The sequence below is a fragment of the Rutidosis leptorrhynchoides genome, chromosome 8, assembly GCF_046630445.1.
Source record: "Rutidosis leptorrhynchoides isolate AG116_Rl617_1_P2 chromosome 8, CSIRO_AGI_Rlap_v1, whole genome shotgun sequence".
NCBI lineage: Eukaryota > Viridiplantae > Streptophyta > Magnoliopsida > Asterales > Asteraceae > Rutidosis > Rutidosis leptorrhynchoides.
The window spans coordinates 10,776,219-10,848,307 of NC_092340.1; the positions used below are offsets into that span (position 1 = coordinate 10,776,219).

The window sequence follows — 72,089 nt, forward strand, 5'->3', positions numbered from 1 at the left end:
TTTCCTGTACTTGTGTTCACTTAGTAAAGAAATGTTTATGTTTTCTCATCCCAAATGTAAGTTCAAAAAGAGTAAAAGTGGGACTATGATCTCACCTTGAGTGCACGAGTAGTAAAGTACTTCAACAAGTAAACGTGTGCAAAGAACAATGCTAGTCTTGACCTAAACAAATAGGTCGTATCAATAACGGTAAACACGATAGGTCAAAGATGTTCAATTAGTCCTATGGCTCGTTAAGACTCGATCATAATAGCATGTGAATCAAATTGTCATGTTTCATGCAAGATACAAGTATAAAAAAAAACATGTTAGAACGATTGCACAATTATTTGGTTAAGTTTGATTAAAAGTCAACTTGGTCGGGTCAAAGTCAACAGAAAAGTCAACGGGGTCGGGTTGGATATCCGACAATTTTTCTAAGTTATATAATCATATATGAGCATGTTGGCCAAGTTTCATGTTAATCGAAGGTCCGTAGCATAGCAAACATTTTCATGTCAAATGACCAAAGCGAACAGCCAGTTTTAGGCAAACGGGACGGCGTCCCAAGTTGCTAGACGGCGTCCCAATATGAAGGTTGGGACGGCGTCCCAGGTTGCTAGACGGCGTCCCAATATGAAGATTGGGACGGCGTCCCGTGATGCTAGACGGCGTCCTGATCTTTTCCCAGGCCCTGTTTGCTGTATTCCTCAAATGGACGAACCAAAACACAAACAATCACATTTTATGATCCGCAAACAATTAGAACATGTATTTTATATCATCGGAAAGCTCTTTCGACAAGGAACGCAACTAAGCACTTTTCATCAAGCAAAAACATCATATACTATAACCGAAATCCCGTCAAGTGATCAATAGAGGTTTATTTTCAAGTTTCAAGTTTATCAATTGAAATTTAAGTTTCGGGAATCCAATTTATACATATGATATGCCGTTTTGAAGGTAATGAAACATGTAACACAACTAAACACTTATCAATAACATTAACAAGCATTCAACGCATCAAAAGTTCGTTTTAAGAGTTGTCAACCCTAACCAAAAGTTCACAAAATCAATAATCGCGTTTATGAAGTTTCTTAAATCAATCTATACATCAAAATGAAGCTAATGATACTAGGAACACAATTAGAACATGAACTTTTAACATCTAACAACATATGATCATCCAAAATTCAAGAACAACACACCAAAATTCAAGTTCATGCTAGTTACACTAAAACAACGAGATCGAGCATACAAATTATATACACGACATCACAATGAGCCATAGACACCAACTAACACCATTTCAAGTCAAAAACACGAATTTAGAGAAATCTAGAGTTTTAGAAATGTTACCCAAACGAGATGAAGTTGGTACCAAAATGAAGAGGATGAAGAGAGGATCACGAATATGTAATTTACTTGGTTGCTAGCTCCTTAATCCGGATTTAGATGATGAATGAATGAATTTGGATAATTGGGTGTGTGTTCTTGCTAGAGAGAAAGAGAGAGAGATGGAGGTGGAAATGAATGGGTGAAAGGGGTTGACCCTTTGACCTAGTCAAGGGTTTGATCCCTTGTCAAGTTTAGTCCCTCAACTTTCGCTCGGGTGCGGGAATTACCTAAACGAGATAATTTAAAACGCGTATCAACGGGAGATGTTATAAACATATAACGGACTTTATATTAGTATAACGGAAAAGTAAACGGAAAAAGGCGGGATGTTACATTACCTACTCCTTAAAAGAAATTTCGTCCCGAAATTTAAGTAGGCGTAGTAGTCGTTGTTTTCTTCCTCGAGATCTTGCGTTTCCGAATTCACGAATATATGAGGATACTTCCTTTGCATTTGGTCTTGTCTTTCCCAAGTAAACTCGGGTCCCCTTTTGGCGTTCCAACGGACTACTACATTTGGCTATTTAGGTTGGTGTGAATGGTGATGTTTAAAGCTCGGACACGGAGAGGCACCGCTCTTTCTTTTCGACTTAAGGCATCGGCTACTACATTTGCCTTCCCGGGATGGTAACGAAGCTCGCAATCGTAATCGTTTAAGGTTTCAATCCACCTTCGTTGTCTCATGTTTAGTTGCTTTTGATCGAAAATGTGTTGGAGACTTTTGTGGTCGGTAAAGATAGTACTCTTGGTTCCATAAAGATAGTGTCTCCGCATTTTAAGTGCAAAGACAACGGCTCCGAGTTCGAGATCATGTGTCGTATAGTTTCGTTCATGAATTTTGAGTTGTCGAGAAGCATAGGCAATGACTTTCGTTCGTTGCATCAATACACACCCAAAACCATGTTTCGAGGCATCACAATATACAACAAAGTCATCATTGCCTTCGGGAAGTGACAAGATAGGAGCGGTGGTTAGCTTCGTTTTCAAGATTTGGAATGCGGATTCATGTTCGGTCGCCCAAATGAATTTCTTTCCCTTGTGAGTCAATGCGGTTAGAGGACGTGCAACCAGAGAGAAATTTTCGATGAATCTACGATAGTACCCGGCGAGACCCAAAAATTGACGAATGTGAGTAGGAGTAGTAGGAGTCTCCCATTTGCTAATGGCTTCGATTTTCGTTGGGTCGACCTTAATACCTTGGTCACTTACAACATGACCAAGAAATTGAACTTCCTTTAACCAAAATTCACACTTGGAGAATTTGGCATAGAGTTGTTCTTGTCTTAAAAGTTCAAGCACAAGTCGGAGATGTTGTTCGTGCTCTTCTTCATTTTTAGAATAGATCAATATGTCATCGATGAACACAATAACGAATTTATCGAGATACGGTTTGCACACGCGGTTCATAAGGTCCATGAACACCGCCGGTGCGTTAGTGAGACCAAATGGCATGACAAGGAATTCATAACTACCATAACGAGTTCGGAAAGCGGTTTTGGAGACATCTTCCCCCTTAACCCTCAATTGATGATAACCCGAGCGGAGATCGATTTTTGAATATACACAAGACCCTTGTAGTTGATCAAAGAGGTCATCGATGCGAGGAAGAGGATATCGGTTCTTAACCGTCAATTTATTTAGTTCACGATAATCAATGCACATTCGTAGGGATCCGTCTTTCTTTTTAACAAACAAAATCGGAGCGCCCCAAGGTGAATGGCTAGGTTGGATAAAACCTCGATCAAGTAGTTCTTGGATTTGACTTTGCAATTCTTGCATTTCGGATGGGGCGAGTCTATATGGTGCACGTGCTACGGGTGCGGCTCCCGGAATAAGATCGATTTGGAATTCAACCGGTCGATGAGGCGGAAGACCCGGCAACTCGTCGGGAAATACATCGGAATAGTCACTAACAATTGGCACATCATCGATGTGCTTCTCATCGGACTCGACTTTCTTAACGTGAGCAAGGATCGCAAAACAACCCTTACGGAGTAGTTTTCTAACTTTAATACACGAAACGAGGTTGAGTCCGGTGCAACTCTTATCGCCATAAACAATCAAAGGTTCACCATTCTCGATAGGAATTCGGATTGCGTTAAGATCACAAAGAATGTGAGATTTCGTTTTGACTAACCAATTCATACCGATTATTACATCAAAGCTTCCTAATTCCATGGGTATCAAGTCAATTTCAAATTCCCTACCCAAAATGTTTAACGTACACCCCCGGTAATATGTGTCGGCACTTAATAGTTTTCCGTTAGCCACTTCAATGGTATAAGTGGTATCTAATGGAAGAGGTGGAGTGCTAAAAGAATGAGTCAAAGTCTTGGATACAAAACATTTATCGGCACCCGAATCGAATAAGCAAGTAACATAAGAGTTGTTGAGAAGAAACGTACCCGTGACTAGTTCAGTGTCATCCCGGGCTTCCTCGGTGTTGATGTTGAAAGCTCGGCCGCGCGTATTGGGGTTATCTTTCTTCTTTGGGCATGCATTTCTATAATGACCCGTTTGGCCACATTCGTAACAAGTGCCCGTCTTTGGTGCATTGGGCCACTTTCGAGCGACGGGAGTGGCACTTTTACAATCGTTGGCCTTATGACCAACTCCTTGGCACCGGTGGCAAATTATCTTACTACATTCGCCAAAGTGATGTTTGTTGCATTTGTTGCAAAGAGGTAGGTTCCCGGCATAACCTTTCTTGCCGTCGGAGGTGTAAGGCTTCTTAGCAAAGTTGTTGTTGCTTGATTGGGAGGGTTCCCACTTTCTTTTGTTGCCGCCCGATTTATCCTCGGCCTTAGGTGCCGAAACTACGATTTCGTCAACCGTTTCAATTAGTTGGCGAGCCATGTTCATAGCGGCTTGATGAGTAGTGGGTTTGGATGACATCACCCCTTGTTTGATGCTTTTTGGAAGACCGAGCATGTAGAGCTCAATCCTTTGAGATTCGGGGTTAACAAGATTAGGACACATCAAGGATAGTTCGGCGAAGCGTTGATTATAAGCTTTAAGATCGTTTCCGACCGCTTTCAAAGCTCTTAGTTCTTCCTCAAGTTTTCGGGTTTCTTCGCGCGGAAAATATTCAACAATCATCTTTTCCTTTAGATCGGCCCAAGAGAGGGCATGAGCTTCATCGGTACCCACCGATTGAACATAGGTGTTCCACCATGTTAGAGCAATTCCGGAGAAAGTGTGAGTGGAGTATTTGACCTTGTCTTGGTCCCGACAACCGCTTATGCTAAAGACGGCTTCCGTTTGCTCAAACCATCGGGTGAGCACGACCGGTCCCCCGGTTCCATCAAAAGTGTGAGGTTTGCACCCCATGAAAGCTTTATAGGAGCATCCCTCGTTTGAGTTTCCGGCTCCATTGTTGTTGTTGTTGTTGTTGTGGTTGTTATTATTATTGTTGTTGGATGAGTGACCGGCCATGGCCGCATCTACGGCGGTAGCTATCATCCGTTCAAGAGCTTGTTCGGGAGTTTCATTGCGGCGTACACGACGAGGAGCCATTGTTCCTTCAAGACACAAGAATATCATTGATTAGTATTCTCAATAATACTAACCGTGATATAGAATAAAGATAAAGAGAAGTTTTTCCTCGACTCGCCTTAAATTCTTTATGTCATAATGTCGGAACGTTCATATGAGTCACCGTAATATAATCCCGGAAATTATATTACCCTGATTCATATGTGCATTCGACATCATTTCATATAGTCAAGGTGGCGTGTCAATCAAATTAAACAACGTGAGATTAAGATGAACTAAGAGTAGATATGAGTAGAAGCGTTCGAGTATAAATGCACAAGTAGTCAAGTAATTCCTACTTCAAGTCTATATGCCGGTTGTAGTCTAGACTCACCAATGTACCCTATGACTCGGGGTCGACACCAATGAACTCTAAATCCCTACAACCAACGCTCTGATACCATCTGTAGCGACCCGACCAAATCATGTTTGACGGCGCCGTCTATTTAGGTCCCGTTACGTGGTCATAAGTCTTTAAGACAAAGTTTGACCAAAATATGTCGCCTTCATTTCAAAATAAAGATTGTTCCCAAAGTTTACAAGAATTGTTCAACCAATAGTTAAGTTACAACGTTATAATACGAATGAAATCTAGGCGACACGGTTTAAAGTAAAGTCAAAAGACGCTCTATGAAATGCACATATACTCGACATCCAATGCAAGTATCAAATAATGAGCGGAAGCATGTATCGTGTATCGTTCAAGGACCTGAGAAAAACATAGAAATCTGTCAACGAAAACGTTGGTGAAATCATAGGTTTAAGTAAGTAAGTACAAGTGAACCACAAGATTTGCATCAATGAAATAATAGTAATACATTCCAAAAGTTTGTTTCACGAGCACCCAATTATCAATGCTTAACATTTCCTTCCATTGAACCCCATCACTTAGTGCTAGAACATACACTGTTTCTCGAAAATATATTTCATTCGTAAACGGTAGCGAACCGTTTGAATGAGGGTTTGTCAAACCCATATGGATCCATACAACATAAGTTCTCGCTTACACCCGGCAAGTGTAACTAATGATAATCGAATTGAGGATTTTGTTCTAAACTCGTATGTAGAATGTTTGTTTTCCTGTACTTGTGTTCACTTAGTAAAGAAATGTTTATGTTTTCTCATCCCAAATGTAAGTTCAAAAAGAGTAAAAGTGGGACTATGATCTCACCTTGAGTGCACGAGTAGTAAAGTACTTCAACAAGTAAACGTGTGCAAAGAACAATGCTAGTCTTGACCTAAACAAATAGGTCGTATCAATAACGGTAAACACGATAGGTCAAAGATGTTCAATTAGTCCTATGGCTCGTTAAGACTCGATCATAATAGCATGTGAATCAAATTGTCATGTTTCATGCAAGATACAAGTATAAAAAAAAACATGTTAGAACGATTGCACAATTATTTGGTTAAGTTTGATTAAAAGTCAACTTGGTCGGGTCAAAGTCAACAGAAAAGTCAACGGGGTCGGGTTGGATATCCGACAATTTTTCTAAGTTATATAATCATATATGAGCATGTTGGCCAAGTTTCATGTTAATCGGAGGTCCGTAGCATAGCAAACATTTTCATGTCAAATGACCAAAGCGAACAGCCAGTTTTAGGCAAACGGGACGGGGTCCCAAGTTGCTAGACGGCGTCCCAATATGAAGGTTGGGACGGCGTCCCAGGTTGCTAGACGGCGTCCCAATATGAAGATTGGGACGGCGTCCCGTGATGCTAGACGGCGTCCTGATCTTTTCCCAGGCCCTGTTTGCTGTATTCCTCAAATGGACGAACCAAAACACAAACAATCACATTTTATGATCCGCAAACAATTAGAACATGTATTTTATATCATCGGAAAGCTCTTTCGACAAGGAACGCAACTAAGCACTTTTCATCAAGCAAAAACATCATATACTATAACCGAAATCCCGTCAAGTGATCAATAGAGGTTTATTTTCAAGTTTCAAGTTTATCAATTGAAATTTAAGTTTCGGGAATCCAATTTATACATATGATATGCCGTTTTGAAGGTAATGAAACATGTAACACAACTAAACACTTATCAATAACATTAACAAGCATTCAACGCATCAAAAGTTCGTTTTAAGAGTTGTCAACCCTAACCAAAAGTTCACAAAATCAATAATCGCGTTTATGAAGTTTCTTAAATCAATCTATACATCAAAATGAAGCTAATGATACTAGAAACACAATTAGAACATGAACTTTTAACATCTAACAACATATGATCATCCAAAATTCAAGAACAACACACCAAAATTCAAGTTCATGCTAGTTACACTAAAACAACGAGATCGAGCATACAAATTATATACACGACATCACAATGAGCCATAGACACCAACTAACACCATTTCAAGTCAAAAACACGAATTTAGAGAAATCTAGAGTTTTAGAAATGTTACCCAAACGAGATGAAGTTGGTACCAAAATGAAGAGGATGAAGAGAGGATCACGAATATGTAATTTACTTGGTTGCTAGCTCCTTAATCCGGATTTAGATGATGAATGAATGAATTTGGATAATTGGGTGTGTGTTCTTGCTAGAGAGAAAGAGAGAGAGATGGAGGTGGAAATGAATGGGTGAAAGGGGTTGACCCTTTGACCTAGTCAAGGGTTTGATCCCTTGTCAAGTTTAGTCCCTCAACTTTCGCTCGGGTGCGGGAATTACCTAAACGAGATAATTTAAAACGCGTATCAACGGGAGATGTTATAAACATATAACGGACTTTATATTAGTATAACGGAAAAGTAAACGGAAAAAGGCGGGATGTTACAGAATTGAATAAGATTATGAACAAGGTTACTACCTCAAGTTACTTGGACAAAGTTACTGCAAAAGATAAGAAATAATCTTGGAATCAAAGAGTTGTGGAGTTAGATCAAAAGGTTGGAAGTAAACTTCTTCAAATGGGTGGTTATTTTGATATGTTCTTGAAAGAGTTTTCTTATGGTGTTTAAGGCTTGTAATTGAAGCTAAATGATGGGGAAAATTCTTGGAGATGATTAAGTATGAAGTTAGGAGTATTTTGAGAGAGAAATGAGGGTGTAGGTATGAGAAAATGGAGTGAAGAAATGGTGTTCATTAATAAAAACGTTTTTAGTTTATAAAGAAAGAAAAGGATTCCTAATTTTGTTTTCTTACTAATAATTCATACTACTTGACAAATTCTAGTTACCTCATATCTAGGGCAGTAATAATGTTGATTAGGATGTTGATTTGATGTGTATATACCAATAGTAAATACGTATAGAAGCTGGGTATGATACGGGTACATATACCCTAGATATACGTAAAGAAATCTTGAGGAAACGGAACGAGAATTCAAATATAGCTATCTTTTGTGAATATACTTATATTGTTTTATGTATTTAAGTCCTTAAAAGTGATTAAATACATTATATATACGATACATGTATAAGCATTATAGATTATAAGTATATATATCAAAGAATGTTACGTATAGTTATCGTTTTAAAAACTTAAGTTAGTAGTTTCAAAATATACTTATAACTCATTGTCATTAGTACACAATGAGATGTTAAACCATCCTTAGATCATGTTAAATATATATAAATACATATATATACACAAACGTATAATTATTGTATGTTATATAGTTCGTGATATCATCGGTCATATTGGACGGTCAAACGTTGTGTAAAACTCTTTTCAAAAACACAAGTCTCAACAATTTGGATTGCTTATCATGTTGGTATGGTTTAATTTATGTAAATATTAATCTCATAAGTATAATTTGGTCGGAAAATTCTGGGTCATTACAGTACCTACCCGTTAAAGAAATTTCGTCCCCGAAATTTGATAGAGGTTGTTATGGATAACAATAAGAAGGTTTTCATGAAAAATATAAGGTGATAATGGAGTTTTATCATCATTGAGTAATGTAGATAAAATGATCCGATTATGCGAAGAATATAAATGAGACTATCGTAAAAGAGTGAGATGAGTAAAATATATTCGTCTTAACCGATGACGTAGTTATGAATGATTTCCGGGATTTAAGGGATTTAAAGAGAATCTTACGTAATAAGATTTGGTTCTTTGGTGATTAATGAAATTAGAATCTTCTTTGATTATATGCAATAATCTGTTTCGATTGCTCTGTCGGATATTTCACTATAAATTCACCCCTTCGTTTTCTTATTTTCCACGACTCACGCCTTCTATTCTTTCTCCCTTGATTCTTACTTTAAAGCATTCATCAATATGCTCCATCCAGTCCTGATTCTTGATATACTCCTAACTTTTATATCTGTCATTCTTCTTTTTCATCTACCACCAGAAGAATCTATTTACTTCTACTATACTCTTGTATTTATAGTGTTTCTAATTCTCCCGTGTCTCTATATTGCTATCTGCATCAATATACACGGTTTGTAATTTCGGGGTTATTATCGAAGTTTATATTCTTCATTATTTTTCGGAGCTTCATGCTTTCGTTTTCTCTTCCCGACTTCGAGTCAAGCGAGTAATGGTCCGGAATTCGTAGATATGAAATTCAGAATGAACATAGCTAATGCTCTAAGAAGAAAATGGTAATAGAACGATTTTGATTTGTTAAATTACCAGAATACCCTGGAGAAGACCGAGTCATCCAGAAAAATATTCTCTTGATATGTTTAGAGATTAGATAGAATGTAAGAGTCGTGTAAATGGCACATGATGACGGTACTGTGAATCATCATGCTTCATTAGAAACTCAGCATGACTTACTGTAATATAATGACGTTGATCAAGTGTCATTATATTATACTAATCCATGCTTCAGTTCCCAACACTACTTCAAAACATTCATATTTTAAACTCGAAGGTTTCAGAATTTAGAAACTAACACAGTTTCTTTTATGTTGCAGATATTACGGAGAGATAAATGATCTCAGATAAGAATAGTTGTGAAAATATCGCCAGAAATATGGAGGATATTTATAATAGAACATACGAGAATATCTTAGAATTTCTAATATCAATGGATGATGAAGAAGATTTGTATGTGAAGGTTTAGAATGAGAAATAAGATGTTTGCTAATGATTTCAGCAGGCACAGAATCATTTGGATTCTTTGAAGGCAAACTTATTCTTTGTGATTTGTCCACGGCTTTCTTCATAGTTTCACATAATCCACTTTTCGGTACTAAATTTTCTATCGAGCGTTCCTAACACTCCTTTCTTTATCATCAAACTTTTGGCCATTAAGATCATCTACAACATGCTGCTTCGTCAGCATTTTCAAAGTTAACTAATCTGAGTCATCGGTTATCAAACCGAGGTAGTTTCAGGAGAATTGTGTTTTTAGAATGATTAATCGCTGATGGTAATATTGTGGAATATAAAAGGTTCCCCAGTAACAATAAAGAGTACGCATATATATCGCGGTTATAATAAAGTTGTTTCGGATGAAAAGTCGGAGTTGACTTGCTGGAGCTGTGACAAAATTAGCTACTTTGGAAAGGGATTGCAAAACGAACTTCGGTAATAACAATGTCAAAGGAACTAGAACAGATACGTGTCAAACGTTTACTCAGTTTCTGAGAGTTTTTCAGGTGCATAACTATATGCATCAATCTTTTCTTCCGTAGATGAAGTGCGGTTGGTTTATCCTCTCGATTGAGGTGTTTTTAAGAATCATGATAGATTCGAACGCTGATTGTAATCGTCGAGATACAATGAGGTTTAAGATGAAATCAAGTGGCAATCTTAAAGAAATGTTTAGTTTCATATGTTATAATCAATATTTTAATTCATTTTAATTGTCCAATGTCATTAGTCCACAGTCGATAGTCCACAGTAACAGTCCAATAATTCATATATAGTTTAATATATAATATACGAATTAATTAATACGTGTCGTGACCCGTATACCTCTCAGACTCGATCACAACTCAAACTATATATATTATTGTAGAATCAACCTCAACCCTGTATAGAGAACTCGATCATTACTGCATATAGAGTGTCTATGGTGATTTCAAATAATATATATAGATGCGTCGATATGATATGTCAAAACATTGTATACGTGTCCCGATATTTAAAGTGCGTAAAATAATTACAGAAATTAAATGACGATAAATAAAAGTACGATAATTAAATTGCGATAAATAAACTGCGATAAATAAAATGTAATCAGTTAGCTAGGAACAGTTAGCTGGAACAGTTAGCGTGGATTCTTAACAAAATTTTCATATTTAATTTGTTTGTTTCTAACAGATTTTATTTTGTCATATGTTTTCTTCATATGCCACTTGTTGAATTTTGGGAAGTCAAAATCCAAATATGAAATTGAATGAAAATAGTTATTCTGCGGTGAACGGATACGTATATCGGTGGTTGTAAGTAGGATAGTAAATGACTGTTGAATCAGCTTCGACGAATGTACAATGTAACTTATTAAGATGAAATCTAATTATTCCTCGGGTATTACCTACCCGTTAAAAAAAATTTTCACCATTAATATTTTGCACAAAAGAACTTTTAATTACAATCTTTATGAAAACATATATACATATATATTTTCTTCAGATGAAATCATGAATTTAATGAGTTAATATGATATTAATCTCATTTGCTTTTCGGTTTGAGCTAGAATAAGAAATCTCTAAAACTTTTTGAAACCACATATTCTTCGTAGAATATCAATGAAGTTATGGATCAATACTTTATCGTTCATTATTGTTGGTACTCCTTGGTATCTATGGTGCGTATGATGTTGATGTTTGTGGGACAGATTATGATGTCGAGACGTGTGATGCGGATGTTGTTTGTTAGTGGTGATGATGGTATTATTGATGTTATTGATGGTGGTGCTGATTATGCTGCTGGTGCTGCTGCTGGTGTTTGCAACCTTCGCACCATGTTCTCCAAAGCCGTCACGCGAGCGCGAAGTTCGTTAACTTCTGCTAGTACACCGGGATGATTGGCGGTTGGAGCGAACGAATGAATAAGATTTGTAATATGGGATAGTATATAATCGTGACGAGATACTCTAGAAATGAGAGAGAAAATGGTGTTTCGAATAGGTTCGCCGGTAAGTGCTTCAGGTTCATCGCCAAGAGGGCAATTTGGTGGATGGAATGGATCACCTTCTTCTTGTCTCCAGTGATTTAGTATATTACGAACCCATCCCCAATTCATCCAGAATAGATGATGGGAAATTGGTTGATCCATTCCGGTGACGCTGCTTTCGGAGCCCGAATGGAAATCCATATCGGCATAACTGTCGGAATCTGAAGAATTTGAACTAGATGCGGAATCCATCTTGTATAATGGGGAAAATGAATTTTTGGTATGGAATAGATTATAGGAGTTAGATTTGGTACTCTTCAATACATAATTTACATATGTATATATAATACCAAAATCCCGTAAATTACGGAGAATCTTTGAAAAGATATCAGTCAAAGTTCGTAATAACAGATATGCTAAGATAAGAATTCGTCTATACACTATCAATGCAGTAAATGCAGTAAAACGTGTCTAGACTTATGAATGAGCAGGTAATTTCCTAAGGATGATAAGCAGATGTTTTCCGACTAGAAATGATAAGCAAAACTTTTGACATGTAGACACGGTCGAAGTCCAGACTCATTAATGCATCCTAACAACTACTAGTTAGACACACTAATGCAAGACCTGGTTCGCTACGACCACCGCTCTGATACCAACTGAAAGGACCCGTCCTAATCCACCTGGACGAAGTCATCAACATTTGGTCCCATTGCGATGATCGGCTCCAAGTAATGTCCTTATATTGAGCAAATGCACAGCGGAAGACTTAATTCGACCCTGAGAATAAACATGCTTTAAAGTGTCAACCAAAAGGTTGGTGAGTTCATAGGTTTATCATAACAATCATTTCAATATGTTAATAGACCACAAGATTTCATAATCATAAACATAATACACTCGCAAATGTATGTAAAGCATTCTAAGTGGTTGAGCACTTGGTAACCATACTTAACATTTAATCAACGTCGCATATTCCCTTTATTATGAAATCTCACTACACCGTACCAAGTGTAGTCACCAAAATGAAGTACTGTGCAACCGTTGAATACTGGTCGTCCAGTCCGGTTGGGGTTGTCAGGCCCGATAGATCTATCAACAGGATTCGCGTTTACAATACCCATGTAAATAATAGTTACCAAGCTACAGGGAAATATGCCAGTGGTACAACTCAACGTAGAATATATTTTTAAGTACTTGTGTCTATTTTGTAAACATTTATAAAAGCAGCGCATGTATTCTCAGCCCAAAAATATATATTGCAAAAGCAATTAAAAAGGGAGCAAATGAAACTCACTTTTGCCATGAAGGTATTTAATTCGACTTGGTCTCCGATAGATATCACGAACCTAACCATATATATAATATATCAACATATTTTCTTTTTAAGTAATCGTTACATATATATATATATATATATATATATATATATATATATATATATATATACTTTTAATACTTTTAATATTTTCTTAGTCCGTAGTTAGCAGTCCGATGTTAGTGGTCCACAATTAGTTGCTTAAATAAAATAAATAAAGACTCCATCGTATTCGTATTGATCAGAATTAATCTCGACCCATGGTACCATGTTGTCAAATGACGTGTTGCGTACATAAAGTACTGTGTTGTCAAATGACGTGTTGCGTACAATCATGAGGTCTTATGATTAATCTTCTCGTGTCGTTTACGGGTGGTCCTGAAATATATAAAATCAAATCATAAGTAATTATATATAAAATATCATATTAATTAGAAAAGATATGATTAATTTACTTTTTCTCCAAATATTTTCGTAGCTAAACTAGCTTCGGATACCCAATCTTGTTTTAGTCGTAGTTTCTTCATTACAACTCCGTTTTTGTTGGTTCAACTTGACACTTCCTTGGATTGAGTCAAATTTTAAGAATATGAACTGAAAATACCTTAGTTTGTATTCAAAATCATAGGTTATAGGTCAAACTTTGGTGAAACTTATGAAAGTGATCATTTTCCATCATAAAAACAACATTTAATGATCATTTTTCTAAAAATACTTACACTTTGAGTTAAACCATGAAATTTTTATGTGTTAACATATTCATAAGAAATATCATTTTTCCAGAACATGAACTTCCAATTCAAAGTACAAGATGGTTTTTAATTATCCAACCCAAAACAGCCCCCGGTTGCACTCCGACGACGTAGATTCAGTTTTTAAGATGTTCTTTGTAAAACCAAGTTATATCTTGTTAGGTTAGCATATCATTATGATATATTACAGGTCTTGAAGTATTTTAAAAGTCAAGTTAGAAGGATCTATTTAGTTTGCGAACAAGTTTGAAATCATTCAAACTATGTTCTTGTTGTTAAAATTTTATACCACAAAATAAGATAGCTATATGAATATGAATTGAATAAGATTATGAACAAGGTTACTACCTCAAGTTACTTGGACAAAGTTACTGCAAAATATAAGAAATAATCTTGGAATCAAAGAATTGTGGAGTTAGATCAAAAGGTTGGAAGTAAACTTCTTCAAATGGGTGGTTATTTTGATATGTTCTTGAAAGAGTTTTCTTATGGTGTTTAAGGCTTGTAATTGAAGCTAAATTATGGGGAAAATGCTTGGAGATGATTAAGTATGAAGTTAGGAGTATTTTGAGAGAGAAATGAGGGTGTAGGTATGAGAAAATGGAGTGAAGAAATGGTGTTCATTTATAAAAATGTTTTTAGTTTATAAAGAAAGAAAAGGATTCCTAATTTTGTTTTCTTACTAATAATTCATACTACTTGACAAATTCTAGTTACCTCATATCTAGGGCAGTAACAATGTTGATTAGGATGTTGATTTTATGTGTATATACCAATAGTAAATACGTATAGAAGCTGGGTATGATACGGGTACATATACCCTAGATATACGTAAAGAAATCTTGAGGAAACGGAACGAGAATTCAAATATAGCTATCTTTTGTGAATATACTTATATTGTTTTATGTATTTAAGTCCTTAAAAAGTGATTAAATACATTATATATACGATACATGTATAAGCATTATAGATTATAAGTATATATATCAAAGAATGTTACGTATAGTTATCGTTTTGAAAACTTAAGTTAGTAGTTTCAAAATATACTTATAACTCATTGTCATTAGTATACAATGAGATGTTAAACCATCCTTAGATCATGTTAAATATATATAAATACATATATATACACAAACGTATAATTATCGTATGTTATATAGTTCGTGATATCATCGGTCATATTGGACGATCAAACGTTGTGTAAAACTCTTTTCAAAAACACAAGTCTCAACAATTTGGATTGCTTATCATGTTGGTATGGTTTAATTTATGTAAATATTAATCTCATAAGTATAATTTGGTCGGAAAATTCTAGGTCATTACATCTTTTCCTTGATCTTTCTTCATTTTGAGGTTTGGTTCCATTGGAGTAGTCATAGGCTTTGACTCCCCCATGTTGAAACGTTCCAAGAGACTTCTTGCATAACCCCTTTGAGAGATAAAGTACCCGTTTTCTAATTTATCAACTTCCAAGCCAAGAAAACATCCAATCTCCCCCAGATTCTTCATTTCAAAACGAACCAAAAGATCATCACTTAAACGAGAGATTTCTGACTCATTTCCTCCGGTGATAATCATGTCATCAACATATAATAACACCAAAACATGGAAACCTGATTCTTTCTTTACAAACAAACTAGAATCCGCATCAGAAATCTTAAAACCACAAAAGACAAGGTATTGTGCAACCTTACCATACCAAGCTCTCGGAGCTTGTTTCAAGCCATAAAGATCTTTCTTCAACCGTCACACATATTCTGGAAATTGATTTGAAATGAACCCAATAGGTTGTTCCATGAACACCTCACGATCAAGCTCTCCATAGAGAAAAGCATTCTTCACATCAAGTTGCCACAATTTCCACCCTTTGTAAGCCGCTAGTGAGATTATTGTTCTCACCGTTACCATTTTAGCCACGGGGCTAAAAGTTTCCTCATAATCAAGCCCATAAATTTGACAAAAGCCACGAGCCACCAACCGAGCCTTGAACCTGTTAATGGTTCCATCCGAGTTCTTCTTCAAACGGTAGACCCATTTGCAAGTAACCGGTTTACTTCTTGACAAGCTCCCAAGTTTCATTCTTTTCCAATGCATCAATCTCCTCTTGCATTGCTTTTCTCCAATCCGGAGAATCTTTAGTTTCTTCATAACATGTTGGTTCTTCTGTTAAGCCACCTGAAAAGAAACAAGTTGTGACCGTGTTCATCTCATAGTCACTTAGATGTTTTGGTTGTCTCTTTTCTCTTGTTGACCTTCTAACTTGAGTTGGTACTTCTTCACTAGGTGCCTCTTCTTAAGTTTGAGAACCACCATCATTCTCACTTTCTTCTTGAGTATCAATACTAGGAAACATAAATTTGTAATCTCTATTTTCTTCACCATTTTTGCTTGATTCAGAAAATTGAGAAGACACTTCATCAAATACCACATCTCTTGAAGTGGTAAACTTCTTTGTTTCTTGATCCATACACCTCCAACCTTTCCTGTGAGAATCATAACCAACAAAAATACACTTTCGAGCTTTTGGGTCAAGTTTGGTTCGGTTAGCTTTAGGAACATGAACATAACAAATAGAACCAAACACCCTAAAATAGCTTACATTTGGCTTTTGACCATAAGCTAGCTCAAAAGATGATTTTTGTGTACCTGGCCAAGATGGTAACCGATTAGACACATGACAAGCACATTGAAGTGCTTCTGCCCATAGCTCCCTAGGCAACCCTTTGTCATGTAACCAAGATAAGCATATTGAAACAAGGTAAGCAATCTTTCTTTCCGCAACACCATTTTGTTTAGGGGTGTCCGGACAAGTCATTTGGCGAGAAATACGATTAGCTTTACAATAAGTAAAGAAATCATTTGACATGAATTCTCCACCGTTATCACTCCTAAGAGCTTTTACCTTTCTTCCAAATTCGGATTCGACCGCTTCTTTGAACTCTATGAACTTTGATAAGGCTTCACTCTTCTCCTTTAAAAACTTCACCCAAGTGAACCGAGAATAGTCATCGATTAACACCATGACATTGCAATGACCGCTATAACTTGGTGTTCTTGTTGGCCCCATCAAATCCGTATGAATCAAGTTAAGTAAACCTTGTTTTCAGTTTGTTGACTTCTTATATGGAAGCCGGTGCGACTTTCCATATTGACATCCTTGGCATATCACCTCTTCACGAACATTCTTGAGTTTAGGAATTCCATCAACTAGCTTATGTGAGAATATCTTGCAACATTTGATATCCCACATGGCCTAGTCTTGCATGCCAAATAGCTCCGTTGTCGGTTTGGCTTGTTTTCTACACAAAAGCTTCACCTGCGGACAACACAAACAAAGAACCTTTCTTTTCTCCCGTGAAAAGAACATCACCCACAATCTCCTTGACATTCTCAAGGACTTTCACATCCGTTGGACCAAAAAGAACATACTTCCCGGATTCGGTAATTTGAGGTACCGAAACTAAGTTCTTGGTTAATTTAGGAACAAGATAAACATCTTCCAAAGTAAATGTAACATCATTAACATCAATAATAGCATTACCTTCCTTTTTCACCGGATGAAGAAGAGTTCCATCACCTGTCACATGATGAGAGAAACCCGAATCAACAATCCATTGATTCTTCTTGACAACCGTATCAACGGTAAAACATTGCTCCCATTTGACATCATCATCATCATTATTTGAACAAGCCACGTTTGCTTTTGTGACTTTGGAACGACAATATCTCTTGATTCGACCAACCTTCCCACACTTGTAACATGTAGGAGGTTTCTTCTCATAGTTATCTTTGTAACTAGTTTGCTCTTCTTCCTTTTCTTTGCTTGAAGAACCTTTCTTGTGATTCTTTCCCTTTGAAAACAAAACTGCGTCATTTTCAAATCCTTTAGCCATTTGCTTGACCAAAGCTTCTTGATTAGAGAGTAAATTCTCCAATTCTTCAACCGAAGGTTGAGTAGCCCACCCCTGAATAGAGGTTATGAACGGGACATACTCTTTCTTCAAACCGCGAATTAGATATCTTCGCAAAAGAGCTTCACTAATTTTCTCTTTGTCATCAATCTCTGAAATTTCAGAACATAGATTTTTGACAAGTAAGAAATATTCGGAAACACTCATACCTTCTTGTCTTGAGATTGCTAACTCGTTTTCCAAGAATTGCAACCTTGCGGTATTTTTCTTAGAAAAGAGTTTCTCAAGAGTATCCCATACTTCTTTTGGAGAAGTAATATCACGAATGTGTTCAATGAACTCTTTGCTAATTGAAGTTCTCAATGCAAAGAGAGCCTTTCCACATCGTACCTTCCATTTTATTCTTGACTCAACATTCTCTAGAGTTTCTATGGGAATTATGGCTTCACCTCCGGACACAAGTTCCCATAGATCATGACCTTGAAGAAAAGCCTCCATACACATCTTCCAATACTTGTAGTTGTTGCCTACAAGTTTCTCCATTCCATTGACCATACCACCATTGTTTCCATTTGAGCCTTCCATTTTTGATAGCAAGATAACTAGTTAGGAACTTTGAGTAAACTTTGAGTATTTGCACACAATAGTTTATCTTAGAACCAAGCTCTAGATACCATAAAACAACTAGCTTATTTGCTGTAAATAGAAAGATAAGAAACAATATAGACAATAGATTGAAAACTTGAAGTTTTTGGAATGAATTTCTTATGGTTACAACACTCCTTTAAATACAAGTTCAAAGTAGAAACAAGATGATTAGCACACACCTACTACACTCATTAAAGCCATAAATCATTGAGACAAGGTGCCCATTAAACAAGAAAAGCAAAAGAAAAGCTAGAAAACCCGGAGTGGGAAAGTTAGTGAGTGACCAACTGGATACAGACATAGATGCGCCGCATCTATAGAGGATGCGCCGCATCCTCTCCTTCTGACACGCAGCATCCAAGTGAAGCTCCGCATCTAAAACTGTCGGGGCATTTTTGGTGAAGAGATGCGCCGCATCAGTGAAGTGATGCGCCGCATTCAGGCGAATCACGCATACCGAAATCTTCAAAATTCGTACAAGACATAGGTTCACTTTTAGTGGCACTTAAATATTGCATTTCACTTTTAGTGACACTTTACACTAACATTTTAATATGCAGATCGTTAGGATAAGATTTAACTCATAAAGCTGTTGTTGTGAAATGATAGATGTATGATATAATGTGATTTTGAGGTCAAGATCTCATTGTATAATTATTATTAGTGTTTATATTTGAAATTTTCCATTCATATTGATTATAAACGTTCCATATTAATTGTTTTCGTTGCGAAGTTTTGACCTCTATATGAGACGTTTTTCAAAGACTGCATTCGATTTTTAAAACAACCATAACCTTTATTTTATCAATAAAGGTTTAAAATATTACGACAATTATCAAATAATGATAATCAAAATATAGCGTTCTCACACGACAATTACATATTGGTTTACAATAATATTACACAACAATATATGTCTTCGAATGCAGTTTTCAAACAATATTATACAAGCATGGACTCCAAATCTTGTCCTTAGTTTAGTATGCAATAGCAGAAGCTCTTAACAATTACCTGAGAATAAACATGCTTAAAACGTCAACAAAAATGTTGGTGAGTTATAGGTTTAACCTATATATTTATCAATCGTAATAATAGACCACAAGATTTCATATTTTCATTTTTCGTAAACATACGTCCCATGCATAGAGACAAAAATAATCATTTTATGGATTGAACACCTTGTAACCGACATTAACAAGATGCATATAAGAATAGCAATCAGGACAAAGAAACTCGGAATATCAAAACAGAAGACAAGAATTCCGAATCTTCTTCAGAAGCTAATTTGAAGACCGGATGATATAATGCATCTGGATGTAGAACAAAGGATAACTTTTTTACTGTGTAATAACCAATTCAATTTTAAACAATTAAATAGTTAATTAAACACGTAGACACTCAAATAAAGGGCATGTGTCCCATAGAGTCTCTTAAGTCACTAACGAGTTAAACTAAAACTTCAGTCCAATAAAACTTTTATTAACATAAACTGACATCATATAAATGAGAACTGCAAGATCAAAACGACATTAAAACCTACAAAATTAGCACGGGAATCGACAGAACAACCTTGGTTTGTTATATATATTTGTATTTGTATAATATGCTACATATCCGTTTGGTTTCACGTTTGACTTAAGAAATAGTGTTGGGCCACATGGGTTCTTAAGTCAGGTTTAGAAATTAAAAGTCGGTGGGCTGGGCCTGAAGCTGGCTACCCTTTTTGTAGGTGTAATTTATATGGATTAAAAAAGTTGCCCAATAGAATAGAATCGAAAACTATTAATTGCATCATACGGCTCAATCAATCCTGGGATTGCTCTGCACACGTTGATTGCATCATACAGTTCGACCACTCACTCCTCTTCTTCCACAGTCGATTGCATCATTCACGGTATGTATGTACAATTTTATAGTTAAGTTAATGTATAATGATACCATATGGTAATTGTAGAGGCTGCTAATTAAACCGCAAGTTATCTATTGTAGATTTAACATCAGTATTATATTACTTTCAAGTTAATAAAGTTCAAACAAATTATGAAGAAACGACTTAACGACGGCTATTAAGTTATTTTAAGTGGAGAATAATTAACACTTTTAATGTACTATGTTTGTTTGTCGAATTACATGATAGTTTAGTCACTTTGTTGAATGAGTGAAGGTTGTAGATGCTTGAAGTTTTTAGTTTTTATGTAGATTAATTAGGCATTTAGCATAACACATTATTTTGTTGTTGATTTTTTTATTTAGAATTTTCTATATGGAGGGGAAGAATTCTATCATATTATATTATTATATTATATTATATTATATTATGCATTATAAAATATGAAAAATCATTTGGCACTGGATTCACAACTGTGTTTGGTGTAACAATCATCTGCATGTTTTTTTTTTTTTATTTATTCTTATTGCTGTTATCTGATTTGGATGGTATTTACGCACTTGGATTCATAATTTTTTTAGTGATTATAATCATTAGGACTAGTGATGAGTGATGATGTAATTTTATTGCTATGTTTTATTAAATTCAGATGATAATATTTAACTATTTTTCTAATGTCTATTTTACTTATTTTTAACACCAGCTACTTTGCAAACAATTAAATACATCAAAAAAGTCCAAGCTACTAGCTACCAACTAACAACTAACAGCAAGTTTTGTGAAACATACCCATCCAAGCTCAAAGCAATTTCTACAGGTATTTTTTTTTACATATATTCTTTCATTGAAATTGATGTATTATTATTGTTGTTGAATAATTCATCTTGTCTTTCGGATTTAGGTATTGGTCGAGAATACTGTATATATATTCTCTAAATTTGTTTTATGTCTAGGTATTTAATTTTGGAGAGTTTGGTTTGAAAAATTGATGTATATTTGTGTATGTATTTTTGGGATTAAATAGTTTTATGCATCATCCTTTTCCTTTTTAATTTCAATGTTAGAAACAAACAAAAAGATGAAAATTAAGTTCGGAAGGTTTAAAGAGACAGAAAAATTCTGTCAAATAGAATTACCGCCACCGCCTCGTTTTCCCGTCCCTCCTCCCCGCGGGGGATATAAATGGTTAATCGATCTTCGTGAAAACAATCCGGAGCAGTTCATATTGGAGATGGCTAAAATTAAAGAGGAATTGGCTGAGTTGAACAACAAAAATTGGGATAAGAATTACGAGACCCTAAAAAAGAATGGTTGTAAGTACTCTTATTTTTCAAATCTTTGATTTTATTTATGTTGTAACGGAAATGGAGTCACGAATTATTAAACTCTACGTAAGATTATAGCTAATTATTAATTCAAAATATGTGGATTTGCGTATTGTAATTTCATTACATTTAGCAATCCGAAAACCTTTTTTTAACAATTTTTATTTTGCTCAGAAGAGAGATTCTAACATACATACAATACCTACCATATTAAAACTCTTTTTTTTTTTTTTAATCAACAAACCATAAGACAGATTGACACCTTTATACATCATTTTACTTTTGGATTGTTAAGTAAATAATTATTACTATGTAATAAATTATTTTTATTTATTCATGCATCACTACTTCTAGTATTTACTTGTTTTGTTTATTTAATAAGAATAGGGGTGGCAGATCAACGTGACTCAGGTGTAACTGCTGCTATGGCAACTTCAACTTCTGGTAAATATTTCAATCCATTCTTGTATAGAGATTAATTGGTTTTCATAATTACTCCTTTTTTTTATACATATTACATTTGGCTTATTATTATTATTATTATGGTATGTATTGTTGATCAAGCATATTTCCGCCTAGGGCTAGAAACATACTTGAGAGCATTAGAGGGGGGGTTTTTTGGATCAACCGTTCTAACCTCCGGTCCCGTTACCGTGATAACCCTAGCCGAGATGATGATCTCGGGAGGGTGGTTATGGCTGACCGCCGGCCGATGGAGGGCGCCGATCGGCGGCGAAGGGGAAAACCCTACGAGGAGTCGTAGGTAAAACCTTAGTGAGAATTGTGTACCCTAAATGATTAGATTACCCCTCTATTTATAAGAGAGAATTAGGGTTTAGGAGGAAGACTTGACCGCGGCCCATGGACCAAGCCCAATTACTCGGCCCGATGGGCTCCGCACATCATCAAGTCCCCCAAGTTCGGTGTGACATATTAATGTCATATCGAAGTTACAAATATGCCACCGCAAATAACTCATCACATAACCCGCACCGACTACGAAGTCAAATGCATAACGAATCCACATAGTAATGTGATGATGCGATGTAATAATTCCGCATGTCATGCAGTCATGAGGCGAGCGGGGATCCGTAGGGTGGAACCCTGCACAGTACGGCCTACACATCATAACTATGCACGACACAGCCCCGCGTATTGCAATCATGCGTGATACGACCAAATGTGATGCATGTATGTTAACCGCACTACTCGCGATGCATCCTTGGGCTTAACGCAATGTAACGATGTGAGCATGCTAACTTCCACTACCATCCACAATGCACAAAGCAGCGATGTAGCAAAAACAAAACTGAAGGGATACTGATAGTATACCATCACTCCCCCCAGTTCGGTATGAAATGTGAAAGCATGTCATGGCGAACTATAAATAAGACCACGTTAAAGTGACATCATGTAACAAGAAGCTGATCAGAACTCGTAGTTGTATACAAGGCATTTCAAACTCACGGAGTCCGATCTCAGAGTCATATTGAGTCATCCCTACCACATATTTGTGAGGGGTAGCAAGTAACCATGCACTTACGCAGCGTAATCATGGACATTTGTGCATTTGACTGTAATTGCATGTGATCGCGAATTAAGAAAATTCACACAATGTGCGCATAAGTTAACCAAAACTTATGCACAAGTTCGGGCGGTGCGTAAAATAAACCAATATTTCAACAAAAAGCCCTTATGCGAGTCCGCACGAAAAAAGTTTATACTCATAAGTTACAGCATCATTTGCTCTGTCACGTACTATGGGTGCACTTAGTTGTGTGGTAAGGCAATGCTAACTAAAAACAAACCAATGTTTTTATACTTAAGAGTTTCCCCAAGTAAACCAATACTTAGGATAATTTAATATGCACAAGCAAACCAATGCTCGTATTTTAAGTCGACTTGGCAGCCTTCTAGTCTGCGTGGCGCTTGGCTAGGGGAAACCCAATTCTCTTCACCTACCGTTATATTCTAGCCTTGTAACCAAACATGCTTCTGCCACGCGGGGGCTACAGGACACCCCTTAAGTAGGCAGGAACCGCACAATAAACTGATAAAATATGTGCGAGAGAATTATTGGCATATGAAAGTTTTTATTTCCCCAACGCGTTTAATCTTGCCATGAACAATAGAATTTTGAGGACAACAGAATTCCACTCTTCGGTTCGTAAACCGTAGACAATCCTAGCGGGATTGCGAGTAATGTGGGGTTTAAGGATCTTAGAATTTAACTCTCTTGTCCGGATACCGTGAATAACCCAGATCGATATGATGATATCGATGGGGTGGTTAAATGTTAAGTCCACCATCGATAACGTTCGTTGATCGATGGACTCGTGAAGGTTGTAGGTTACCGTCGTGAGAGACTGACCTGTTAACCTTAACCACAAATGAATGAATGGTTTATGTAGCTACTCTATCGATTCGATAAAGTATAATCTACGTAATGTTGTGTCCTCCCGTCGAATGATCGTAATCATGTGACGAACCGGGAAAAATCCGTATATTTAATCATACGGTTAAAACCCAAAAACCAACCCTAAAAACGGTTGTAGGCAAGTAGGCAGGAAGTTGCACGAAGAAGAGGTGTATTATGCCTAAGCTAATAATTTGGGGTGATCAAGTCCAACTAGCTAAATATTACATCTCTTTAAAATCGTCGCATGCCAAATGAGGTGCGGCCATGGGTTTATGCGGAGCCACCATGGTCTTACGCAATGTGCGAAATGCACAAATGAAGTGCCGTCGTAGGCTTATACAGAGCCGACATGGCGAAAAGCAAAGTGTGCAACACATATGCAAAGTGTTGCATGTTGTACGTCGCATGAAAATCCTGCGGCCATGGGCTTATGCGGAGCTCCTATGGCGCAATACAAAATGCATAAAAGTGTTTTCGGCTTAGGGTCGTCGCCAAAGGAAACAAATCATCCCTATCAGTTAAAGCCATATATCCTGGTAGCCTCCATTTCAATACTACTAAGTATTTAGTGGTGTTGAAATCCAACATTAAGTTGACACCACCTTTAAAGTGCGCGCAACACATGCAAAGTGTTGCGAACCGCACAAAAATTCTTGCAACCATGGCCTTACGCGAAGCCGCCATGGTGCAAAGGAAAAGTGCGCGCAACACACGCAAAGTGTTGCGAACCGCACAAAAATTGTTGCAACCATGGCCTTAAGCGAAGCCGCCATGGTGCAAAGGAAAAGTGCGCGCAACACATGCAAAGTGTTGCGCACCGCACAAATAATCTTGCAACCATGGCCTTACGCGAAGCCGCCATGGTGCAAAGGAAAAGTGCGCGCAACACACGCAAAGTGTTGCGAACCGCACAAATAATCTTGCAACCATGGCCTTACGCGGAGCCGCCATGGTGCAAAGGAAAAGTGCGCGCAACACATGCAAAGTGTTGTGAACCGCACAAAAAATCTTGCAACCATGGCCTTACGCGGAGCCACCATGGTGCAAAGGAAAAGTGTGCGCAACACATGCAAAGTGTTGCGGACCGCACAAAAATTGTTGCAACTATGGCCTTACGCGAAGCCGCCATGGTGCAAAGGAAAAGTGCGCGCAACACATGCAAAGTGTTGCGGACCGCACAAAAATTGTTGCAACCATGGCCTTATGCAGAGCCGCTATGGTGCAAAGGAAAAGTGCGCGCAACACATGCAAAGTGTTGCGGACCGCACAAAAAATCTTGTAACCATGGCTTTACGCGGAGCCGCCATGGTGCAAAGGAAAAGTGCGCGCAACACATGCAAAGTGTTGCGGACCGCACAAAAAATCATCTTGCAACCATGGCCTTACGCAGAGCCGCCATGGTGCAAAGGAAAAATGCGCGCAACACATATGCCTTGTGTTGCGTACCGCACATAAACTGCAACCATGTTCTTACGCAGAGCCGCCATGGACTTAGACAAAGTGCGCGCAATACATAGGCGATATGTTGCTCATCGCACGTAAAATGCAGCCATGGGCTTACGCAGAGCCGCCATGGACTAAGGCAAAGTGCGCGAAGAATGAATAAACTGAAATGCACAAATGAATCACGAGAATTGGGGATGGTACTACTCGGAATTAATGCCCATAAATGGCGTCCGAAGCGCAAAGGAACTACGGAAAGATATCGTGTATTGCTGAAGTGTGCTACGGAATATTTTACATCACATATCTATGCCTTCACCGTAAAACAGGGTAATGAAGTGCGTCAGCTCTTCTGACAAACTAGTATACAGTCAATGACGACACCACGGAGCATGAACCGGGAGCGACCCGGGGCTGTCCAGAGGCATAATGACGCTCCTCAAAAGGGAGATATTCCGAGAACGCATATTGTACAAACGGGCCCACCAAATATAGGTTATATGGCCGCACATGAAAATTTAACACGTCTTTCCAATTGATAATGTAGTACCATGCTAGGCCCCATTTCAATACTTCGAAAGTATTTTGTGGTGTTGAAATCCAACATTAAGTTGACACCACCTTTAAAGTGAGCACAACACATGCAAAGTGTTGCGAACCGCACAAAAATTCTTGCAACCATGGCCTTACGCGGAGCCGCCATGGTGCAAAGGAAAAGTGCGCGCAACACATACAAAGTGTTGCAAACCGCACAAAAAATCTTGCAACCATGGCCTTACGCAGAGCCGCCATGGTGCAATGTGCATATCACAAATTATCTGCGGATAAGGTAACTGGAGATGCTTCACGATTAACGCCACACAGTGGCACCGTGAAAAGACATTGTGTAATTGTACCGTAAAAGCGGGTTGGCATCGCAGTTCTACCCAATACATTGGCCATGCGTGAATTAATCCTCGTGATTAAAGATTTGCGAAATATCGTCGCATAAAAAGCTTCACGAGATAAAAAATAAATGGTGATAAATTTGACCCTGTAATAGAAATTATGTACATACTCCACAATCTGTTAATAATAAGTCAAATAAATGCTCGATACTCATGGCGATTCTTTTAGTGGATAATGCCCGACTAATATTTGAAACAAATATCTCTTTTAGTGATAACGTGTACACATTATTTTGGTCAATATCAACCATCTATTTTAGTATTAGATCTGTAGTAGATATTCATTTTTTAAATAGATTCTTAAAGCCGAAGTAAAAACGATATGGGATGACATAGTTGTATTATTCCCAACTTAATCACATCGTTTCCAAAATAATCCGAATCAAGTTCCGTTTCCTTTGGAGTGAATATCTCATCTAAATCAGAAACTTTGTCCATTTGTTAAAAAACATATTCGTCTGTACGTAAACATGTATATACGAGTAATTGTTATCAACTAATATGAATATGAAAACTTACGAAACGAGTTAGATTTAACTCGTCCACGAACAATTCGTAAAGTGTGCGAAGGCTAATGATCCCGTGCCGGTCCGTTTGTTTGTTGTACCAAGGCTTGTACGCTTGTACTTTTCCCAATCCTTGTTAGTAATCAACAAAAGAAAAGACAAAAACAAAAATCCGACGTATATACAGTCGAGGAAAGCACCGACTCAGATTTATTAATTGTAATATAAGAAAGAATATAATATCGAGATATTATAACATATATTTGGTCCTGTTTTCAAAGATCACAATTTGATTACTTATAAACATAAACATGATTCTTTAAATCACATAAAATAATAAACAATCCCTTATCACGATTTTTGGTGTCGGTTGAATTGTATGACACAGTAATTGATGTATGCTTATGCATGCCAACCATCATGAATGATACTAAGAAGTTAACCAATATATAATCAACAAAAGTATCGAATTATCAGGAGACTTCCTTTATCGATGAATTTATTAAACGAATATATATTTAATGTTATACCAGCACATGTTGGGTATGATTATATATATTTTTTATCTAACCATGAACATAAACTTTTGTCGTTGATTTCTGTGCAAATGCATATACATCAGTTTGTATTATTCAATTTAATGAATTTAAAGGAGAACTTACAGATGCGGATCAGATATGATCGGTTGATTCTTTTGATGATAGGAACACAGAGACTGTTTGTAGCATCTCTCAATGAAATCACCACTTGATCAAGCATATTTCCGCCTAGGGCTAGAAACATACTTGAGAGCATTAGAGGGGGGGTTTTTTGGATCAACCGCTCTAACCTCCGGTCCAGTTACCGTGATAACCCTAGCCGAGATGATGATCTCGGGAGGGTGGTTATGGCTGACCGCCGGCCGATGGAGGGCGCCGATCGGCGGCGAAGGGGAAAACCCTACGAGGAGTCGTAGGTAAAACCTTAGTGAGAATTGTGTACCCTAAATGATTAGATTACCCCTCTATTTATAAGAGAGAATTAGGGTTTAGGAGGAAGACTTGACCGCGGCCCATGGACCAAGCCCAATTACTCGGCCCGATGGGCTCCGCACATCATCAATTGTATTAATATATTATAATTAAATAATTAATATTTCCTTTTTATTTATTAGATGAAGATGACGTGCAAAGAACGCCAGTGCTCAAGTGACGCCGGACTGAGAAAACAAGCAAATCAAGTGAGTTTTATCAGGGTTGGTTTAACTTTTTAAAGTAATTAATAATTCGTCTAGATGTTAGGAACGTTTTTTCAATCAGTTATACTCGATGTTTATCTTTAAATTGATTTTGTAAACCGTATGGGAACATCGGTAATGAAAATGTTGTTAAACAAGCAAGTCTGGTAAATGACAGAAAAGTTTTGATTAGTGATTTTCTAAAATCTGATAATCAGTCAAAGTCGGTCAATAGGTTGAAATTGGGTTTAGTTGGTCAATTGAATTTAATCGGTTAAAATAGGTCAAAGTCAATATTGGTCAACATTTTAATATGACTCTAAATTAGAGTTATGGAGTTTGTTGTACAAACTGAAATCGAATCTCCTACTTTGTTATAGTATGAATGTTTAATTCATAGGTTGTACTTATTCATGATTATAGTTTTTGAATTATGATCTAGTTCCTGAGAAAATGCAATTTGCATTGATATTTTTGTGCAGAGATGATTGACTTTATGGTAGATGATTTAAGAGAAGATTTGATTGATGATTATGAAGTTTTTGATGTAGTTTTATAGTTCACTTTTTTTATTTTACCACTTTATTTTACTTCACATTAATTTATCTTTTGATTTGGATATAAAGTATTTCTGTTTTAAGTTTATTGATTCCTGATTGATTATATGGTAGTAGATGGTTAAAGAGAAGGTTTGATTGATGATTATGAAGTTTGTGATGTGGTTTTTAAAGTTTATATTTGTTTTACCACTTGATTTTACATCACACTAATCTGTATATAAAGTATATTTTGATTCAAGTGTATTGATTCCCGATGCTATTAATGATGAATTTACCATTTAAAGTGCGTATGTTGCTCTTAAATGCGGAGTATATTATATATTAAATGAAGTTACTATCGAGTGACATTTTTCTCGGTCGGGCCTGAGTAGAACAAAGTGACTTCACGATTTTGCTTTCTTTACATAGCGATTGGTAAGCTCCAAGATGGAATCGTATCAGGTTTAGTTTATATGCAGCTTCTAATGTATACAAAGTGCATATGAAGCTTTTTGATCAAAGAACGATTCGTGCCAGAGTAGAACAAAAGCTATGAGCTTATAGAGATTAATGTCGTACATGTGTTGAAGCCTTAAAGTCAAAGGACTCGAGGTGTGATTTAATCTTGATATAAACTCGTCCTAACAACTCAGATAGTTTCTTTAGCGGGCCCAGATGGACGTGTTTTAGGTGGAGGACTTGCTGGCATACTCTTAGACTTACAAAAAATTACAAAAACATTTAGCAATTTCATAGGAGAAATTCAAATATGTAAATGTTTGAGTCATTTAAATATTATTATTGCCCTAGTTCAAACGAGATATACTCTTAGACTGGTTACAGTCTGATGAAATTGTTGCAACTATCACGGTTAATGGTCTAAGGAATGAAAACACTTTTAAGTACATGAGGTTGGGTCGGGTCGGATCTACCAAGATATAATGTAACTCGTTTCGATGTAAAACTAAATATTCTACAAAGATCTACTCATTTTGTTGTAAAAACAGACTTTTGGTTATATCTATTTTACCCTTTTCGTGTCAATTTGTTTTAGTGGCGTGTTTTAAATTAAATGACAAGGCACGCTACCATGTTTTCTTTTAAATAGGTCAGTATTGCCACCTCTAGAGTAACAATCAGATGAATTATCGCAATTTTGTTGGTCAAATATATATAGTCTTCCTGTTCCTTAAAAAACAAACAGGAATCTTGTTAGAATTGTCCCATTTATTATGAGACAATGTTGAATTGTCCCATTTATTATGAGAAAGTGATAGAACAAACTTCTAACTTAATATTTTTTAATATTCTAATAAATTCTTGAGATTTATAATTACCACATGAGATTAAAAAATTTCTTTACATATATAATTAAGTTGTGATTGACACTTTTGTTCTTGATAATCAACATGAGCAGCAGAAACCCAAAAAGCCAAGATTCGAAAGCATATCATCAGCCATCTGCACTCCTATGTCTCCACAAACAATCGATAAAGAAGATGTCGATGAACCGTATGTAAACTATACTCCATTATCGTCTATGCACGAAGTTAGAAATGTGGATAGCTGATAAGGATCAGGCTATGCTACCCTTCTTATCCATTTATCATTCTCTGTTCTTCATATTATTATTTCTTTATTCACCATTCATCATCAGTTTATCACCTAGTTTACAGTTAAAATTAGTTTCTGCTGCTATTTTGGTGCTATTATCAATACCGAACTTAACGTATCTTTGCATGGGTTAGTATTTATAGAGTCCCGCTCATCATATAGTCAGGTTTCGAGTTGATCATGTATCATGTATTTCATTCCGGCCTTTCTTATTCATTATTGGTTTTTGATTTGTCGACTGCAGATCGTTAGGATAAGATTTAACTCATAAAGCTGTTGCTGTGAAATGATAGATGTATGATATAATGTGATTTTGATGTCAAGATCTCATTGTATAACTATTATTAGTGTTTATATTCTATGGATTTGGAGTTACATTACACCACCATTAATGGCGTTAGATTTGTCCGTCAGATGAGGTGGAATGGGCTTTGACGCCCCTGACGCTATTAACGGGGCGTCAAAGTTTTACACAAAGGGACTGATGCAGGTGCAACTTATGGGCACTATGGTCAGGTTTACAGGAGACACTACTACAAAAAAGGGCTTTTCAAACCGGTTTTTAGAGACTTCCAAACCGGTTTTATAACCGGTTTGTATCCATAGGGGTTTGCAAAGTCCAGACCGGTTTTATAACCGGTTTCGAAAGTTGAGACCGGTTTTTACATAAAACCGGTTTGAATTCTATTTTTTTTTAATTGCAGCATCTTCATCCATCTTCATCCTTTTCTTCTAGTGTAACTGAACCAGTCATCTGTTCGTTTAGTTTCTGCATCGTTCGTTTCCATCTTCATCCATACTCAAATCAAAATACTCGAATCGAAAATAAATAAGCAAAATAAAACAAAGACTTTAGTAATTGAACCTTTTTACACGAATCGAATTAACCTGTTTATAAATAAGCAAAATAAAACAATGAATTTATGAATCTGAATGAATTGATGAACTTAAATAACCTGTTTACCTCGAATGAATTGATGAACTCGAATTGAAAGAAGAGATCGAAATATACAGATGCAGATTTAGAAACGCACAAGTGTTTGGGTTTGAAAATGTTTTGAAATTTGAAAGTGTTTAAAAATTTGAGAGTGTTGGAAACTTTTGGGGGTACATCGATATATACAGATGCAGAGTTTGATAAGGTGTTTCAAAGGGTGACACTTGAAGGAAAATTGGAACCGGTTTGCATAAAAAAGGGGTTTCAAAGGGTGACACTTGAAGGAAAATTGGAACCGGTTTGCATAAAAAAGGGGTTTCAAAGGTGTGAACCGATTTTCTAAATATACAGGTTTAGAAGGTGTACTTTGGAGACCGGTTTTTTAAAAATACCGGTTCCAAATTTCCGTCATTTTAAAAACCGGTTTCCATTATTTATTGGAACCGGTTTTAATCCATCATCCAAGAAACCGGTCTGCATAAGGGGTTTGCAATCTCATTTTTGTAGTAGTGAGAAGGAATAAGCAGCTGTAGAATGGGTTGTTAGTTGGGCTGCAAATTGATCATGGGCTCAATGGTTTCTGATCCAGTTTAATTGGCAAAGGAGGGAGCTAGAAAGTCATGGCTGGAAAGTGGAAGACCTAGAGTCCTAGTTATTGTATGATTGTTTAATTAATAAGGACCTTTTCAGCTAGTATAAAAAGAATACAAAGGCCAAGTTTTTCATGTATCAATTTTCATTCAGTTCAATAAAATAAGCAGTGAGCTTTTGTGTTTACAGTAAATTTCATTCCATTCTTCTAATTATTCTCTTTATGTTCAATTAAACCATCAGGTCCTGCACTAGGGATGTTAGTCGAATATTTGACGGGTGCTTGACATTTTCACTACCCAATCAGAAAATAGTATTAAATATATTTATTTAATTAATTTATTTTTTCCACCCCGTTTTCAATTAGATTTTACCACATCACCTTACCAATATTTGACCAAAAACTTGACCTTAGGGTTAACGAAGGTCAAATACTAACCTTGCCACATCACCAAAAGTACACCATTTGCCTCTAACGTCATGGTCAGGGTTAATGGTTGTCTTAGTGGATTGCTAGGATCTTGTTTCTCTACCCTCTACTTGTGTTCAACAATTGAATAATTGTGTTATTTAAATCCTAGATAGATAATTCAAGTGTTGTTAGAACATCAGACCATGTGATATGACACATGGCTACATGCTCATTATGTATTCGATGAGAATGCTGGTTCATATTTTTGAAGAGGAACTGGATCAATCTAATTCTTAGTTTATTTGTATTGAATTCTATATTTGGTTTATTGTTTTGTTTGTAGTTTAATTGAACTACTGAAGAGCTGATGGTAAATCGAAGTTGATGATTTTGGTTGTAGATCAAGATTGATGGTTGAGGCTGCTGTTGTAGAAGAGTTTAGGTTCTTTGCGGATTAAGTATTGCTTAACTTCAAATAGTATACCTGGTATAAGGTTATGTAGAAAACCAATTTGGTGTAAATGGAATTTTGATTTTGATGTTGTGAATTCTGAAATGGAGGTTCTTCATAGAAATGGAATTTGAATTTCACTAATTTGACTTAAGGTAGAAAATCAATTGGATGTAAATGGATATATAAAGTGAAATTCAAGTCTAATGGTGCAGTAGATAAGTTTAAAGCAAGATAGGTTTGCTAAAGGGTTTTATTAAAGGGATGGAATTGATTTTGATGAACCATTATCGCCTGATGTTAAGATGATAAGAGTTAAATGCCTAATCAGTATTGAAGTTCAAAAGGGTCAGAGTTAATATCAACTTGGTATAAACAATGCACTTTTGTATGGTGATCTTGATCTAGATGTCTACATGGCTCCTACCTTCTCTATGAGCTAAAACAAGCTCCTAAAAAATGAAATGAGAAGCTAACAAATGCTCTTCTTGGGTTTGGTTTTGTTCTCTCTGTGTTTAATATGAGAGTGTTTGTCTTATTGGGTTACTTGTTTATATTGATATATTTATTGATGACATTGTTGTTACTGAAAGTGATGTTGAGGAAGTTAAAATGATCAAAACCTTTTCACCTTCATAATTTGTAATCAAAGATCTTGGTGTTTTAAAATACTTTTCAAAAGTTAACAATGAGGAATGTTGAAATTGTCCCATTTATTTTGAGACGATGGAAAAACATCTACGGTACATATTTATTATTTTTGATATTCTAATAAAGTTTCGAGATTTATACGCTACAAGAAGATCTTTTATGGATGATTAACTTGGACGACATATCGTCCCTATAGAGTTTTCCGAATGACATGTCGTCCGAGATAATCGTCCAGAAAAACTTGACATGTTCGAGAAAAATGGGGAAACATGCATTTTTTCGAGCCATAATAATTTCCACAAAAGAAAATAAAAAAACAAGTCCCGGTCCAAAAAGAATAAACGAAGAAATGTCATTCGAGAAAAGGAAACATTGTTGTGATGACGTCGTAGGCGGAACGAAGAACAATGACGATGGAACGGAGACCGGAGATGACGGTGAAGAGTGCGGATTCGTCGATTCCCGACGTCCCGGAAGGTTCAACGCCATAAATAGCCTCCCACTCTTGATGCTCTTTTCAAAACAAAAATAGAAATATGTGAATAGTCAATGTGAATTACTAACAACGCACATATTCGATACTCGAAGGAGAATTCATGAACTCGAGAGTTAGTAAGTAACGAGGATCACCGTTTACTCATAGGGAAACTCGATAACCCGACATATAATAAGTAAATGAAGAACTGACGAGTCTGAGTCCCGGTTTCAGGCTTCAGGCAATGTTTGTAATCGGGTTCCGGCCTAAATTATCTAGACTCGGCCCAAACCCTACTTGATGCAATCCCTATATTTTTGGGGTAGATATATTTTTTTTGGGAGGTGATACTCACACACAAGTTTTTGATCCATACACATTTTTTACCATAAAAGTTACAAATATATTCTTAAATCTATCTAGTGACTTGAACCACTATTATTGTAAGTAAGGACATATTAGTAAATTAGGTGTGACGACCCGGAAATTTTCGATCAAATTTAAACTTGATCTTTATATGTTTTCGATACGATAAGCAGAGTCTGTAATGTTGAAATCTTAAAAAAACTTTGAACTGTGTTTAATATATTCATTTGACCTTCGACTGCTCTCGACGATTCACGAACAATTAATTGTAAATAGTTATGTGTGTGTGTATATATATAAATAATAATTCGAAATATAATTTGAAGTATTATATGTTGTTGTTATTAAAAATTAATAAAAATAAAAATAGGATATTATAGTAATTATTATTTAAAATATATTTATATATATAAATAAAAGTATATTAAAAATAAATATTTAATGATTGTAATACTCGTTGGACGTTTCGATTATTATTTAGGGAAGTTTAATTCGAATTATTATTATTTTAAAATAACATTGATCCGTAAATGAGTAATATAAATTTTAGGCTTATTAAAAATGTATTTAGGAACTAAAACTTTTCATATTTTACTTGGGGTTGAGAGTGAATAATTAATGTAATTTTTATTTAATAGTTAGTGATCCAATTCTATACCATAATGATTAAATTAAATAAAGACATTTAATTTAAAAATATGAGATTGTTCCAAAGACTTTTATCTGCCACTGATTTACAACGGTGCAAAATAGCACTCCGTAATTAAAAACCGTCGGTAATATAGAGACATCTGATATTCACAAGTGATCCTCTTTGATTATTATTAGTATTTTATTTTTACTTTATGTTGTCATTATTATGGTTATCAATTAGGTGGAATCGTAGTACAGTATGATTGATAAAACTTCAAATAAATCACTATGACTAATTGAAATATCTTTGTACTATGCATGTTTGTTTGCAATACCACTTGCAAGTTATGATTGGAGTATTATACTTATTCTTGTCAATATATTCTATATAAATCACATATATATCTACATGTAAATGAGATGAAGATATTAACCCAAAGATCCATCGAAGACTCAACTCCAACTTAAACCATCCGACCATCATATATCTTTTCTTTCTCTCTTCGTGAACAAATAACAACAATCACTAAACACCAACACCAAAATTAGTTACATACACATACATATTCTTATAACTTGAACATTCCATCATCTCCGTTGAACTACAACCACCATCAGCCGTCGATCCCCACTACCTACTAACAAAACAACTAACAATATCACTTAGGTGTTATTATATTCGAACCCAGAACTGTACTGCTCGATATATAACCTGGAACACCCATGAACTTGCTACTCGATTACTTCTTAGCTATATTTTTTTTTTCTTCTCGGTTTAAAGTAAAACCATCACCACCGTCGGCCAACATCACTCAAACCTCCATCGCCACCACTTTTGTTGAAAAGATCACCATCGAACCATCCATATAATCATCACCACAGCCACCTGCTACAGCAGCAAAGCTGCTGTAAATCGTCACCCAAACACATCAAACAAGCAACTGTTATCGTTATTTTATTTTCTGTTTCTAATGAAATCTCAAACCACCACCATTTGTGAACTTCTTCTGCGATTAAACACCACCTCGTGACCACCATAACAACCCTTAACCACACCATCAATCACCAAGTTTTCCGTTTCCTTCACTTTATTTAAAACCACCACAAACCATCTCTACTTCGATTTTTTTTTTATCTTCCACAATGGATAACACAACAAAACACAAACCACTATTTATTTCTCCCTCTTCTCCTTCTTCGTAAAGCATCACCAAGACCATCATCTCGTCGCTAATTGATTCGGTTTCGTTTTTTTTTTATATTCGAACACCACAAAACCTTCACTATTAAATCCCATTGAAAAACTACTACGATATTTCTTTTCTGCTTTTATGAAACTGAGAACAAGGGAAGAGAGGGATTGATGATGATTTCGATGATAATGAAATAATGATGAAGATAATAAGTACCGCTAGTGTATTGGTGAGGTGTAAAGTTCGAATATTTTTTTTTCTTGCTTTCTGGCCGACAACACTCAGCATGAAATCTCATTTAAATTTTCCTGTTGGTGGACCGACTTTCACTTCTATTCAATCGTGGTCCAATTTTCAGTCTTGGGCCATATTTCTTATTTATCTTGGTTGGGCTGCCCTGTTCTACATGGGCCAAAATTATTGTTTATGTTGATTTGGCCAAGACCCGTCTCATGATGCTACTCTTGTTAAATATTCGAATGTACTGCTGTACAAACTTTTTTGTTAAAATAGTCGTGAACCATAACAAAAATGATGATGAAGATATGTTGATGACGAGTAGGAAGATGTACGATAACATGATAAACCTGTGATAGAAGATAAAATGATGATCGATCTAAGGATGATGGATAGATGATGATGTACGTGAAGATGATGATCGATATTATGATGATGGCATGAGTTGATGATAATGATTCAATGAAGAAGATGAAGAATAGTGTACTCGATAAATTCCTATTCCTGTTTCTGATTGAGACGTCATCGAGTAACCTACTTCAAGTACTGCTCGTTAGTTGTTCCCATTTTTCTGTTTTGAAAACGAAACCCACAACAACTGGACTTTCTATTCGGTTGTTGTTAACATGTTGATTGTTGGGCCGTGAAAGTGTTATTGGGCCGTGATCATGTTATTGGGCCGTGACCCAACTCCCGTCTTACTGTTGCACTGAGATACAATAATGATAAAGAGGACGATGATATGAATTATAGGTTTTTAATTCGATAATAAAACGGAAATGAGTAAGTGGAGCAGTGGTTAAGTGTGTTGGTGATAAACGAGAGGTCGTGGGTTCGAACCCGTGCTAAGATTTTTATTTTATTTTTAGGCTTGTCTTCAAAGGTTGTATTCTATTATTATTATTATTATTATTATTACTATTACTATTATTATTATTATAACCATTATTATTACCTTGTTATTTTGTTATTATTAATATAATCATAATTATTAAGTATTATTATTATTAGTATAAAAATATTGTAAAGTTTATAATTATATATAGATATAAAAAAAATAAGTAAAACTATAAATAAGCCATGATCTAAATAAAATATTATTATTATTATTATTATTATTATTATTATTATTATTATTATTATAAGTAGTATAAGTATTATTATTATAAAAATAATACACTTTATTATCATTATCATTATTGCTATCATTTTTATAATTATTATTATCATTAATACTATTATTACTATTATTAATATTAATATATTTATTAACAAGTATTATCAGTAAGTATTATTAGTATTAAAATTTTTTATCAAAACTAGTGTTTTTATTGTAAAAATAATACAACCTTTTTATTTTATTATTACTATCATTATTAAAATTTTTATATATTTTATTATCATTATTATTTTTATTATCAATATTAACATTATTATTAGTATTATCATTATTATTATTATTATAAGTATCATTATATTAATATTATTCCTAATATTAATATTATAACATATATTAATTAAATAAAAATATATTTAATACATATAACATAACTATAATTGTATTTTTATAACAAATAATAATTATTTATCTAAAGTAAATAAAGTAAATATATCTAACTAAATTATTAATGAAACCTATAATTATTAAATATAATAATTATATCACTAAGAATAATACATAAATTTGTTCAATTTCAATTATATGTGTTAATATATATATAAATGATATAGGTTCGTGAATCAGAGGTCAACCATGCATTGTTCAATATCGTCATATGTATTTTTACTACAAAATACAACTTTGTGAGTTTCATTACTCCCCTTTTAAATACTTTTGCAATATATATTTTTGGGACTGAGAATACATGCGCTTTTATAAATGTTTTACGAAATAGACACAAGTAATCGAAACTACATTATATGGTTGAATGATCGAAGCCGAATATGCCCCCTTTGCTTGGTAGCCTAAGAATTAGTAAACCGATCTACTAATTGACGTGAATCCTAAAGATAGATCTATTGGGCCTAACAAACCCCATCCAAAGTACCGGATGCTTTAGTACTTCGATGTTGTTTTATCATGTCCGATGGATGTCCCGGAATGATAGGGGATATTCTTATATGCATCTTGTTAATGTCGGTTACCTGGTGTTCAATCCATATGAATGATTTTTGTCTCTATGTATGGGACGTATATTTATGAGAAATAGAAATGAAAATCTTGTGGTCTATTAAAATGATGAAAATGATCGATTATGATAAACTAATGAACTCACCAACCTTTTGGTTGACACTTTAAAGCATGTTTATTCTCAGGTATGAAAGAAATCTTTCGCTGTGCATTTGCTCATTTTAGAGAAATTACTTGGAGTCATTCATGACATATTTCAAAAGACGTTGCATTCGAGTCGTTGAGTTCATCAAGATTATTATTAAATCAATTATAGTTGGATATATTATGAAGTGATATGCGTGCCGTCAACTTTCGATGTAATTAAAGTTTGTCATTTTAAAAAAAATGCAATGTTTGTAAAATGTATCATATAGAGGTCAAGTACCTCGCAATGAAATCAACTATTGTGAATCATTTATAATCGATATGAACGGGGCATTTCATTAGGTGTGTATGGATTAAAAAGTGGTGTGTGGGTATTAACTCCCATATTTTTTTTTTCTTAGAGAATCACCAAAAGATTGGATTGGGCCTCACTAGATGCAATCCTTATAGTTGTTGGAAGTTGGGTTGGGCCTCACTAAAAAATTGTTGGTTCACAAACGGGGTGGTATTTGGTTTTAAGCATAACCCTAAATTGGTACGTGAGTTATGTTCTCCAGCCGCTTTGTACGAGTTTGGCGTTGTTTCTTCACACTAATTTGGATATAAAGTATATTTTGATTTAAGTATCTTGGTATGCTACTAATGACGAAGTTATCGTTGAAATTGCTTATGTTGCTCTTAAGTGCAGAGTATATTATTCATTAAGTGAAGTTACTCATGACTGACATGTTTTAGGACCTTATGAAGTAAGCTTGAAGTACAAAGTGTAATCACTATTTTGCTTTTTATATTAGTAAACTGCTTTCTATACAGTATTACGATTACGATGTTCTTTTACCATCTCTTCCTCCTATCTACACAACTCTCTCAAACCCATCAACTACCACCTCTACGAGTTTTTTTTACCATCCTAACCACCATCCGCTATCATCATCGTCAACACCATCTTCCCCATCCTCATCAACATCTTCCTCATCTCAGTTCATGTTACGCAGCTCCGCCTCATGCAGATCCGTCATCATCACCATCATACGGGATCCTCATCTTCATCAACAAATTCAATGGGTTCTTTGATAACTTCAGTTGCTTCTTTTTAGGGTTTGTTGGTTTTTGGAATGGAAGCGATTGGCAAATTGGGTGTAACCTTATCTTCAAAGTGTTTGATCGTCTATGGGTTCTCCGTAATTGGTAAGCAATTAGGGTTTTTTTTTCTTATTAAATTCATGTGAACGTTCATTCCTCTTTTTCGGTATTTTTTGCTGTGTCATTTTTTATGCTACTCGACATCGTTTTTCTTTTCTTTTTTTTTCAGATTGATTTTGGTCATTACAAAATTGGTTCTTTTTTCCCAGTATACATTTGCGTGTACCTGTTTGGTGTGTATTGTTGTGATGTTTTTTGCTTTCTTTGTTTACAGGTTGTGTTTGATTCTCATACGATATCAAATGTGGGGTAAATTTTCGGATTGCCTTGAGCATTCAAAGTGTTTGATGTAAGCCATGAACAAATTTTTTTTGTTTATTTAGTGGCTAAAACAATTAGTTGAACATTCATATGAAACTTTTTAAGTTGTGTGTATATATATGATTTAGTCTCTTATCTTTTGAAGTATTAATAAATGAAAAAATAAATTTGTATTATGAATAGATTGTTCATATGGTCATGTACTTATCTATACAAGTTCTTCATTTAGATAGTTGTACAAGTTTTATATTTATATGACATGCTCTTTTAGCATATGTGTTCTGTTTTTTAAATTTGGCCAAACTTGAAGCATGTGTATTACCTTAAGAGCAATGTATAGATAACTTTGCACAGTTCTTTCTTTGCTTATGCACTTTTGACATATAGTTATTCTGGCTACGACATACTTGATAAGAATTTGCAATGAAGCAATTTGGTTCCATTGTATTAGCTTGGCATATAATGAGATCAACATTAGACCTGACTATACCCGACTTTCTTTGCAAAATTCAAGTAGAAATGTTGCCCCATTTTAGTATCATGGTTTGGTGTTCAAGCTTAGTTTGATTAATTTGTTGTCATTCAGGTCCGCCACAACGCTTGATAACGAGTACGGCTTCGTAGACGACCCATATGGAGGTCTAAGCAACTAATTCATTACGTGAGCTGCAACTATGGCTCTTGGTCTGAAAGAATATTGTACCTTGGATCATGTGCAACAAAACTCTCATCATGCATAACAAATGAAACTTTTGTAAGATAAGAACAATTGAATCTGTACTATAACTACTTTACGAAAACTTACAATTATATTCTAAAAAAATTACTTCATAAGCCACTACCGCAACATTTTCTCGAGTTATTATACCTAGATTTAATTTCATCCACTAAATTATTTGTTAATATTTATATGTTTACATATCTATCTACTGATCGTGCATATATAGTTGCCCAGGTTTTCTAGATGAAAGTGAAGGAGTTTGTTCATGTGTTAAAAGAGAAGGACTTTTTAGAAGTTATAAAGCAGGTAACTTTTCTAAATAGACTATTTGTGTATCCATCTGTTATATATATATATTTTTTACGGTTCAGGACAGAAGATTCTGGCGACTTTTCCATCGCCACCATCTCCGTTAGCGTCTCCGCCGCCACCATCTCCCTTACCATTTCCATCGCCACCACCGTCAACATCGACATCGCAACCACTATCATTGTAATTTTGATTTCGATCTCAAACACCACAACCGGAATTTGTTTACAGGTGGCAGAGAACGGTGGTGGCAGCGGTTGTTGTCCGCCGATGGATCTATTCCGGTCAGAACCGATAATCTAGGGTTTTCACCTCTTTTGTGTTTCTCTTATTTCGTCGGTGAATCATTATCTCGGCGGTCTCGATTTAACCCGTTTATTATTTTGTTGCTTTTTACATGTGCGATTCTCATCTAACTTTCAATTTCTTATTGTCGATTAACCCTGTTGTTTTGGATTTCTTGATGAAGGAGGCCAGGCGTAGATGGAATGACATATTTCAGCTTGACCACGGTGATGTTACCAAGAATGATGATGACCTACATCATTAGTTTGGGTGTTAATTTGAAGATGAAATCGAAGATAGTGATTTAAAGGTATTTACTTTATATATGAGTTATTTTGCATTGTCAATAGTTAGATTATATTATGTCAATTGTAAGTGCTCTGATTTACTGCAACTACAGGATTCAAACAATGGTGTTTGTGCTGAACTTTTTCCTGCATTTGTAACCCAAGTTGGTTTACCTATTTGACCATATAAATCAGGTATCCTTCCTTTCTCATGCTTTCGTTTATTTAATTGTTGTTTCAATATTTGAAATATGTATGCCCTTATTTGTGGTTCTATAAATTGGTTATAGAATTAAGTTACATATTCTACATCTTGCAGAAATATATATTTGCTTACTGCAGTTATTGTTTGTTTTGTAAATTGCAGTTGCTGCCTGAATTGGAGGAGCAAGAACAATTCTCTCCATTTTTTTGGGTGAATTTTTTCTTTAATTTTAGTGTATTCCATTGCACATTGCACCTACGATTATTCGGTTTTTTGTGGCTCACTGCATATCCAATGAGGAGGTGATATTGGTATCTGTTGTTTCTAGATAATGTGCTGGTAATGATCACCATGGTTTACATCCTATTATGTCTTCAGGTATTTTTTTTTTTATAACTTGCTATAGTAGTTATAATTTTTTTTTTTAATCTTTCTGTATATTACATAAGGAACAAGCAACAAAACATTAGAAACGAATATTTGTCGGGTTTACATGATGTCATCAATAGAGAAGAATATTTGGGTCAAATGTCGGTACACGGACAATGCTACAGCTTCTTTCATTGGAGGACCATGGTATACGTACTATATGTTGTGTTCATGAGAATCCCCGGTATTTTATAACGTTTACATAACCTTAAATGGCCTGATATAAAGAGATATATTAGTAGATTTCCATATTTAACATCAACAGATTGTGGTTCGTGTTTCGAGTTAAAAGTCAAGCAACTGATAACAATTTTAAAAGAGGAGATACCCTTTAGCCATGTGAAAGCATGTATGTAAATACTTTTAGATACTTAGATTGTTGTTTTATTATTTAGTTGATTGTTTTTATGTGAATTATAATTATTGTGGATTAAATCTTAAACGCAGGCAGCTGAACCGAAAGATGATGCTCGATTTATCTCCGCTGAATTACTATACCAGAAAAAAGACCCCTAGAGCTTTAAAGTCGTCTCAGATAAGATGATACATGGTCCCTGTGGATTACTAAACAAGCATGAAGCTAACAAAAGGTATTTACAATTTTTATAGCGTGTTTTTATTTGTTGATGTTTGTTGTTTTATATGTCATTAATTTGTGTTTTGGTATGAAAAGTGATTGATAATGCCTACGAAAAAGTGATTCTATAATTATGTTGAGGTTGTTATGTCGTCTGTTTCTGATGGTTAGGTTTTAATTGTCTTAGAAGAAAAATTTTTGTAGTTAGTGTTGTTACTATTAAGGTCAGCGGTGGTCAATTAATGTATTGTGTGTAAATTATTTCTTATCATTTGGTTAATTTTAAGGATTATTGTGGTTTATTTAGTAGGGTTGTTAACAAATGGGTCGAAATTGACACAAAGTATATCAAAATGGGTCATCAAATGTTTATTCAGAGTATTATAGTAAGTTATATGTCAATCACAGATATTAACCGCTTAAGGTATATTTAATTTTATCGACTGAGTTGTTTCTTTAGAGTTCTTAAACTTTAATATCTCAAATGTGGCTGCTACCATTTTATTAAACACGCGTCGCCTCTTTTTATCATGAGCTGTGCAATTGTACAATATTTAGCAAGTCAACCACTCTTCACCCAAATATTTAGAAGTAATAGAAAAATATCGTTTACCAAATACCCAAAAATATCGTATACAAAATCCGCGGCAACGCGCGGACCACATTACTAGTTAACATAAATAGTTGTTCCATCTTGATGTGTCATCGAGAGTTTCTGCTTCAACTCGTATGCTTCATGTATAATTTCTTTCCCAAATCGCTCGGCACCCAGAGTTCAGCAGTAGCATTGGCGTATTTAAAGCTAGTTTGTATATCATTTTCCATGGTCGGGGTTAGCCAGCATTTCACCATAGCATCGCATCCAAAGCATATACTTGTGTTTTTCTCAGGTTTCTTTATCAATAAGTCAATGAAACTTTGTTTTTGATATAGAGAAAATTCATCATCTCTTACACAGTAAAGGTTTCATTAACGAGCAATTCTTTTGTGTAATCCGATGTATCCATCGGAGAGTTGATGTTGATTGCACCGTCAACTTTCTTCCCCGACAAACAAATCATTTTTTTAGAAAACTTCGGTCGAAGTGATGACAAATCTTGAAACAAAGAAAAGAAACACAACAAAGAAACGTAAATAACACAATCGATCGGTGATAATAAAAGTGGCTTATTGTATGCATGCAAATCAAAAAGAAAACAAGAATTAGGTTGTTTAATGTCTTTTTTGTGCCGGTGTTTCCTCACTTATACATCAAATTGCATGCCACATCCATGTCATTATTTTTTTTTAGCTCCAGTGGTCCATTAATTTTACACATGTTGCTATGGTGGCCCCTCCGTCTATTTTATGTTGAAATGTTCGTTAAGTGCAATCACGTGATGTCGTTTGAGATGAATTAAACGTCATAAAACGACATCACGTGTTAATCACATATAAACCTTGTCATAAAACATCATTCCGGACATAAATTATGGACCGATCAACATGTCCGTTCCATTCACTCCAATGAATTGTTTTTTATGTCATCATTGTTTATTACAACAACATGAATGTATGGAATTCTTTGTTTGTTATACATCTAGTCCATATGAAAATATCTAGATCGACACAATAAGCAATTCATATATGTGTCGACTAACATATATTAATACCTTTTCTAAACACTTTAACAAATAATTTCATGTACTAGAAGGTGCAAATTTGCAGGTCTTTTAACTAGTTGGATAAAATTGAAGGATGTATCATCTCAATTGGGCTTCAAATGAATTTGACTCAAGGAATTGTATGTTATGTTGTGGGCCATTTAGAATAGAGCTTCACATGGGCCACACATGGGTTCTTAAGTCAAGTGTAGAAGACGAAATATGGGGTGGGCTGGCTATCCATGTAATATATCCATTTTGATTTGAGAAAATAAATAAATAAAGATTCGGTCTTCTCTCTCATTCATTCTACATCCAATATCCAGGACCTGCGAAGAAAAATATACATGTATTTTTTATCTATCTATTGTTTCACTGAATAATTTATTATTGCTTTTAAATATTTCATCTTGTTTATCGGTTTTAGGGTTTGGTCATGAATACTTTAAATATATTATGGGGGCCGTTCAACATTTTAAAGGCTCTAGAAAAAAATTAAAATGGGTCCACATATACGTTAAAATATTTTACTACGTATAAAAAAATAATACTCCAATTTTTCTATTTAATTACCTACATTGTATTTAACTATTTAATTGACAATTTTTTATTTGATTTAATTAAATATTAAAATATATTGAGAAAAATATTAACATATTCAAAAATTTTGGACCTTCTAAATTTTTGGACCCTAGACGGTTGTCTATCTTGCCTATGCTCGAAGACACCTCTGTATATTATCTAAATAAATTCGTTTCTAGGTATTCACCTTTTGGTGGGTTTGGTTTGAAAAATTGATGTATATTTGTGTATCGTATTTGGTGGTTGTTTCATCATGGTGTAGTGTTATACTATTTGATTGATAAAAGACTTTATTGTTCGGATTAGATTTATTTTAGTTGGACTATTAACTTATTTGAATCAAAGGTAAATTTACATGTTTATTTTTTTTCTTTTTTATTAATCTATTCTTCCATTGATTTTCGTTGTTGAATTTGTTTATCGGATTTAGGGTTTTGTCATGAAATTTACTTTACTGAATACTGATTAATTGTTGTACAGAAATTATAATTGGTAGTTTAGCTAGTATATTTTTAAGATAAAAGATAATCCTGATGTATTGCTGTATCCATATAGTAAATCTTTTTAATTGAACATTATTAAGCAGGATTTTTTTTTCGATTAAAATATTTCTTTTAGGAATTTAGATTGATTTATTTATTTTATTAATTTTTTTTCTTCCGATTTTGTTGTTAGCTTAATTAAGACTTAGTGGTAGCTAAGAATTTAAGTTGCAAATATGTAACAGACTGAAACCTGGGCTAATTGTAAGTGGACTATTTTGCCCTTAGGATTTTATTATATGTTTTATAGGCTTTTATTTTTAATTATGTGAATAGTATTATTTTATTATTTAGTTAAGACCAGTTTGTGACAAGGGTCACAGAACAGGTTTGTTTATTTAATTTGGACTCCGTTAGGGCCACCTAACGAGGTACGAAAGATTTTAGATAACTGATAAATACCCGTGTGTTGTGGAATATGGGGTTTTAACCCTAAATAAGTGTATTGGCTGCTTTATTTCTCCCATGTTCTTCTCTCTCTCTAGAAAATTCCCAAAATCACTCACGTACCTAATTTCTTCACCTCTTGAACCCTAATTCTCCAAATCTCGATTTGAAGTCTAATTTGTGTTAGAAATCGATTCTTTGTGTTTTACTGATTCAAACAAGGTAAGAATCATGTGTTTTCATGTTTGAATTTGTGTAAAAATGGAGTTTTTGTGCTAGGTTTTACAAAAGTGTGATTTTGGGTCAAAATTGTTTAATTTGTTGTTGTTTTGATGTAATGTTTGTGGGTTTATGTCCCAAGAGGTTTCATAAACAAGATGTGATGAGTTTTGAGGTTTAAAACGAGTATATGGTCGAGATTTGGTGATTTTTGGCTCAAACCCGTCACTTTTCCAATTTTCAGCAGCTCAAGAACACACTCGGTCGAGTGTCTTTTGGAAGTGGGCCGTGTGTGTACACACTCGGTCGAGTGTCTTTTGAAGTGGGTCGTGTGTATACACACTCGGTAGTGTGTCTTTTAAAAAGACAGTCGGTCAAGTGTCTCTACTCATTCGGCCTTGTGTCTACACACTCGGTCGAGTGTCTATGACACACACTACCGAGTTGGGTAGTGTGTCTTTTCAGCAATTTGAGAAATTTGTTTTGGTCATAACTTTCAAACCGTAACTCCATTTTTGATGAATTAAATATCGTTGGAATCGTATTGAGGAGTACTTTTCAATGACTAACTTTTAAGAAGCTGGATCAAACTGTTTTTGGGGCGGGAAAATAGGTTTTCGCGTGTGTGTCCCGTTTTCCACGTACTTGTTTGACAATAGTGAAAGGAGTTACGTTGTGGACTTATGAAATGATGTTATGACCTAGTTTATAGTATGATTTGGTTATAATATTGATTGAGATATGTATATTGACTTCGTTTGTGTTGTTCTCAGGTGATAAGAACAAGGAAGAAGCTCAGAAGTAAGATAACTGAGCTGTAGCTGGTAATCGGTGAGTGGGTCTATCTCCGGATAGATTTTAAGTAGCATGTCATGCTAGTGTGATTTATTCTATTACCATGCTTTGCTATAATGTTATTGCCATGTTTAGATATTGGTTGCCATGCTAGTAAGTTTATTACATGTTTATTGTAATTATGTGATATTATGTGCGCACTGTGTTTGGCACCAGTCGGGCCTGAGGAGGCTGGGGACTCGTAACCAGGCGTGAGGAGGTTAGAGTTCGTGTGAGGTCAACCGGGTCTGAGGAGGTTGGGTCCAAGGACTACCGATTGTGGAGTATAGTATTGAATGACGCATCCCCTGCGTCCGAATAACTATGTTGTGAATCGTGTAGTAAGGACTATCGGTAGACTCTAGCTCGATCAACTAGGAGTCGTGTGCTCGTACAAGCCGCCGATCCTCATATTGTCTTTATGTTGTATGTTAGTTGGTTGTTAGCATGTTAGTGATATTGTTCGCATGTGTGGTGCTTATGCGATATCTGTAGATAGATTCCATTCACTTAGCGTTATGCTAATCCCTCACATTTCCACCCTTGCAGGTTTAAGTTCTGCTAGTTTGGATGGGTGCTAGTGTTGAAGACATGTTTGACGTGTGAACTCTGATGTGGACTTTTGCAACATGTATTTTGTAATAAGTAACACCGTCGTGTAAACTTAAACTTAATTATGTAGATTTATGCTGTGATGTATTTAATGTTGTGATTTTAATATAAAAGTCTTCCGCTGTGTTTAAAAAAAAAATGGCCGGTGTTACAAAATATCCTCAGCCTAATTAGGCATCATTCTGTTTGGGCTTATGACTTATTATAAATCATCAAGTTACTATTACTATTACTAATAAGTAAATAAATAAAAAGGGTTAATTATCTAATATTTTTCCAGAAAGAAACAAAAAGATGGAAAATAGTGATATTTTGACGGAGACAGCATTCAGAATGTAGGAAGAAGAGACATTACAGATAATCGAAGATCTTCGAATAAACGATCCAGAGCTGCTGGAATCAAAGTTGGCTATACTTAGAAACGAAGAGGAAGATCTGAAGCCTATTAAGGAAACTCCGAAAATGCGTACGTACTATAAAAGATAGATCTTTAACAAGTTATACATTTAGCAATCCAAAAACCTCATAATAAAGAAACACTTTAACAAGTTTCACTCCAATCTACTTACTTACTTAGTTACTTATAGAAGAGCTTATTTTTTTTGCTTAATCAAAAGAGGTATGTGTTATTATTATTAAATTACTAATTCTTATTGTTGGTTCAGGCGAAGCAGCTTTCTTTGCTAGGTTGAAAAGCCACTTGAAAAGAACTGGTTGTCCCCAAATGTGTGGCTTCACGCCGGTTACTATAAGAAATACGTCAGAAGAAGCAACTTGTTGCAAGTAAACTAAATCCCCGTTCTTATGATTTTACACCCAAATTTGAAGACGATTTGTTTAAAAAATGGGCCAATTTAGACCCACGTTTGGTGGAATTCATGGTTTTCAACCCCGAAACCGGTATGTGCTGCTGCTTCTGGTTATGGTGTAATTGTTAGACTTCTTTTTTTGTTATTATTATTTTTAAATCTTGATTGATTTATAAAGTTAGTTGGCTGATTATATTATTTTAGACATAACTTGTTTGCTCAAATCGTATATAACCTGAAATCACACACTTTGCTCATGATGGATGGATGGATACTTGTTTTGTTTTATTAATAGGGCTACCAGATGAAGAGTTTACTGCATCCTTGATCAAGCGCTATCGTGAGTAGATTGAACACTAATAGTAGGTTATATAGGCAGAGATAAAAAGAAAAGAAGTTAATTATTTGATATACAATCAAATTTCTAACAATTATATCATGTTCCAACGTGTAAACATGAAATCTCAAACAAATAGCGCATCCACAAAAAAATCGCGTTGGTACGAATTACAAAACACCTCCTCATCAAACTCTAACAAAGGGTTGTCACTTGGAAATCAGAATGTCGAGATTACTAAACACAACATCGTAAAAACCAATAATTCCATTTTCCCGCCCAGGGATAATAATATTTTTCTGTTAATTATTTGCAATAAAAGCATTTTAAATTGCCATCTCCATTTGGACCAAAGGACCTCCGGCAATAAAATATTTAAAACCACCAAATTTTGATCAACAACTTGAACATAGATTATTTTATCTCTGTAATAATTTTTAATCACCCTAACAAAGTGATGTTGATAACTGTAACCTGCAGGATGAAATATGATTAGCGTCTTTATCTTGTAATGCTTCATTAGGAAAGAAATCATTGAGAGGGATCTCGATTTCTTCAATATTGATACTATTTAGAACCATTAGAAAAAAGTTATTATATGCTTGTTCTCTGAAAACAAGATTGCTATGGTGCATATCTAAGTACGTACGTGTTAGATTTTGAGAACCCTCTTGAAATCTAATTCCACGAACTTGATTATTGTAATTTAACATCTAAAAACATCTAAATATGTAATTTAACATCTAAACTCTCTGTAATTTCATCTCTCTTCATTGATACATATTTACAACATACAACGAGGATATATATAGACCCGAGATATAAGACCTGACTACCCAATAAATGCACCAACCCAACTAACTACATTAATTGCACCGTCTCAACTAACTACATTAATTGCACCGACTACCTACTAACATTAAATGTGTATACGTATGTCTTATGTATTGTAACACTCTCCCTCAAGCTGGAGCGTAGATATTGATCATGCCCAGCTTGTCAAAAAACTGACAGATGCAATTTCTAGGTAATGCTTTGGTGAATAAGTCAGCCAACTGTTCATTACTTTTGATATGAGGTGTTTGAATAATTCCTTCTTCTAACTTTTCTCGAGTAAAATGACAGTCAACTTCAATATGTTTGGTCCTTTCTGTGATGACCCGGGAATTTCCGACCAAATTTAAACTTTAATCTTTATATGTTTCCGACACGATAAGCAAAGTCTGTAATGTTGAGTCTCAAAATTATATATACTGTTTACATGGATTCATTTAACTTTTGACCGTCCCCGACGTTTCACGAACAATTGTTATTAATAAATATGTATATATATATACACATATATATATATATTTATATATATAAGTGTAGATAATAAATTGGATTAATAAAATACAATATAATTATTTGAATTAAATATATAAAATAATATACAAGAAAAGAAGGGTGCTATTAGGATAAATTTATATAAATATATACGTATTATAATTATACTTTAGATGTATTGTAAAATATAATTATTACATGATGTAAGTTTATAATATTTATGATGAAATAATATGATAATTAAATATATAGTACTTATATAGATAAAACATTATATTTACATATATTGTATGATAAATAAAATGCAAACACATATTACATACGATGTATAAACATTCAATATTCAATTTATGTTATATATAAGTTACTAAATTTAATAGAGTGTGATATCAAAACATGCAAGGTAATTACAAGTTGAAATATAAGTTATTATATTAATATTGTTATTATTACTTTCCTTATTGTCATTAAAATAAATATTAATATTAATATTAAAATTTGTATTATCACATACAACGCATAAATATGAAGTTTATATATGTATATAAAGTGTTATAGTATTACTATTACTAATATTATTACTATCATTAGTAATATTAATATTATAATAATTACTATTATTATTGATAATATTGTTTCTATAAATTTCATGGATTATTATTATCCTTATCATTAATAATAATATTACTATTATTACTATTGTATTATTGTTATTATATTATCATATTATTATTATCAATATTATAAATTACTAATAAATTTATTAAGATCATTATTATTATTATTAAGTATTTTAATTATTATTAACATTATTAATTATTAATATTATTTATATAAAAATTATATATGTATTGATTGGAATCCAAAATCTGTTTGATGTAGCAATCATACTGTGTAAACTTTATTTTTCTTTCTCTAAAGATAGTACCAATCACGACTAATCAGTATAATAATCCAAGAACAAGTTAACAATTGATTCCTTCTTTTTGTTGTTTATTTATTTATTTATTTTTTATTTTTTATTTTTTTTCTTTCCCTTGTCTGATACAGAAAATCTGTCAACACAATTTGATATAAAATGAGCATGCGAGTTGTTAAGATATACCCTACAACTTATAATATCATTTACCAATCGTTAATTGAAGCTGCATTTTTTTTTCGAGATCAATTGAAACAGAAAAGAAAGCTGAACCCAATTTTTTTTTTATTCTCTGTTATTGAAGCTTTTTAACCATATTTCGATTTCAAACGAAATTCCAAAAAGTAATAATGCAGTCTTATTAGGATTTTTTCACTGAAACTGTCTGTAAATTCTTAGATTCCAAATCGTTTTCTTGATTGAGAATTTTCGAGTCAAACTTGAATTTTAAAAAGTCAAACCTGTGAACAAAGATTACATTCGAATTCATGTTTATGTTTTAAGTCTAATTGATGATTTCAACACTTTCCAAGAGTGATTTATAATTTTTTTCATGTAGGATTCGTAACCTAAAAAGGTTTAGAATTCGATTTCCAAGTTTGAACTTCAAATTTTTTTTTTTCATGAAACAGAAGCAGCGGTTCTTTCTCTTTTTTTTTTTTTTTTTTTGGCTGTTTTAAATAATTTAATTCATTTGCAAATCGTTTCTGTGTTAGTTAAATTACATAAATCATTTAGTTAATTTGTGGTTGTCAATGATGATACCTCTGGTCGATCTTAGCAATGAAGAGGAAGAAGATATGAAAACAGATTATTAATGGGATAAATAAATATCAGAATAATAATTAAACAGAAAAACAAAAGCAGAAGAATGGTTACAGTGTGTTTGGTATAAATAAGGGGTCATGGGTTCGAGCTGGGTGTTGAGCAGTTTTTTTTGGAACTTTTATTTATGAGGTAGTTTCATTTATATTATTATTATTATTATTATTATTATTATTATTATTATTATTATTATTATTATTATTATTATTATTATTATTATTATTATTATTATTATTATTATTATTATTATTATTATTATTATTATTGTTATTGTTATTATCATTGTTATTATAATTGTTACTAATAAAAGTATTAGTATCATTTATTATTATTATCTTGAATATGATCACAAGTATGATTGATATTATTACTAATATTACTGTCTTTAATTGTATTAAGTAAAGTGATTATTGATATTAACATAATAGGATCGTTATTATTATTATTATTGTTATTATTATGAAAATGGTACAAATTATTATTATTTTCATCAATATTGGTACTAGTATTAGTTTTGTAAACATTAGTATTATTATTATTACTATTATTAAACTAAGTATTATCATTGACAAAATTATTAATAGTATTAATATTTTCATTATTAATAAAGTTGTTATTATCAGTAACTTATTATTATAAAAACTATTTTTATTAAAAATAAATAAATATTAGTTTTGTAAAAGATGCTTATTACGGATACTAAAAGTAAAACAATATCTCATATATTAACACATCAAACAGGTTAACATTTGAAATACTTATACAATGTTGATTTTTAAATATAATACTAAATGTGTATCTAAAGATATATAAATATTAATATAACTAAAAGTATAGATATTAAATATTATAATGATATATATATGAAATAAATATATGTATATCATATAAGTTAAGATATGATATATATATAACTAAAGAATATGTTTTGATGAAGATTAGAATAAATTCTATATAACTACAAATATAAATAAATATTATGTAACTAATAAATGAAACTATGTGAATTTTCAATATACATTTTAACGTATATACAAATAATATAGGTTCGTGAATCCGAGGTCAACCCTACAATTGTTCAATGTCGTCATGTGTATTTTTACTACAAAATACATTAGGTGAGTTTCATTTGCCCTTTTTACTCTTTACGTTTTTGGGCTGAGAATACATGCAAATGCTTTATTAACTATTTTACAATATTTATATGCGTGAGTTTCATTATTCCCTTTTTAAATGCTTTTGCAAATATATATTTTTGGGACTGAGAATACATGCGCTGCTTTTATAAATGTTTTACGAAATAGACACAAGTAATCGAAACTACATTCTATGGTTGAATTATCTAAATCGAATATGCCCCTTTTTATTAAGTCTGGTAATCTAAGAATTAGGGAACAGACACCCTAATTGACGCGAACTCTAAAGATAAATCTATCGGGCCCAACAAGCCCCATCCAAAGTACCGGATGCTTTAGTACTTCGAAATTTATATCATGTCCGATGGAGGATCCCGGAATGATGGGGATATTCTTATATGTATATTGTGAATGTCGGTTACCAGGTGTTCAATTCATATGAATGATATTTTTGTCTCTATGTATGGGACGTGTGTTTATGAGAAATGAAAATCTTGTAGTCTATTAAAATGATGGAAATGATTATTTATGTTAAACTAATGAACTCACCAACCTTTTGGTTGACACTTTAAAGCATGTTTATTCTCAGGTATGAAAGAAATCTTCCGCTGTGCATTTGCTCACCTTAAACATATTACTTGGAGTCATTCGTGACATATTTCAAAAGATGTTGCATTCGAGTCGTCGAGTTCATCAAGATTATTATTAAGATAATTATAATTAGATATATTATGAAATGGTATGCATATCGTCAATTTTCGATGTAAGGAAGTTTGTCTTTTCAAAACGAATGCAATGTTTGTAAAATGTATCATATAGAGGTCAAATACCTCGCGATGTAATCAACTGTTGGGAATCGTTTATAATCGATATGGACTTCGTCCGGATGGATTAGGACGGGTCTTCACACTTTCATGGAAGACGGGGTTGCTTGCAATATGAATGGCTGCTTTATTATCACACCACAAATTCATTGGTTCGGACTGAGCAAAACCAATCTCGCTAAGAAGGTTACGAACCCAAATAAGTTCACAGGTTGTCTGGGCCATGGCTCGATACTCAGATTCCGCACTTGAACGAGATACCACATTTTGTTTCTTACTCTTCCAAGATACAAGATTTTCTCCAACGAAGACACAATAACCAGTTATAGACCGTTTAGTTGCAGGATCACCATTATAATCAGCATCAGAAAATCCCTCGATAGTGTGATGACCATGATTTTGGTATAAAAGACCACGACCAGGTGTACCTTTTAAGTACTTTAAGATGTGAGTGACAGCATCCCAATGTGAGGTTCTCGGAGATGACAAGAACTGACTAACAACACTCACCGGGAAAGCAATATCAGGACGGGTGAATGTAAGATAATTTAGCTTGCCGACAATCCTTCTATATTTTTCTGGGTTCATAAGAAGTTCTCCTTCGTCAGTTTTTAACTTTATACTAGGTATCATTGGTGTTTCACAAGTTTTTGCGTTAATCATCCCAGAATCACTGAGCCCGTCAAGACAATACTTTCTCTGAGATAAGAAAATACCTCTTTTATTTCGAGAGACTTCAATACCGAGAAAATATTTCAAAGGACCAAGGTCCTTTGTTTGAAATTGAGTACTTAAGAATGTTTTTAACCTATGAATTCCTTCTTTATCACTCCCAGTAATTACAATGTCATCCACATAAACAACAAGCAAGATGCACCCGGAGTTTGATGAAGCGAAGAATACGGAGTGATCATATGCACTTCTTCTTAGGCCAAAGTTTCTAACTACCGCATTGAATTTTCCGAACCAGGCACGAGGAGATTGCTTCAAACCGTAAATTGCTTTTCGTAATTTGCATACTTTACCAGACTCCCCCTGAGCAACAAACCCAAGTGGTTGCTCCATATAGACTTCTTCTTGCAAATCTCCATGTAAAAATGCATTCTTCACATCAAGTTGGTGAAGTGTCCATTAATATGTAGCAGCTAAAGAAATGAATAATCTGATAGATGTGAGTTTAGCAACAGGAGAAAAGGTCTCAGAATAATCCACCCCATATGTTTGAGCATATCCCTTAGCAATTAAACGAGCTTTTAACTGTGCCAAAGAACCATCAGGATTAACCTTTACCTTGAAGACCCACTTACAACCAATTGCCTTTTTAGAACCAGGTAAGTTAACTGATGTTATGCGAGGTGTATATAAAATAGTTATTAATTTTCGCAGAAAACACTATTAAATACGATACAATTTTACACAAGATATTTATTTATTTATAGAATGGATATACTTAAACCTTGCTACAACACTTATAGGCAGTGTACCTAATCGTACAGTAGTGTAGTTTTTAGTAAGTCCGGTTCGTTCCACAGGGAAATCTTTAAACAAAGCTCAACGCTATATTAGTTTACTTTTATAAAAATACAAATATATATATATAAGTAATATTATTATTATAAAGGGGGGTTTTTACCGTTTAATGACCGGTTTGTCGATTTTAAGACTTTAGTCGCAGTTAAGACCTAATGTAAAATATAAAATAAATACAAGACTTAAATTAAAGCGTAAAGTAAATAACGATAATGAAATTGCGAATAATAAAAGTGCGATAAAATAAAATTGCGATAATTAAAAAGTACGATAATTAAAAGTGCGATTAAATAACAATAAATAAAAGTGCGATAATTAGAAGTGCAATTAAATATAAAATAAAGGAAATTAAATATGAAATAAAAGAATTATGCTTATTTAAACTTCCGTAATCATGATGTTTGACGTGTTGATTTTAGTTTTATGCCCATGGGTTAATTGTCCTTTGTCCTGGATTATTTAATATGTCCGTCTGGTTTTTGTCCATAACAGTCCATCAGTCATAAATATAAAGTGCGAGTGTCCTCGTCAAATTATTATTATACCCGAAGTTAAATATTCCAACTAATTGGGGATTCGAATTGTAACAAGGTTTTAATACTTTGTTTAATGAATACACCAGGTTATCGACTGCGTGTAAACCAAGGTTTTACTACTTTGTTAACAATTACACCAATTACCCTTGAATGTAATTTCACCCCTGTTTTAATTATTCTAGTGGCTATTAATCTATTCCCGTGTCCGGTTAAATGAACGATTATTCGTACATATAAATACCCCGCCCATCGTGTCCGATCGAGTGTATATGGTAATTTATAGGGACGCCCAATTGTAAATCTTTATATTAACATTAACAAACTATCATTTAGTTAAACAAATATAAAGCCCATTAATAGCCCATAGTCTAATTTCCACAAGTGTCGTTCTTTTGTCCAAACCCCAATTATGGTACAAAGCCCAATTACCCAATTTTAGTAATTAGCCCAACATCATGATTACTTCGTTTTAAATAAGCATAATAATAACTTAGCTACGAGACATTAATGTAAAAAGGTTGAACATAACTTACAATGATTAAAAATAGCGTAGCGTTACACGGACAGAATTTCGACTTACACCCTTACAATATTCGCTAACATACCCTTATTATTAGAATTATAATTAAAATTAAAATTAAAATATAAATTATATATATATATATATATATCGTATATATGAGAGAAGAGAGAAAATAGATTATAAATTTTGATCAGAATTCGGTTGGCTTTATAGGAAGTTTCTGAAATTGGGGCTCCGCGATTCGCGGCAAAATCCTCTTCAAACTCCGCGAGTCGCGGAGAATGAATTTACAGCTCACACCCTTGGAGTCTTTCTCTGCCGACGGTTTATAATATATATATATAATATATATATATAATTAATATAATTAATTATATATTATATTATATTTATATACATAGTTAACTTGTAATTTTTAGTCCGTTGCGTCGAGCGTTGAGAGTTGACTCTGGTCCCGGTTCCGGATTTTCGAACGTCCTTGCGTACAATTTTATATTTTGTACTTTGCATTTTGAATCTTGTACTCTTGTAATTTCGAGACGTTTCTTATCAATAATTGGAACCTCTTTGATTGTCTTTTGTTCTTTTGAGCTTTTTGGTCGTTTGCGTCTTCAATTCGTCGAATCTGTCTTTTGTCTTCACCTTTTATTATTTAAATGAATATCACTTGTAAATAGAACAATTGCAACTAAAAGCTTGTCTTTCTTGAGGAATAATGCTATGAAATATATGTTCGTTTTTAGCATTATCAAATATTCCCACACTTGAGCGTTGCTTGTCCTCAAGCAATATCGTCTTGAAATACTAGAATCACTTCTTTATTCTTCACACTTTGTACATCAGTGATTTCTATACGGCGGTATAAACAATGGTAGTAACGATATGGTTTACAGTCCCACATGACTATAAAAATTTAGATCCATTAAGGAAATTGGATCTTTATGAAAACATTTGATCTTTTAAATCTAGTTTTTACCCTAGATAAGTTTTCCGGGATAACCCTTTACCGGTGTTTGCAAAATATTTTTGTGGGTTTGGTGGGGTTCAGAATTGAAAATTTTAGCTCAAAACTTATGGTTTTGTGTCACCCACTTGCTAACCTTGTATTAGGAAAGCAACACGTCCAGTTTACTTGTTCCGTATATTACCTTTCGGCAAACTACCGTCCGGTTGTAAAGGAAAGCGTTGAACAAGCAACTGTTAAGGCAATGTCCCGTGACATGCTTTTGATTATAGTCTATAACGTGTCGAACGCAATTACTATCCTTGGTAGGAGCAGTAGTAAAGCTCACCCTTATAATTTTTCGGTATGGCACAAGGTCCTGTCTTTGACCACTATGCAACCACCGTTCTTACGGTTGACACCCGATTTAGTTCAGGTGACCTAATGAATTCCAGGTGAATTCCTAGGATTTTACGTTCAATGGTAATGAACGCATTGAAAATTGGGTTTTCAGAAAACAAATCGGTTTGTAATTTTGATCAAAATATTTTCTCGTTCAAGCTCGAGTTTAGATATCATTGAATTCCATGAGTTTGAATTCTCAATCTTTAAGGTCAATCTCTAGGATTGAGTAATATCAGTCTTAAAAGCTGATTTTTTTATCTTTAAGGAGATTATCCTTTCTGGGGATCTGATTCATTAGTCTTATCCAGCTAATTTGCATGGTGCCCCCCCATTGTACGAGATAAATCCTTCTCATGGTTAGGATAAATCCGACCACTTGGCGACCCTGTTTAATGCTGAGGTCCGTGGATTTCCTGCTGATTTTAGTGATGACTTTTCTAGATTTTTCGTCAACCTACAGCTGGTCTGGACGACAACTTCATGACCTAAATCAAGAAGCGCGTGTCTTTTTCGGAAGACTTTACTTCCTTTTAATGATGGAATTGATTCATCGTGTAGATCCATCTCTTCTTTTCTTTCATCGGGTAAAACAGTTTAGTTTAGTCCAAAGCAAAAGTATTTTCAGTTATTTGTTACAGATATATGTGACATATGTTTAAGATAACTTGGTAAATTTTCCCACACTTGGCTTTTATTTTCCTTTTTATCGTCCTCTATTCCATTTTAAATGAATTTTAACATTTTAGTTTGTTTCTCAATTTATGTCCTTTCCGAGGTAACAATAATTTCGGTGTTAAAACCTAGTTTTATCGTTCATAAATATGTATAAACATGATTTTGAATTCATTTAATTAAAAATTTTGAAAAATTTTACTAGAATTGGGTAGTCAGTATATAAGACTAGGGCTGTTCTTTTTTATTAGAGAGCACTAGATTCTAATACAACTACTGCTTTACTAGTATTTTTAATGGTAACCAAGTGTTTAAGATAAAAATTTTAAAATCCGAAAGAATTTAACCCCTTCCCACACTTAAGATCTTGCAATGCCCTCATTTGCAAGAAATCAGTAACAATTTAAATTATTGAGGGTGATTAGTGTGAAAATGATTAAATTTTTACCAAAGTTTCCAAATATATTGGCGTTTGTTTGCTGAATGATAAATGGTGCACGTCATTTGTTCATTCCGTCTTGTTGTTATTTTACATATATTTTGCATCTTGTCGTCAAAATTAGTTGCTTTTGCTGAACTTAATGCCAGTCTTTGAAAATGCGTTGTTTTACCCTGTTGTGTACATAAGATAAACTGCAAACATATATACATATTTTTGAAGTTTGGTATATTACCCCACATTCAAAAATTATTAAAATCTAAGAATAAAAGTTAGATAATTATAAAAATGATTACAATATTAACAAAAGTATTAAACATATTAATAATTACAAATTACAAAAAAAAAAAAAAAAAAAAATAAGCAAACTAAGGATGATATTGGTACCAATAGGGGTTCCAGGCATAACCATAAGTGCTATAGAATGCTTCGGCAGGGTCATACGTAGGATATGGTGGCTGCATCTCTATAGACCAAGGAGGGAAGATGGGTTTCGGTGTAGGAATATAGTTTCTACCTATATGTTGGCAATGAGCTATGATCTGGTTCTGATGAACTTGCCAATCTTCAAATGCTCTCTGTCTAGCATTTTCGTATTCCTGAGAAGCTATAAACCTATGCATTTCTTGCATCTCATTCCCCCCTCCTACATTACCTTGTTATTGGTTTCTCTCCACCTGTGGATGTCTACCATGGTATCGTACTGCGGCGTTATTTCGCCTCTTCAAAACTTTCGCACCATGGTATACATTTAAACCTATAGTATCGCGGGGTTCTGGTTCTTCTACTAATAATCCCCCCCGACTTATATCCACACCGAGATATTCACCAATCAAAGTAATAAAAATACCACCTCCTATTATGCTATGTGGTCGCATCCCCCGAACCATAGCTGATAAATAATAACCCACACAATATGGTATACTTACAGCGCTTTGTGGGTCTCGAATACACATATGGTAAAACAAATCTTGTTCATTTACTTTTTCTTTGTTCTTACCCCTTTGTGTAATCGAATTAGCTAAAAACCTATGTATCACTCTTAATTCGGCTCTATCTATATCCAAATAAGAGTAATTTCCCCCTTTGAAACGGTGATGGCTTGTCATTTGACTCCACACACCGTGTGTATCAAAATTTTCATCTATCTTTCTACCGTTTAATATCAATCCTCTACAATCGGCAGACGCTAACTCCTCAGGCGTATATATACGTAAAGCCTGAGCCATGTCCAGTAAAGACATGTGGCGCATCGAACCGCCTAACAAAAATCTAATAAAAGAACGATCGGTTAAACTAGATACCCGATCATTCAACTCTATACTACATAACAATTCTTCACACCATACTTTATATACAGGTCTACGTATGGTGAATAAACATATCCAGTCATTAAAAGAAGAATTACCATACCTCTGTACAAGTAATTCCCTAATTGGCCCGGCCAATTCTACAGCTTCTAAGGGTCCCCATTCTATGACCCTCGGTACCTCAACAACCTTAGAATGAAGAGTATGCAAACCCCGTTGATATTTTGGATAATCTATCCAAAGTCTGTCAAATCTCAGGTTCGGGTGCAACTCTTCCAAGTGCATATCGGAAAAGGTCATGACTGGATGAGGTATATCCTGCTTGTAGTAGTTATCCACCTCCTGTTGTTCCAAATTCTCAGCAGGAGCATTGCGGGCTTGGGATGAAGATTCACCCCTTTCATTCTGCAAAACACATCAAACACAATTTTTGTGCATCCAAATATGCATTAGTGTCAGCAAAATCATCAATCAAAATAATTACAATGACATTATCAATTTATATCAAACTTAAGCTCATTTTCACATTTTTATCAAATCTACACTTTTTCAAATAGCATATACGAAAATGTTCGCTAAGTTCATAAGCATTCAACTCAAATAACATGTCAAAATAATCATTACTAGCAATTAAACAAGTCTCAAATGGCATTATCTTTCAAAAATCAAGTTCATGAATTTTAGACTTGAAAAAGTCCACTTTAATTCTCAAAATCATGTTTAGGCTCAAAGTTTGGATCATTTAACTACCTAGACATGTTACACTACTCAATTTAGCAACAATTCATGACAAAAATCGGCCATAACCTGTTTATATCAAAAAGCCCCAAATTGCTCAAGAACACAAACCCTGGATTACTCAAAATTTGAAGTTTAAGGCTTCTAATCATGTTAAACAGCATCAATCTAGGTTATACAAGCATAATACATAAACAATTTAAGTCTAATTACACTAAAAAGCATCAAAATCAAAATAGCTCAAGAACACCAAATTTCGAATTAAATGGTGTTTAGGTGTAGAAATTTACCGTTTTTCTTGAGTAATTCTTAGATAGCATCCTTCTCAACATGATTTTAGCAAAAAATTTGGTGATTAACGGTTAAAAATTGGGATTTTTGGGGGTGGTTTTCGGGTTTTTTCGCAGCTATTTTCGCAGTATGTTTTTGTTTTGGGTTGGGGACTGATCTGTTCTGCGGGTATATTTTTTTTCTGTAAATTGGTCCCTCCGCGAGTCGCGGGGATTTACCCTCCAAACTCCGCGAGTCGCGGAGTTTGGTATTTTTTTTTTTATTTTTTTTTTATAATCATTAACTTATTAAAACAATTAAGTAATTAATTTTAAAATTTTGTTTCCCTTGTTATTTAGGACGAGGTCGTTTCGGATCGATGTCCTAGTCTGTCCTTCGACAAAATTTTAAAATTTGTCTTTTTGTAGCGATTGTTTTAAAAGCTAAGATTTTTGGGTTTTTTAATGTTTTTGGCATACTTTAATTTAATAAGATTAAAAATAATGATAATAAAAGTTCTCGTCCCTTCCTCGGGTAAAGCAATTTCGGTTCAAAGACCTAGTCTTCAACTTACGACGAATTTTAAAAATCATATTTTTAACTTAATGAGATAAAGTAAATTTTTGTTTTTAAATTCACACAACTTAAATATAAAATTCAAAATTAATATTAAAAATTCATACCAAACTTAAAATTTGAAATGCATAAAATTAAAAATTTATATTTTAAAAATTCACACCAAACTTAATTTAAAAATTTATAAATTCATATCAAACTTATATTAATTTTTCAAATATTTACAATTTTAAATATATTGTTTTTACAAAGTTTACAATATTAATTTAAGATTTAAATATTAATTTTAAAAACATGGTAAAAATAAAAAATCTTTTTGTCTTTTTATCCCACTTTAATCAATCAAATATTATCAAAAATATGCGCCCCTCTTTTCGGTAAAGTAATTTCGGTTCCAAGATCTAATTTAACTCATGACGAATTTTTGAAATATTTTGTGTTGATTGATTAAAGATATTTATACCTTAAGAATAAACGTTAAATTTCGCAGTGATGTAATAAATTTTTGAATGATATCAATAATTTCGGTCGCCAAACCTAATTTTATTCAATACCAATTTAATACTTTTTAGCGAACAAATTAGCGTTTATTATCAAAAGGTTAAAAATAAAAAAAATAAAAAACTGTACAGACATACCTGTTGAATAGATCTCTTAGTTATATGATCTATCCCATTCATAAGATAGTCGGTTTAATTGGTTTTCCATGGCTACATAGGCGTAACCTCGAGCATTCAGTGTCTTTTCTTCTAAACATATGAACGGTCCGTCTCTGCATAAAGTAACAAATTCGGTATTTGAATAGGTTTGATTATTGGAACATTTACCTCCATGTGACCATTTTCCGCATTTGTGACATCGTTCTAGGTGTCGTGCTCTTCTTTTCGCTGCGGATTTTGATTTTCCTTTACCAAATTGTAACTTATTATCTTCGCATCTGGATTCTTTTCTAACTCCGTCCATTCTTTCTCTGATTACTGATACTATTTCACTCGGTAGTATGTCATTATTACGTTTAGTGATCAAAGCGTGTAGCATTAGACCATGGTTTAGTTCACAGGCAGTCTTCATTTTGTAAAAACCTAAAAAAAATAAAAATTCAGAATGAGGGGAGAAGACTAGTTCTTTAGGGTCTGCTAGGGAAAGACCATTCGGGTTCCATTTTCGAGAACTACACGAAAACAGACAATCTAACTCTAACAGAAATACATATTATCCTTTAAAGACTTGATTCTCCCCATACTTAGTTAGCTGTGGTGTCGAAATTGTGATTAACTTCGTTGTCGACTTCCATCGGACCATGTATGTAATGTTTAACTCTGTGACCATTAACTTTAAATTCAATCCCATTTGAATTTATTAATTCTATCGTTCCGTATGGGAAAACTCTTTTGACTATGAATGGTCCAGACCATCTTGATTTCAATTTTCCAGGAAATAGCTTGAATCGTGAATTGAAAAGAAGAACTCTGTCTCCTTCTTTAAATTCTTTTGAACTTCTGATTCTTTTATCATGCCATTTCTTCGTTCTTTCCTTATAGATTAACGAATTTTCGTATGCTTTATGTCTTAATTCTTCTAATTCGTTTAGTTGACTTAATCGTAGACGTCCAGCTTCATGTAAATCAAGATTACATGTCTTCAAAGCCCAAAATGCTTTGTGTTCAATTTCTACTGGAAGATGACATGCTTTTCCATAAACAAGTCTAAAAGGTGTGGTTCCAATTGGAGTTTTGTAGGCTGTTCTAAAAGCCCAGAGTGCATCCTCCAATTTAATGGACCATTCCTTCGGATTTGATCCTACGGTTTTCTCTAGAATACGTTTTAAAGCTCGGTTGGTATTTTCAACTTGTCCACTTGTTTGTGGATGATATGCGGTGGAGATTTTATGAGTTACTCCATATCTTTTAAGAACTTTCTCAAGTTGATTATTACAGAAATGAGTACCCCGATCACTTATTAAAGCTTTCGGTGTTCCAAACCTTGCAAAAAGACGTTTTAAAAAGTTGACTACAACTCGTGCATCGTTAGTTGGGAGAGCTTGTGCTTCCGCCCATTTAGATACATAATCAATGGCTACGAGTATATATAGATTATTAAGAGATTTTGGAAATGGACCCATAAAGTCAATACCCCAAATGTCAAATACTTCACATACTTGGATGACATTTTGTGGCATTTCATCACGTTGACTTATTTTTCCGGCCCTTTGACATGCATCACAGGATTTGCAAAGAAGGTGTGTGTCTTTGTAAATTGTAGGCCAATAGAATCCAGCTTCATAAACTTTTCTTGCTGTTAGTTGAGGCCCATAATGCCCTCCTGTTGGTCCTGTGTGACAATGGTTTAAAATTTTACTAGCTTCATCTCCAAATACACATCGGTGTATTATTCCATCGGGACAACTTTTAAACAGATGTGGATCTTCCCAAAAATAGTGTTTTATATCACTGAAGAATTTCTTTCGTCTTTGGTACGATAATCCTTTTTCAAGGAATCCACAAACTAAGTAGTTTGCATAGTCTGCAAACCATGGGATTTCTTTATAATCTATCTTCAATAGATATTCATCAGGAAAGTTGTCTTGTATGGCCGATTCATTTAGAACTTCCAACTCAGGATTTTCAAGACGAGAAAGATGATCAGCGGCGAGATTTTCTGCTCCTCTTTTATCTCGGATTTCAATATCAAACTCTTGTAAGAGTAAGATCCAACGGATTAATCTTGGTTTAGCATCTTGTTTTGAAAATAGGTATCTAAGAGCAGAATGGTCGGTATAGACCACCGTTTTTGCTAGAACGAGATATGATCGAAATTTGTCAAAAGCAAAGACAATAGCAAGGAGTTCTTTTTCAGTAGTTGTATAGTTCGTTTGTGCTCCTTGTAACGTCTTACTAGCATAATATATAGGTTGAAATCGTTTTTCAATCCTTTGTCCTAAAACGGCTCCCATTGCAAAATCACTTGCATCGCACATTAGTTCAAATTGTAGATTTCAATTTGGTGTTATCATGATCGGTGCATTAGTGAGTTTCTCTTTAAGAATATTAAAAGATTTGATACACTCATCTGAAAAGATGAATGGCGCATCCTTTTCTAGGAGTTTATTCATAGGAGTGGCAATTTTAGAAAAATCTTTTATGAAACGTCGGTAAAAACCGGCATGCCCTAGAAAACTCCTAACTTCTCTAACATTGGTGGGATGTGGAAGTTTAGCAATTACATCTACTTTAGCTCTATCCACTTCAATTCCTTCTTTTGAAATTTTATGTCCAAGAACGATGCCTTCTTTAACCATGAAATGGCATTTCTCCCAATTAAGTACTAGATTTGATTGTTCGCATCTAATTAGCATTCGTTCCAGATTAACTAGACATGATTTAAATGTATCACCGAAGACTGAAAAGTCATCCATGAATACTTCCATGCATTCTTCTATCATGTCGTGAAAAATCGCCATCATACACCTTTGAAAGGTTGCAGGGGCGTTGCAAAGTCCAAATGGCATGCGTTTGTAAGCAAAAGTACCATAAGGGCACGTGAATGTGGTTTTCTCTTGATCTTTGGGTGCTATTGGAATTTGAAAATATCCGGAAAATCCATCTAGAAAACAAAAGTAACTATTTCCGGCTAATCTTTCCAACATTTGATCTATGAAAGGTAAGGGAAAGTGATCTTTTCTGGTGGCGTCATTTAATTTTCTATAATCAATACATACACGCCATCCTGTTACAGTCCTAGTAGGAATAAGCTCATTTTTCTCATTTGTAATGACAGTCATGCCACCCTTCTTAGGCACGCATTGAACTGGGCTTACCCATGGACTATCAGAAATTGGATATATCAAACCTGCATCTAGCAGTTTAATAATCTCTTTCTTAACTACATCTTGCATATTAGGATTTAGTCTTCATTGGCGTTGCACATACGTTTTATGACCTTCTTCCATAAGGATTTTATGTGTGCAATACGAAGGACTTATTCCTTTAATATCATGAATCTTCCATGCAATGGCTGGTTTATGAGCTTTCAACACAGAAATGAGTTGTGATTTCTCATTTTCAGTAAGAGAAGACGATATTATTACAGGTAATTCAGATTCACCATGTAAATAAGCGTATTCCAAATGGTTTGGAAGTGGCTTTAACTCTAATTTCGGAGGTTCTTCTATCGATGATTTATATCGATATCTGTCTTCTTCTTTTAGCATTTGAATTTCTTCTGTTGTTGGTTCATATCCATTAGCTATAAGTGTAGCTAACATTTCAGCTTCATCAATTGGTTCATTACCTTCTCCTAAAGAACATTCTCCTGTTCCTTGTAATTCTGGAAATTCTTCTAATAATTCTGCATGTGCATCTATAGTTTGAATATAATAACATGTATCATCTGCAGATTATGGTTGTTGCATTGCTCTATCAACTGAAAAGGTAACACTCTCATCCTCTATACTTAGGGTCAATTTCTTACCGAACACGTCTATCATTGCTTTAGCCGTGTTTAAGAATGGTCTTCCTAATATGAGAGGAACTTGAGAATCTTCTTCCATGTCCAAAACAACAAAATCTACTGGAAATACTAAAGTACCAACTTTAACTAGCATGTTCTCCATTATCCCTCTAGGATATTTTATTGATCTATCGGCTAGTTGTATGCTTATTCTGGTTGGTTTCAATTCTCCAAGGTCTAGTTTAGCGTATAGTGAATAAGGCATTAGATTTATACTAGCACCTAAGTCTGCCAATGCTTCTATTGAACTAAGACTACCCAGAAAACATGGAATTGTGAAACTTCCTGGATCAGATAATTTTTCTGGTATCTTATTCAACAGCACTGCTGAACAATTAGCATTCATAGTAACAGCCGAGAGTTCTTCCATTTTCTTTCTATTTGAGATTAGATCTTTCAAGAATTTAGCATATCTTGGCATTCCTGAAATCACATCAATGAAAGGAAGATTTACATTTATCTGTTTAAACATATCCAAAAATTTGGATTGCTCGGCTTCAAGTTTCTCTTTCTTCATTTTACTCGGGTAAGGAAGTGGTGGTTGGTATGGTTTAACATAAGGTTTATCCTTAACTTTGTTATCTTCATTAACCTTCTCAACTACCGGTTCTTTTTCCTTATCTTGATCAGGTTGTGGTTCTTGTGGAGTAGGAATAGTTTCATCAGAAGTTACAGGTATTTCAGGTGGTTTAAGTGTTGTACCACTTCTTGTGGTAATGGCTTTAGCTGTTTCATTCCGGGGGTTAGCATTTGTATCACTAGGTAGACTTCCCGGTTTTCTTTCACCTATTAACCTTGCTAGGTTACTCACTTCTTGTTCCAGATTTTGAATAGAAGCTTGTTGATTTCTAAATGCTTGAGCATTTTGTTCATTAGTTTGTTTTTGAGATGTGAAAAACTGCGTTTGAGTTTCAACTAGCTTCGTCATCATGTCTTCTAAATTTGGTTTTTTATCATCGGTTTGTTGTGGTGGTTTGTTTTGAAAATTCGGTCTTTGCTGATTATAAGTATTATTGGATACTTGTTGATTGCTAGGACCTTGTTGGTTGTTGTATGGAATATTTCGGTTATAATTCTGGTTTTGATTGTAAATCGGTCTTGGCGGTTGATAATTATTCTGATAATTATTTCCAGGCCTTTGGTTTATGTATGAAATATTCTCTCTTTGTTCCATTGTTAATTCAATACTGAGACAATCTTTTGTCAAATGTGGTCCTCCACACTGCTCACAACTAATTCGTATTGAGTGAATATCTTTAGTCATCTTTTCCATTCGTCTCTCCACAGCATCTATCTTTGCGGAAATGGAATCTAAGTCATGGCTAGAATCGGCTCTAGCTGCTTTAGATGATCTAATGATATCTTTTTCTTGGTGCCACTCATGTGAGTGGGAAGCAGTGTTATCAATAATTTTGTAAGCATCAGTTTCGGTTTTCTTCATAATAGAACCACCAGCTGCTATATCTATGTCTTTTCTTGTAGTGATGTCGCATCCTTGGTAGAATATTTGTACTATTTGACAGGTGTCTAAACCATGTTGCGGACATCCTCTTAACAACTTTCCATATCTTGTCCACGCCTCATATAGAGTTTCATTTGGCTTCTGTGTGAACGTAACAATTTCTGCTTGAAGTCTTACGGCTTTAGATGCAGGAAAGAATTGTTTAAGAAATTTGTCAACTAAAACGTCCCATGTATCAATCGCCCCTTCAGGTAACGATTCCAACCAATCTTTGGCTTCTCCCTTTAAAGTCCAGGGAAATAACATGAGATATATCTGTTCATCCTCCACTTCTCGGATTTTAAATAGTGTGCAGATCCTATTAAAGGTACGTAGATGTTCATTTGGATCTTCCTTCGGTGCACCACTAAATTGGCATTGATTAGTCACCATGTGTAGAATTTGTCCTTTGATTTCATAATCTGGCGCATTAATGTCTGGATGAGTAATTGCGTGACCTTGACCAGTGCGTTTAGCTCTCATTCGGTCTTCCATACTTAAAGGTTCCAGATTCTCCATAATTGAATTTGTTGAATCGGTATCACTAGATGATTCTGATTTAATGGTTCGTTCCTCAACAATCTCTGTTTGAATGATTGGTGGTTCTGGAGGAAAGTTTAATGGTTCAGGATCTATGAACCGTTCCTGAATATTCTCCGGATTCTCAATTGTGATGTTGGGTTCAAAAAATGGATTATCGGAAATTTGAACTGAAGTACTTGGTCGACTGGATGACGATTCTAAAGAAAAATCAACGGCGGTTATATTTGCTAAATGTCTTGATCTAGTTACAGGTGGTGAACGTACAAAAGGTGATGAACGTCTTGCTCGGTGCATTCACTGAATATCCTATTAGTTTTTAAAAGGAAAGAAAAATTATAATAAGTTATCCAACCAATAGACTTTTCTGATTTTGCCCACGTTTCGAATAGCCAAAAGATGCAGCAGAGGGGCAGGATTCGTTTGGTCTCAATATAATTGAGGACTGTTTGGCTCCAATAACCCGGTCCACGTACAAATCCAACTATTACTACGAACCAGAAAATTTTGATGTCTATCAATTTAACCACTTAAAATAAATTTTCGTAATTTTAAGAAATTTAGATAAGAAGTAGAAAAAATTCTAAATCCTAAAAACTAGAATGGCGAGAAATAAGAGAGAAAAAGAGTTCGTCGCAAAAGGTCGAAAAAGAAAAAATGGTTGAAAAATAAAAGGTGACGGAAAAATAAAAGAAACTTATAAAAACTTAAAAATACTTAACTAACCTAATCTTATTACTACAACTAACTTAAAATTATAATCGCAAATTGAAATTACTAATTGGAATGATAATTGGTACATAATAAAAGTCGTCTAAAAATATTAAAGCTTACAGGAAAAACTAAATCCCAAATGGAAATAACTTAAAAAGAAACTAAAACTTAAAAAGGCGTCGCAAAATTCTAAAGCACCTAAATCTTAGTCTAAAGAAAAAGCACTTAAGGAATTCTACGGCAAAGCCTAAAAATCTAGGAGTAAAAATAACTATGGCAAAAACTAAATTTAAAATTAATTATGAGAGAAAAATACAAATATTATGCTACAACGATTAAAAAGGGACAAAGTATAAAAATATACAAAAAGTTGTAAAAAGTACAATTTTTATAAAAATATTATTTTTATATTATTTATTTAATAAAACTACTAATTTTACAATTTAATAAAACTAATTAATACTAAATAAAACAAATTAAATAAAAAGAAAATCTTAAAATAAAACTAATAATAATAATAATAATTATTAGGGTTAAATAATAATAATAATTAATTAAAACCCGTAATTAATGCTCGATTAGGGTTTTTTGTCGCCTGTCAGAAAGTCTCCGCGAGTCGCGGCATTTATTGCATCAAACCCCGCGAGTCGCGGGGTTCAAAATTTCAGATCTGGAGCAGTTTGAAATTTTTACGCGTTTTTTTATTTATTTTTATTTTCTATTTTCTGATTTTTCTATATATAAAAGATATTTAATAAAACTTATATTTTTATAAATTAAAATAAGAATAAAGAAACTTATAAAACTTAAATATTTAAAAAAAAAATACTAAAAAATACTTATATTTTTGTTTTTTTTCTTTTTATATTTTCGAATAATTAAAACGTATTTTTACAAAAACGAATTTTTATAAAAGTAAACAAAAAAAATCTTTTTTTTTTTTTTTTATATTAGCGTTGCGCTTCCGGCGTTTAAGAGAGTTCCCCGGCAGCGGCGCCAAAAATACTTGATGTTATGCGAGGTGTATATAAAATAGTTATTAATTTTCGCAGAAAACACTATTAAATACGATACAATTTTACACAAGATATTTATTTATTTATAGAATGGATATACTTAAACCTTGCTACAACACTTATAGGCAGTGTACCTAATCGTACAGTAGTGTAGTTTTTAGTAAGTCCGGTTCGTTCCACAGGAAAATCTTTAAACAAAGCTCAACGCTATATTAGTTTACTTTTATAAAAATACAAATATATATATAAGTAATATTATTATTATAAAGGGGGGTTTTTACCGTTTAATGACCGGTTTGTCGATTTTAAGACTTTAGTCGCAGTTAAGACCTAATGTAAAATATAAAATAAATACAAGACTTAAATTAAAGCGTAAAGTAAATAACGATAATGAAATTGCGAATAATAAAAGTGCGATAAAATAAAATTGCGATAATTAAAAAGTACGATAATTAAAAGTGCGATTAAATAACAATAAATAAAAGTGCGATAATTAGAAGTGTAATTAAATATAAAATAAAGGAAATTAAATATGAAATAAAAGAATTATGCTTATTTAAACTTCCGTAATCATGATGTTTGACGTGTTGATTTTAGTTTTATGCCCATGGGTTAATTGTCCTTTGTCCTGGATTATTTAATATGTCCGTCTGGTTTTTGTCCATAACAGTCCATCAGTCATAAATATAAAGTGCGAGTGTCCTCGTCAAATTATTATTATACCCGAAGTTAAATATTCCAACTAATTGGGGATTCGAATTGTAACAAGGTTTTAATACTTTGTTTAATGAATACACCAGGTTATCGACTGCGTGTAAACCAAGGTTTTACTACTTTGTTAACAATTACACCAATTACCCTTGAATGTAATTTCACCCCTGTTTTAATTATTCTAGTGGCTATTAATCCATTCCCGTGTCCGGTTAAATGAACGATTATTCGTACATATAAATACCCCGCCCATCGTGTCCGATCGAGTGTATATGGTAATTTATAGGGACGCCCAATTGTAAATCTTTATATTAACATTAACAAACTATCATTTAGTTAAACAAATATAAAGTCCATTAATAGCCCATAGTCTAATTTCCACAAGTGTCGTTCTTTTGTCCAAACCTCAATTATGGTACAAAGCCCAATTACCCAATTTTAGTAATTAGCCCAACATCATGATTACTTCGTTTTAAATAAGCATAATAATAACTTAGCTACGAGACATTAATGTAAAAAGGTTGAACATAACTTACAATGATTAAAAATAGCGTAGCGTTACACGGACAGAATTTCGACTTACACCCTTACAATATTCGCTAACATACCCTTATTATTAGAATTATAATTATAATTAAAATTAAAATATAAATTATATATATATATATATCGTATATATGAGAGAAGAGAGAAAATAGATTATAAATTTTGATCAGAATTCGGTTGGCTTTATAGGAAGTTTCTGAAATTGGGGCTCCGCGACTCGCGGCAAAATCCTCTTCAAACTCCGCGAGTCGCGGAGAATGAATTTACAGCTCACACCCTTGGAGTCTTTCTCTGCCGACGGTTTATAATATATATATATAATATATATATAATTAATATAATTAATTATATATTATATTATATTTATATACATAGTTAACTTGTAATTTTTAGTCCGTTGCGTCGAGCGTTGAGAGTTGACTCTGGTCCCGGTTCCGGATTTTCGAACGTCCTTGCGTACAATTTTATATTTTGTACTTTGCGTTTTGAATCTTGTACTCTTGTAATTTCGAGACGTTTCTTATCAATAATTGGAACCTCTTTGATTGTCTTTTGTTCTTTTGAGCTTTTTGGTCGTTTGCGTCTTCAATTCGTCGAATCTGTCTTTTGTCTTCACCTTTTATTATTTAAACGAATATCACTTG

The 72,089-nt window shown here is 34.0% G+C and overlaps 1 protein-coding gene and 1 long non-coding RNA gene across 2 annotated transcripts; both read left to right on the plus strand.

Annotated features, from left to right (window-relative positions):
- The first annotated feature begins 20,358 nt into the window (after window positions 1-20,358).
- On the plus strand, window positions 20,359-28,914 carry LOC139861739 (uncharacterized). The gene is made up of 3 exons (XR_011763934.1): window positions 20,359-20,467; window positions 28,255-28,320; window positions 28,800-28,914. It is a non-coding gene; the product is annotated as an uncharacterized lncRNA (long non-coding RNA).
- A 10,606-nt stretch (window positions 28,915-39,520) lies between these two features.
- On the plus strand, window positions 39,521-43,133 carry LOC139863148 (uncharacterized). The gene is made up of 9 exons (XM_071851796.1): window positions 39,521-39,882; window positions 40,112-40,186; window positions 40,745-40,912; window positions 41,658-41,783; window positions 41,874-41,955; window positions 42,128-42,175; window positions 42,294-42,343; window positions 42,415-42,743; window positions 42,842-43,133. The coding sequence occupies exons 1-3, from the start codon at window positions 39,521-39,523 to the stop codon at window positions 40,809-40,811; spliced, it is 504 nt and encodes a 167-aa protein (XP_071707897.1). The 3' UTR covers window positions 40,812-40,912; window positions 41,658-41,783; window positions 41,874-41,955; window positions 42,128-42,175; window positions 42,294-42,343; window positions 42,415-42,743; window positions 42,842-43,133.
- Window positions 43,134-72,089: the final 28,956 nt, after the last annotated feature.

Coding starts and splice junctions, on each gene's coding strand:
- LOC139863148 (XM_071851796.1), top strand. CDS start 39,521: ATGTTCTTTTACCATCTCTTCCTCCTATCTACACAACTCTCTCAAACC. Junction 39,883..40,111: donor CTATGGGTTCTCCGTAATTG/GTAAGCAATTAG, acceptor CTTTGTTTACAG/GTTGTGTTTGATTCTCATAC. Junction 40,187..40,744: donor GAGCATTCAAAGTGTTTGAT/GTAAGCCATGAA, acceptor GTTGTCATTCAG/GTCCGCCACAACGCTTGATA.